A 72,089-nucleotide genomic window follows, 5' to 3' on the forward strand; every position below is an offset into this window, starting at 1 on the left:
ATAGGCCAAAAGGGCTGCCCTCTCGTATAAGAGACAGCCATGTGTAGCCGCCCTTGTGCAAATAAGTCCAAATCGGACCCTCCAATCCGCCCATGTGTGGCCGCCCTTGAGAAAACAAGTCCGCTTTTGAATTCGGCCACCGGCCATTGACTTTCGACCACCGGCCACCGGCCATTGACTTCCGACCACCGGCCATCGGCCATTGACTACCGGCCATCGGCCAACCGACCGGTTGTTTTCCGACCACTTTCCGGCCGCCGGCCGGCCATAATATTCCAACAAAAAATAATATTCCGGCGAAAAAAAAAGTCTCGGGGGCCTCTGCCCCCGAGGCCTTTAAAGTTCCCCTGATTCTTGTCCGTGAAAATTTTGGTTTCCGGTGAGTGATTTTCCTTCACGCACGATGGCTTCTCCTCATAATGGGGGCCTTACAAATGTGCGCTTTTACCACATAAAATTACAAGGGTAAATTAGGCTCCATACTTAACACATAGGTGTAACTCTTGGATGAGGGGGTTGTGGTCCTAGCACTGGAGGTGGCAACGGCGTGGTTTGGACCACATTTTCGGTTCTAGGGACCATGTGTTGTAATGGCAACTGTTGCTCCATGGGTGGGGTAGGCATCAATGCAGGAACTCGAGGTGAGTCTGCCCAAGCTATAGGCGGTCTATTTTCCATGATGCGTTTAAGCATTAGGCAATCCTTCGCTTGATGGCCATACCTACCACACGCGTTACAAGTCCCGTTAAACTTTACTCTGAAAGTAGGGCATTCACTCGTAGTATGTGGGCCCAACCAAATTGAGCACCATTGTTGCTCCCTTCTTGGATACATATGAGTGTTTTGTGGAGCACGATTACCCCTAAGGCTTTCTTGGATGGCCTTGGTGAGATCTGCCAAAGTCATCTCAGATATCGTTTGCTCTTTCACGATTGGCTTTATCTTCATTGGCTCATGCTCTGATGCTTGCGAGCTACTAGACTTCGGCTCGGCAGACACTCTTTCTCCTGCAATCATTAAATTATCCTCCAATTGGATTGCATTCATGGTGACTGCTTCCCAAGTAGTGATACCTCTAATGACTAGGCCATTGTAGATACTTTCATGTCGTAGTCCCCTAATGAATCTATCGAGCAATTGGTTGTTGTTGAATCGCTCGTTTGGATTGCATCGAGAATTCAAATTCTTTAGGCGACTAATGAAGTCTCTCACGGATTCACCTTCTTCTCGTTGGGCTTTCTGGAGCTGAGAGGCTACACCCCAAAGTACTCCCTCTCATATGTATTCTTTTAAGAACAGTCTCCTAAGAGTAGAGTAGATCGTTTTCTCTTCTACCCTTAAGGTTCTATATCAATCTCCAGCCTTTCCGCTTAGGGTCAAACTCAAAGCCTTACACTTATGTAGCTCATTGTGCTCTTCCAAGGAATCGCACACATGTTCAAAGACTTCCATATGCTTTCTAGCATCTCCGTCTCCCCTGAATTTCTGTGTGAGCTTAGCTACTTGAACTGCCTTGCTCCTAGGCTCTCTATCAAGTGCACTACGCATGTTTTCCGCAATAGAGCAACCGATAGTTTGAGCAAATGCTGCCAAATCTCCTATTTGAGCAGGTATAATGGGTGTGTGTGCTCCTGGAACCACATGTGAGATGGGAGTTGGCCTTGGCCTTGGCATACGCGCGGCTCTTGGGTCCCATATTTCGTATGGTGGTGTACCAGACAGTGGTCCAAAGTTTACAGGCGTGGCCCTAGGCATAGGGGGTGCCTGATATGGCATGTTATTATTAAATGGCATGGCTCCACTTGTATAAGAGCTTGGATAATTCCATTGTGGATTGTAAGCTCTTGGAATAATCAGAGGTGTAGGAGATACATGAGGCTGAGGTACGATAGGTGCACATGATTGATACATACATGTAGGTATAGTTGGGGGCACTGTGCTACTAGGCATCGGTGCAGTGTTAACAAATGAACTCCATGGTGTACTTCTTGTCATGCTCACCACTGGGATATGCATGGTAGCCGTAGTGTCATTAAGAGAAAGATGAGCTAGATCTGGGAAGGTAAAGCTGCCACTTGTGGGCTCAGATTGTACTGAGGCTCCTGGCGAAACAACATATGGAGGATCAATGGGGCTCACTGAGGGAGTCTCCATTTGTGACAGGGTTGGTTGGTTGGCCTTTCCCGTATCCAAGAATCTCATTAGGCCTATTGAAGGCATGTTGATCCCTGTGTTCTGTCTTTCTAACTCGACAATCCTATGGAGGACATCACAGACTTTCTGTTGTTGCTCATCTATGCTAGTAGCACCCGATGTGGATTGTAGAACATCTAACCAACCCACATGATAGGTGTGTCCTGTGTACCGATCAGTTAAAGCTTCTGCTTGTAGGTCATACTCCCAATTTTCGTTTAGGAATATCCCATCTAGGCTTGGTGTGCTGGAGGTTTCCCTCGAAGTGGAAGCATTATTGCTCCCCATCGCTTGCCCCTCCGTGACTGCTACCTTGGAAGCACTCGGTTGCTCGGTTGGCATGATTGTTGTCATAGGAGCCTTTGCTTTCAGGGCTCGACTTTGTTCTAGCCTTCATAGGTTCTCAATTTCCCTCTCCCTTGTTTCTTGCATATAGCGTTCGATCTCTTGCACTTCGGCAAGACTCCTACCATCGGGTAGTAGAACCTCAGAGGGAGATAGTCCTAAAGGATCAGGAGCTGCAGTGGATGGAACATTCTCATGCACACTCTCAAGAAGCATAGGGTCTATTTTACGCATGAATGACGGATTTACTTCCCCACTCCCTTCATTTATTTCATTAACCGCATGTTCGGAGCGAGTAGCTCTACTAAGGGTCTCTTTTAAGCGGCTAAACATGCTAGACCCGGGCCGTGGGCCCATGGCATGCATGTCTTGACTTGAACTATCAGGGTTTGGTGTAGGATACCCCTCCATGACTTCGTAGTCAGAGGAAGAATCACTAGACGCGATATGAGGATCTTGGGTCGCGCTACCTTGAGTCCTGGCCGAAGGTCCAGAACCTAGGGTGGAGGAATAATGGGTGCCCGCGTAAATGGAGGCACTACCAATATGCTCGTGCTCTAACACTCGTCCAGAGCGTAGGTTCATATGACTTGGATCCCCTAGAAGTGTCAGTGAGTGCCCGTGAAGGCTGCTCACCTAGTATTTTTGGGTGTTTTGCAACCCAAGTCTTTTCTTTTTAAAAAAAAATTTTTATTTTTTGGTCCTTTTTTTTTCTGACCCAGCTATAGAATAGAACGTATGATAGCTCAAAACGAGCGTCTTGGTCAGAGGGACGTGCCGTGCGTTATAGCCCTCCGTTTGGTCACTTTATGCCCTCGAAATCCCTAAAACCGTCAATTTCTAGTAGGGAACTAGGCCCAAATTAGAAAGTCTAAGGGTGTAAGTGGGAAGAGAAGGGAGGACTTGCCCCACATGCTCTCATTCCTTCTTGAGGGGGTAGGGTATATATTAGAAAGTCTAAGGGTGTAAGTGAGAAGAGTGGAGGACTTGCCCCACATGCTCTCATTCCCTCTTGAGGGGGTAGGGTATATATATAAGAGTGAGTCTAGTATATATCATCAGACTGAGAACTGAGGTCTGGGCCTGGGTCTGGGCTTGGGCTTGGGCTTGGGCTTGGGGAAATGATCCCAATCAAAATTTTAGTGTAGCCCCCCAGTCACTCATGCTTAAATATTTTTGGTTTTTTTTTTTTTTTAATTATTTTTTATTTTTTTTAGTTTTTTTTTTATTTTTTTGAGGCGACGACCGCGTGCGGTTTAGGTGACCCTTTCTTGGCCACACACCCTGTCAACACCTACCTAACCTCTCTGTCAACAGCTCACAGCTCACTACCTTATCTACTTACTAACAGTGCTGCTAACCACTAACTAATCTGTTAACTGCTTACTGACAGTGAGCTAGCTGTCCACCTACTTCCTCTCTCACTACCTTACTGTGCAAAGACTGTGTGCAGGCAAACCTTGACAGAAAACTGTGTACGGGCTGTGTGCAAACAGAAATTTCTAACTGCCTTCCTACTTATTCATTCACTGCAAACAAGCTAACGACTACTAATTGTGCAAAGACTCTGTGCAAACAGAAAACACAACATTATGCAGAAATCACAGAACTTGCAGACAATACAGAAATTAAAAACTTGCAGAAAAACAACTCATTCCTCTTCCTCTTCCTCTTCTTTCCTACTACAAACAACTCATAGGAGAAGCACAAAGTGCCTCTTGGGCTTAGTGCAGAGCGATTCCCCGGTAGCGGCGCCAAAAATGTGCGCTCCTTGCCGCACTGTCGAAGCAAGGGCCTTGCCTAACACTGTGTGCGAGCCATAGACGGCTCCAAGCACACAACTAGCTTAACTAGTAAGCTCAAAAGAGGGCAATGGTGTGTCACTCACCACTCTATGCTCCTGCCGTGGAGGATTCCTCGCCGCGAAGAAGAAGGAGACGCCGCTACGTCGCGCTCAACCGCTTCACCGCCGTCGTGCCGCCGCAATGCTCGATCGCACACACACTCTCCCTCTCTCTCTCTCTCTCTCTCTCTCTCTCTCTCTCTCTCTCTCTCTCTCTCTCTCTCTCACATACACACACACACACACACACACAAGGAGGTGAAGAAGAAGAAGATGGAGATGGAGATGGAGCAAGAGCACTCTTCTATTGCACAAATGAAAGAATGAGTGAATTTTAGGTTTAGTTGGCTTTTATATGAGCTCACCCCATTCACACTTGGGCGCCCATGCTTAGCCAACTAATCCCTTGAATATCCCAGTTAGAGTGCACCTCTCATCAGCGATCACTCTTACCCTTTTCCTATTGGTCCGACAAGCCCGGTACCTGACTCTACCAAATACATAATACACGTCCGTCGTAGGTGATGGGGTGTCCGTGAGCCGTGAGGGTTAACAAGTGTCAACATTAAAAGAGATGTGGAAGTATGGATTGAGGTACTTGATGAAAAAAATTTAGTTGTTGACATTGGAGCTGAAAATCAAGCTATGCTTGTCCAATTTTGACTTACCGGATATGTTTATAAGCTCTTGTGTAAGGATAATGGAGTTAGAGGAGGGGGGGGAGGGGGGGGGGGGGACTGGAAAACCATTAAGTAAGTCATTGAGGGATATTTTCCACCATTTGAATCACATGAATCTATTAAGATGACCAAGTTCTTTATCTTGAAGTAGCTTCGGGACTCTAGTAAATTATGCTCCTTCAATGAAAATACCTCACAAGTTGCTCATTTTTTCCAAGAATTGAATAAGCCGTTTGATTCCCATCTTGAATCCTGCAGGCCAACAACCCTATAAGATGCTTTCATATGTTGATAGCCTATTACTAGAAATCCAAGGGCTACTATCAAGAGTCTCCCTAGGAAAATTATCAAAATACCTTTGGTAATGTATGATAGCCTGACATAATAACTAATATCTAGTTCTCCTAAATGATTTTCTCATGTTAAACTGATCCTTTAATATGGGGAAGTACCAGGGGAGAAAAAGCTAGAATATTGGTTAAGCTGGCAGACCGGTCATAGTAGGGATCCAAAGGAGGGAAAATAGGGATCCAAAGGGGGGTCCATCTGCAAAAGAGCAATGTGCAACAATGGGCTTCAAAGACCCTAAGTTTCAGCCCATTAAGACTTCCAAAATGCTAAGGTTCCAAAATTCAAAGGTTAGGTCCAATGGTCAAAACCGAGGGCAAATTGGATGCTTATGTGAAGACCATAAAGTCTTCATATATCCCTAGATAGGAGGGGGTGAGCCTTTCTTGTAGGGGATGAGAGAGAAACACACACACACACACACACACTAGCAAGCTCCCCTTACACAAAGGGAATAGGGGACACATGTCAGCTCCCTAGCCCAGTTGCTCCCAAGGTGCATTCAAATCCTATTGGATGGCCGTAGAGGTGAACCAATGAGAATTATGCTAGAGTACATTTAGTTTAATTCATTTAAAAACACTTGATAAAAGAACCAATAGAAATTAAGCTCTCTAGAAGACTATTGGACAGTCTCCCAAGGGGTCCAATGAGCATTCAACAGCCCAATGGCTTGCCTGATTCCTATTTGGCTAGAAGACTAAGGGGTCCAATGAGAGTTTAATTGCATTATTTAATTACCTAAAGCTCTCAAAGGGGAAAGGGGGACACATGTCACAAGGCTATCACTTATGCTTCTTAATTATCATTGGCTAAGCTTTGCAGGGTCCAATGGGATGCCAGCATGAGTAAAATTGAAGAGGGGTTGACCAAGAGAGAGAGGAGGTTGAATTTGGCAAGGATTATCACACACACACTCACACAATATGATGTGTGAAGCAAAGAAGACTCTCTCTCCTTCTCAAGCTTTAATGTAAAGCTCATCATCTACTCCAAGCTTGTGAGAAGGGAGGCCTACACCAACCACTCTTGGCTTTGTGATGCAAATCCAACCAAGAGCCAAGCTCCAATGAATGCTCATCTCCTCTACCATGCTAATTACTAAGCTATGCTAAGCTATTATGAGTGATTATGTGAGGAGATATACTTCTTTCTCGTAAGAATACTCCTTCTTCCTCTCAATCTACTCTCATACCCCGCTAGCTCTCACCATCTTCGAAGGTGTGTGAGGTCTTGGGTATGAGAGCGTGAGGGAATTGATGTTGTGTTTTATAAGTGTGAACTAGGTGCTTGAAGCTTCCATCTTCATTGCATCAGCAAGTTATTGAAGGAACACAAAGTATTGTATTGTAAAATGTCTCCCTTGATGGGGGAAACCTATAATACAAATCCTTTTGGAAGGGGGACCGGCTCCATGTAAATCCGTTCCTCAATTGTTGTCAATAGCTTAATTTCTCTCTCTTTTGAAGTATTGTTCATGCCTATCTAACTAGGTGTTATGCTTTTTGTCGCTCTCTCCATCCAAGCACTCTTGCTATGCTCATTAGGAATCTATTCTAATGAAATGCTTACTATGTTTGTGTTATTTTTCGCTACACACAAGTTACTAGGCCATTAAATGTTACATAGCCTATTCTACTACAATCATACTAGACACTCAAAATAATGTGAGATAGTTCAATTGTGATGAGCTTGGACATGACAACATCAAGTGGCAAAAACTAGATGTCAAAATGACCAAGGCAAGGATAAATTTACTAAAATATGATACTCACCGTGAAGATAGGCGAGTCACTATATCATAGAGCATCAAGGTCCCAATGTGAAATTTTAAATAATCAAGCTTTGAGGTAACTTTTCTCAACTTTTAAGTGATTCTGGTATCACACATTTCTTTCTTTCACCAAAATGTTGTCTTTTTTTTATGGCTACCAGGAAAGAAAAAATAACACCTACTCAGTGAACAAAACCATAGTTGTTTCAAGGTTGTCCATGTAGGAATTTATGGTGGGATATGTGGAATGTATTGGCTCGTGAAAAACAAGGCAAATATTCATTTATTTGAGAAAGTGTCTCATTTGAAAAAAAAACTATATTTGTCTCCGTGATCATGTTGACGCATGGAAAATCTCTCTCTCTCTCTCTCTCTCTCTCTCTCTCTCTCTCTCTCTCTCACACACACACACACACACACACACACAATGGCATATCCGGTCCTTTTTCCTTCTAAAACCTATTATAACATCTATGTAGATTCCCCCTAATTAAGTAGCTCAAAGACAATTTGTTCAGATGAATCGCCTACTGGCCTGCTCTGTGCCCCTCACCATTTGTAGGTCACAGAGAGAGAGAGAGAGAGAGAGAGAGAGAGAGAGAGAGAGAGAGAGAGAGAGAGAGAGAGATGTGTTGTGCACTTCCAGATAGAGAGAGAAGGAGAGAGAGACACCCTGTAGCTCCAGTCCTAGCAGCAGGGCTAATTTTTGAAGGCTTCGACGCCCTTCGGAGGCACTTTTATCCTTCAGTGAAGGGCAAAATTATTTTTATTCTTCGAAAGAAGGATAGAATATTGAAAAATCTATGAGTAGCCCTTTTAATTTTTGCCTGAATATAGCTTAATGAAGGATTTACCCTTCAAATGAATGATTAGGGTCACCCTTCAAAAATGTGCCTTGCCTAGCAACATGCCCTGCACGGGAACGAGACGGAGACAGAGACATGCCTCAGGTGAATGTCCTCTAGGTGGTAGGTAGCAAAATGCAAGGCAGCAAAAATCTCTCTCTCTCTCTCTCTCTCTCTCTCTCTCTCTCTCTCTCTCTCTCTCTCTCTCTCTCTCTCCACGTGCATCACCCTAGAATCTCATGAAGTTTTTCTAAAAAATGTTTCCATCTGTCTCTTGCACGTGCCACCCCCTACACTTTTCCACTCAAAGCCACGGGAGGAATCTTCGTCGATTCTATTCAATAAGCCACTTTTCAAAATTGAACATATCTATCAAACCTATTTGGAAACATATGCTTCGGAGACATACTTAATCCCTTTTTTTTTCCTTTTTTTTTGCAAAACTCACAATTGTGAGTATGCTTTATTATGCTAACAAAAAAATTACAAGCACATGGCATACTCGCGAGCCATGAGAGCTTCCCAGGGTTATCATTACATCGGCTGAGAGGGGAGCCACCCCATGGCAATAGATGAGCTCATATGTTCACCCAAGAGTGTCAGTCATCACGGCGCATGTGGCCTTGTTCTATTCATTTGAGTTTACATGTTTCCTTATGGAGATAATCGCCTCCTTACTTTCTTGTATTATCTTCATGAACTCAATTGTTTCCAATGTGCTCTTGAATATCTGACTGTTCCTTGCCTTCCAAACATGTTGATGTAGACATGTAGTAGTGTTAGTGTGTATACGCGCTTCACCAGGGGCACTTTTCTCCCACTGGGTTTTTCCCCCTAGACATCTGGTGTGAAAGGACACCTTATCTCTTAGGGTTTCATATAAGCTTTGTAGCTCTGAGTTTGTATATACACTATTATTCTAATATAGAGAGAGACTACATAGATCTCGTACGCAAGCTCTGTGTCTTCTCCTTCTCCATCTTCTTCCTACTCTGAGTTGTTGTCTTCCTTCTGTTTCCTGTTTCATCATCTTCAACAATTGGTATCAGAGCAAGGTGATTTCCAAAGCCTCTACTTGCGTTTTCGCGTCCGCGCGCGCAATCGCAGTTTTCAGGCAGTTTTCGGAAAATTTGCTCGTGGGAGCATCCTCGACGTTCCGAGAGTATTCTGAGCAGGTGACTTGTGGTTTTACCCCCCTTTCGAAGCCGTTCGAGCCCTCAGAATTTTGTTCTGAGCAGCGTAGCAGAAGTTACTTTTCGGAGGCGTTTAGATCAAGAGGGTGTGCTTTTTGACAGATTTTCTTCAGGTAAACAGTTCTTTTGGGAAGCAGCTTGTCTTAGCTTTGTGCTGAGATTTTGTGTAGAGTTTTGCTTGCATTGGAGAGGAGATTTGTGAATCTCTTGGAGGTTCTTTTGCTCTCTTGTGTGCATCCACAGTATGGCTCAATCTACGGAGAAAGAGATTTTTGGTGCGTTTACATCCAAAGACAAATTGGATGGTACCAACTATTCTCTTTGGTCTTTTATGGCCAAAAATGTTTTGGTTGGTAAAGGATTGTGGGATTATGTATCTGGAGATGAAGTTCGTCCAGGTAGCATTGCACCTACCACGCTTGGTCGTGGTGCAGCCGTTGGTGCAGGATCCTCACAAGTCACTCCTGAGCAAAAGAGATGGGATACTAAAGATGCACAAGCCATGGCTGTGATTGCCTTAACCATAAAGAGGACAATCACACCACATATCAGATCTTGAAGAACTTCTGAGGATTCTTGGAACACTCTGCAAGCTATGTTTGGAGGAAGAAACGCTGCAGAATAGAGTTTTTGAAGAAACAACTTGACGAAATACAGATGGACGAAGGTGACGATATTGTCGATCATCTTACAAAAATCAGGGATCTTAAAGAGCAATTGCTTAGCATTGATGAAGTGATTCTAGAGAAGGACTTGGTTTCCAAAACACTCAATTCACTACCACCATCTTATCTGACTTTTCAGACTTCTTTGACTCTGTCTTTGCGAGCTAATCCTCAGCCTCTTCATTTTGAAGAGTTAGTGGCCTTGCTATTGCAGGAGGATCAATCACGTACGAACAAGTCTTTACAGGTGGATGGTATGGATCATGCTCTTGTTGTACATAACAAAAACAAGGGTAAAGAGAGTGCTCATTACTCCAAGTCTAGTGCAAGACAATCTTTAGAGAAGTCTAAAGGTGATTCCGACAACTCCAAGAAGAAAGGTAAATGTCACTACTGCAAGAAACCTGGTCACTACATTAGTGAGTGTAAAAAGCGAATTGCTAAAGAAAAGAAGAAAGAGTCAAGTTTGGTTGTTTCAGCTTCTGGTGATTCTTCTACAGCTAAAGAAGAGTCTGCAAACTTTGTGCAGGATTCTTATGCTTTTGTAGTATGTTGAGATTTTTCTGCTTACAATGTTGACAAGACACAAATGATTTGGTACTTTGATAGTGGTGCATCCAGGCATATTACTTCACGGAAGGATTTGTTTTGTTCATTGGATGCAGCTCCAGCAGGAAAGAAGGTGACATGTGCAAATAATGCTTCTTATCCAATCAAAGGCGTTGGTAAGATTTTGATTACCATTTCAGATGGTTCAGATTTATGCTTGCCAGATGTCTTATATGTTCCAGGGATCAAGAAAAATTTGTTGTCTGTATCCTCTCTTGCAAAAAATGGTCTTCGGGTCATTTTTGAGGATGGCAAATGTGTTGTACGAGATCGAGAGAATGGTTATTCTCTTATCACTACAGGTACCCTGGAAAATGGACTATTTGTGCTAGATCGTTATGAAAAGCAGATTCAGGTAGGTATTGCAGAAACAAAGACTCAGGCCATGCAGGATGCTGAGTTGTGGCATGCTAGATTTGGGCATGTCAGTTATGGCAGTTTGATGACTTTACAACGTCATAATATGGTGCATGATTTGTCTTTATTGGAGATGCCACCAAGACATGTATGTGAAGGTTGCGTTCTTGGAAAGATGCACAGATTTGCATTTTCGCAGGATGGTTCAGTTAGAGAGACACGAAAGTTGCAGCTTATACACAGTGATGTATGTGGTCCTATGAGGACGCCATCTTTGGGAAACAGCCTTTATTTGTGACCTTCATTGATGACTTTTCCAGGTTTTGTTGGGTGTATCCACTCAAAGCAAAGTCAGACGTGTTTGCAGTTTTTCAACATTATGTCGCCATGGTTGAAAATGAAACAGGTTGTAAAGTACAGACTCTTCGTACCGATCGAGGAGGTGAATACATGTCAGGTGCATTTAAGGATTTTTTGGGAAAGAAAGGCATTAAACACCAATGCACTATGCCATACACACCAAAACAGAATGGTGTTGCAGAAAGGAAGAACAGATCTTTAATGGAGACGGCTAGATGTATGCTCAAGGCTAAGAGTTTGCCTCATAAGCTATGGATGGAGGCAGTTGCTTGTGCAGCACATGTTTTGAACAAGTGTCCTACTCGTGCCTTGAAGACCATTACTCCATATGAAGCTTGGTATGACAGAAAACCTTCAGTCAGTTATCTTCGTGTTTTTGGTTGTCTTGCTTATGCTCACATCCCTCAGCAGTTACGTGGGAAGCTTGATGATAAGGCAATCAAATGTATATTTGTGGGGTACAGTAGTGGAAGTAAAGGTTATAGACTTTACAATCCTACTACAAACAAGATTTTTGAAAGTCGTGATGTAATTTTTGCAGAAACTACTGCTCAACCTATGGTTGCTTTTGATGTACCGCATATGCAGACACATGATGTATTTGAAGGTTTGCTTCCTTCTTTTGTGGAGAATCAAGAATCACAATAGGTTGATAATCTTGATCAATCTTTTGATCAGCATGTGACACCTCATGATGTAGAGGAAATTGTGCGTGAAGAGCAAGAAGTTCTCAGGGAAGAAAGAACCTAGCCTAAATGGGTTCAGAAAACTTTGCAGGATAGCAAGTTGGATGCACCGTTGCCACAAAAAGCACGTGCTGGTACTACTTTTGGCAGAGAGCAAGTAGATTTGGCTTGCTTTAGCACTCTTTGTGATGCAGATGAGCCTGATTCATTTGAACAAGCTTTAGAGTGTGTTCAGTGGAAAGATGCTATGCAGCAAGAAATTGATTCTATTCATAAGAATCATACATGGGATCTAGTGGACTTGCCTACAGGTAAAAAGCCTATTGGTACAAAGTGGGGTTTTAAGGTAAAAAGGAAACAAGATGGTACTGTTGATAGGTACAAAGCAAGTCTTGTGGCAAAAGGCTATGCGCAACACAAAGGCATAGATTATGATGAAACCTTTGCTCCTACTTCTCGTGCGTCCACAGTTAGATCACTAGTTGCAATTGCTGCTCATCATGGTTGGAAAGTGCATCAGTTGGATATCAAAATTGCTTTTTTGAATGGTGATTTGCAGGAAGAAGTTTATGTAAGTCAGCCAAGTGGTTTTATTGTAAAAGGTCAAGAGCAAAAGGTATGTAGATTGCGTAAAGCTTTGTATGGTCTCAAACAGGCTCCAAGAGCATGGTATGAGAAGATACATACTTATTTGATTGGCCAGGGATTTCAGAATAGTCCAACAGAAAGTACTTTGTATGTCAAAAAGAGAGATGGAGTTCTCATTATGCTAACACTTTATGTGTGGATGATATGCTTCTTACAGGCAATAGTGCAGATGAAATTGAAGCGTTTAAAGATGCTTTTTGAGATGTTTGATCTTGGTTTGCTACATTATTACTTGGGTATTCAGTTTGTGCAATCAGAGGATGGCATATACATGCTGCAGGCAAAATATTTGCATAAAATTTTGGACAAGTTTGGTATGCAAAATTGTAAACCAATCTCTACACCCATAGAAACTGGATCAAAGTTGAGCATACACGATGCTGGAGAACCTTTTGATGTACATACTTATGCAACAGCGGTTGGTTGCTTGATATATTTGGCAGGCAATACTCGTCCAGACATTCAATTAGGGGTTTCACAAGCAAGCAGATTTATGCACAGCTCAGGTATGCATCATTGGCAGGCTGTGAAGCGCATACTTCGTTACCTTTCAGGTACCCCTAATCTTGCCATGTTCTTTCCAAGTGGGGATATGTATGAAAAGCACAATTCTATGCAGCTTCTTGGTTACAGCGATTCAGATTGGGCTGGTGATTTTGACACACGACATTCCACAAGTGGCAATTGTTTTTTCTTGGGAAATGCATGTATATCTTGGCTAAGCAAGAAGCAACCCACAGTGGCTACATCAACTTGTGAATCTGAGTACAGGGCAGCTTTCACGGCAACAGTTGATTGTGTATGGATACGAAGGTTATTGGCAGATCTTTGTGAGTGTCAACAGGCACCCACTACCATTTTCACTGACAGTCAGAGTGCTATGGCAGTTGCAAGGAATCCAGTATTTCATGCAAGAACAAAGCACATAGAGGTTCACTACCACTATGTCAGGGAAAGGCTACATGCAGGGGAGATCACACTAACTTACTGTCCTACACAGGATAACATTGCAAATCTATTTACGAAGGCGTTATCACGAGAAAAGTTTGAAGCTTTCCGAAAAGCTTTGGGCTTACTCTCATACACATGATGATCTGCTACCTTGTACGGATTCACACTATCACTACAGGGGGGATTTGTAGACATGTACTAGTGTTAGTGTGTATACGCGCTTCACCACGGACACTTTTCTCCCACTAGGTTTTTCCCCCTGGACATCTGGTGTGAAAGGACACCTTATCTCTTAGGGTTTCATATAAGCTTTGTAGCTCTGAGTTTGTATATACACTATTATTCTAATACAGAGAGAGACTACAGAGATCTCGTACGCAAGCTCTGCGTCTTCTCCTTCTCCATCTTCTTCCTACTCTGAGTTGCTGTCTTCCTTCTGTTTCCTGTTTCATCATCTTCAACAGTTGAAAATAGCAAAACCTCACAATTTATGTGACGATAAGAAGCGCTTGACTCTTAAACACCTTCCCTCCCAAGAAGAGGGCATTCTTGAGGAATCCAAGTTTTCTAGACTCACTTGCAAATCTTTCTTCTAGGCCACAAATTGCCGGGCACTCCTTGAATATGTGAGTGAGGTCTTTGCTAGCTGTTGTGGACATCTATCCAAATCAATTCCCCTAGTGAACACCTTCATCCCAAGTGTTCACCCCATCGGCATGGCTCCCCACAGAACCTTCCACACGAATACCTTCATCTTATTTGACCATGGTGGGGGACATACTCACTCCTACAAAGGAGCGCATTGGACCGAATCTTCCTACTTTTTCCCAAAGTGAAATGTACCTTTTTTCCTCAACGAGGTAGAGTTGTTCTCCAAAAAGACATAATTCACTAAGGCTAATACCTCTAAAGTTTATCTCCATACAAATTATAGAGAGCAATAGTTGGCATGACTCTATCTCATCAACAACACCACATTGGGTAATTGTGTTTGAGTTCTTGGTAAAGCCTTGGTGTTCTAGGAATCATAAAATTACTTATACTCGCAATTTTTTCTAGTCCAACAAAGTATCTACTTTATGGTACATTTATTGATAGCCATTATATTATCAAAGTTGCATCATATTTACATTGTTAATGGGTTTCGGTGCGGCAGCTAGAGGTGGACCTTGTGAAGCTGAAGGTGGGCCTTTGTGAAACTTTGATCGTTCATAGAACCTAGCCAAAGGATTAAACATCTCCTCTTCATGCATTTGTAAAATTCTATTGGTACTCTTCCAGACAAGCTTGTAATCCCACCAAAGAACCAACGGGGTCACCACTTTAGAGGGACACCTTGTGTTCACCTGGTGTTCATGTTGCTAGGGCTCTTGCCCTTGGACACTCGAGTGCATCCTCCTCTTGGGGTGGATCACTCAAGAAGGAGGTTCCTAGCTAGTTGCTACGAGTTCTCTCCGTCCTTCCCAACATGTGGTGCATCAATTAGTTGGTCATGGTGATACCTACGTGTGGCTCTTGTCCGATGGTATGCGGCCATTGCCCGACCATGTAACATGGCTAATATTTGGAAGGGATAAGCACCTCCCTCTCTGAGCATTGTGGTGTTCATAACTCGCGTGGTAACTTACATGTCTAAGAGGTGAACCTCCCGAGACTTTAACCAAATCTACTATAAGTGCAATGAGTAAGCTTCATGAGTTGTTTCTAGTCACAAGGAAACTTTGTTTTTCTCTTTTAATCGAAATTTTCAAGGTTTTTCTTTGAAAGATGAGGTGTAGGTGACAAACCTCCACAAATTGTTGAAAGTGAAAAACATTGTTAGCACGGAAGTTTTTAAAATAAAGAGACTTTCTTAAGACTCCACTAGGAAACTAGTGGATGTTACTTTCATACATGTCTTCACACATAAAGTATAATCAAATTCTACATGTAGAGAGACATCTACATGCACATCATGCGAGCTCATGGAGACAGGAAGGAGGAAGAGGAGCTCATATATATATATATAATGTAGTATGTGTGCAACTGATGAGTGATTCTCAATGCTCCCAAATTGTGGTATGATGAGAGTCACAATGGAGAGCCCACATTGTGGCTGGGAGAGGAAAGTGTGTAGGGCTAAGTCATGGCTAAAAATGTGAGGGAAGCAAGTTCGGATGTGACCAAAAGCTCACCAATCTAGTAGTGTGTGGTACTCAGACTCTCGAACTTGCAATGAGCATAATGTGCACAATCGATTTGACTCTTCTCTATTGCCCCAATGCCTTGTCTCACATTGAAGGGAGTGGGAGCTAATCCGAATGGCTACGATAGTGTGTATTGTTGATAAGGAGATAGGCTCAAGCATATAAGGATCGGTACGGTTTCCTCTTTCAACAAATTTGGGGGGCAATATAGGTGGTGAAGTGTGACCCACCGGATTCCTCCCAAGTCGTAATACATTGGCGTTGTAGAACAAATTCATTCACTTGGGAGTCTATTGAGGCATCATGTAGCAAGTGTAATGCATCCCATCTCCCAAACCACTTCTTTATGTCTTGCATCCATCCCCTACTCACAATCTTACTTTTATGAGTCTTTTGAACTTTTTTGCTTGCTCTCCTCGCAATTGTAGGAAGGCAATGTGAGGGGTTTTGACGCATCGTTATCATGTACTCCATAACCCTTTCCATGCCCATAACCTAGGAGCATATATGGTGTTTGTAACAACTAGTAGAAAATTTGTAAGAAAACGCTTTTGGACATTCTCAAACTCTTTCCAAGTAGACTTTTAGATGCTCCCGTTCCACACTTCAACTTCATAAAGAAGAATCAGTGTCACCAATGTGTCAAAAAGGTACTCCTTGAGAATCCAATATTTGATGTTTCCCGCATGCGCTCTCTTTTCGACTTTCGAACGATGCATAGACATTCATGCCACTTGTGATTGGCCCGAACCTCAAGGCCAAGATACTTAAAGCTCTCAACAACTTCAAGTGTCTCATTATTATACACAATGCGTGGCTTCTCTTTATGGTTGGTTTTCACAAGCATATCCTTTGTTTTGGATTCATTCGCAATCAGCCCACTATACAAGCAAAAGATGTCAGGAATACCATAAGCTTTTGTACGTCCTCTAAAGTGTGTACTAGAAGCACTACATCATCTGTATGCAACAAAAGCATGACGCATTGCAAATAATGACCTCTTCCATGCCTTCTTTTTGCATAAAGTCAAGTACCATTTGTTCCAATTGATCGATGCAATCAAAGAGAGTTGGTGACAACAAAAATCCTTGTTTAATTTCAATAGCCCTTGCAAATATTTTTGAAATTCCTCTTCCCATGTGCAATTCACACATCACCTTCTCATGGATTCGAGAAACCGCAAGCATAAACTCACTTTGTACTTGGAGTTCTTCCATCCTTCTCCACAAATTCTTATGTGGAATCACATCAAAGGCTTTCTTGAAATCCACAAAGAAACAATACAATTAGTTTCCTCCATGAGAATACGAAGAGTAACAATATAATCAAGAGTGTTATGGCATCAACAAAAACCAGTTTGTCCTTTTGCACTCTTGCCATTTTCTTCAATCTGATCACTCAATTTTATTTCATTATGCACCCAAACAACTTTACCATAAGAGACCCAATCATTATAGACCGATAGTTGTTTATATTTTTTACATCCCCTTCTTTATACAAAGGTTTGACCCAATTACTGCTTCAATCACAAGGCATACCATATTGAACTACAATGTTGAACATATCACACATCCAATCATGTGTAAAATCTCTTGTCAATTTAATCATTTTCGGCTTGATACCTTGAAGATCTTTCGATTTGCAAGTGGTCAACTTTTCGAGCTTGTCGCACACATAGCCTCAAAACCAAAGAAAGAGGCCATACATGGGAGTGAACCAGAAAATAGCATCTTTTTATTATTTGGTTGCTCATATAGTTGTATACAATGTGTTTACGTAAACATAAGTCTCAAGTTACCAAAACTCTCGGCCCGCTTGCCCTTCAAAATTCTCCAAAAATCTTGCATATGTGCGTACCTTTCCTTGGACTTGAAAAAATTAATGTTTGACTTCCCATCTTCTTCTCTTCTTTTAAATCAATTCCTTGTATGTATACAAATGACTTTGATAGTTGTGTTTATCCACAATTGCATCTACCTCTATCAAGGACTTTCGAGCATCTTCACATTCTTTATCAAATCACCTTTTACGTGATCTAGCTATGTTGATACCATGGACATGCTCTATGGCAAAGAATTATTTGGCACAATAGTAAATAACTTTCTTGAAAGCTTTCCATTTAGTTTTTGATGGTGCATCATGTTGAAGCTTTTTCATCCGTAACTTTTGCTCAACCATTTCAATATACATTGGTACCCGTTTGAATCCATACAAAGAGATAACTTGTCTTCTCTTTGGTTGAGGTTATCATGCTTAGTTGTTTCTCAACATGTAAGGTCAATACATAAAGTTCGATAGTTTGATTCCGGGGTCCATTGGCAAAGCATAAAATTTTTTATGCAATATATGATGGCTTCGGAGAGTAGCATAAATTCAATCACACTATCTCCATTGTGTTTTGTACATATAAATCCATTGGTTTCACTCCACAAAGAAACACCATTAGCAATGAGCATACTCGTACTATTACACATGTGTAAAAGTAACTTTTCATAGTGATCCAACTCTTTCTTATCCATTGAAGTACGATTATACAACTGAACTTCCTCCAACTCCCTTGTAATGTATGGCATATCAAATTGTTGAGTATCATGTTGTAATGTTTTTGTGCAAGCATTCATATTTCCAAAAACAATAACATCACCTTTGCCTTTGAAATAAGAAATGCCTCCATCTGAATAAAAAAAGGGTGATCTCTATTCATGCAAGCATCAACAAAAAATATCTTGATTAGGAACGTAGTAACCGGTTACAAAAATGGGTGCTCTTTTTGGTGTCATACTTTTTCGTCATACATAATAGTTGTGCTTGTCATCTTTCAAAATTGATACAAAATCTTTCAATCCTTTCTTAATCATGCTTGCTACCTCTCCTTGCTCCCTTCGTTGCTTGAGATTTTTTTATCACATCAATGAATGTACATTGCAATCTTCTAGCTCGTTAATCCTTTGTGTGTCATGCTCCCAGGTTTCAACAAGAAGTACAACATTGTCTTTGCTTGTTAGTTTATCTATGCATACCCCGCATTCCATGGGTATCCATTGCAATTCCAAAAGCATACTTTCAATTGTAACTCGGCCTCACTGGTTCGCGCATTCCTATTTACTCGAGGGACTTACGTCTTCCTTGGGCACATTTGCTTCATGAGAGATCTCCTTGTTTTTCTTATTCCTCTCCTCATATGCCTTGCGACACATTTTTTTTTTCTTAATGGTGAGATCTTCAAATACAAAACATTTTGTATCCCTTAGATAAATCCAGCTATTATCAAGAATAACCTTTCATTTGGACTCGTCGTATACAATTGGTCATTCTCGCAAGTAAGGAGCCCCTTGCTTATCCACTCTATGTGCTCCGTAAGACATAACTCTTGACATGCCAAAGTGTGTTTTTAAGAAATCTTTAATAAAAATGGCAAGAGAAGAAGGTATCCCTAACTTCTCTTCTGAAATTCCACGAATAACAATGTTCTTGGAACATCGCTCCCGTTCCTTCACCTTCTCTATATCCATCGTTTCCGGCTGGATACCTTGAAAAAAGAGGGCATACATGGGAGTGAATCTTAAAATGGCATCTTTTCATCAGTTGGTTGCTTATATAGTTGCCTACAATGTGTGTACATATTTATAAAACTCAAGTTACCAAACCTCTCAACCCGCTTGCCCTTCAAGTTTCTCCAAAACCTTCCACATGCGCGTGCCTTTTCTTGGACTTGAAAAAAATGATGTTTGACTTCTTATGTTCTTCTCTTCTTTTGAATCAATGCCTTGTAACACCATAGTACAAAGTTTAAGACTTTAGAGCCAATTTGAGAATCATCAATGTTTAAAGATTTGGCCGTACGAACAAATCTCAAACTATTTTTTAAGATCAACTCCTTCCACAAGGTAGTATTTGAAAATTTGTTTTGAACTATCGTTTTCAAAGTTTGGCTAAGATTTGGCCATGTGGTCAAATCTTAATCTCATTTTAGAGTGGGAATTGAGAAACTCTCAAATTTACTAATATGGTGTTTTGTATGTCTGCAAATGACTTTGATAGTTGCATCTAACTTTATTAAGGACTTTCAAGCATCTTGACATTTTTTTATCAAACCACCTTTTGTATGATCTATCTTTGTTGATACCATGGACATGCTTTATGGCAAAGCATTCTTCGGCATAAAGCAAATAACTTCCTCAAAAGTTTCTCATTTAGTGTCCAATGGTACGTCACATTGAAGCTTTGTCATCCATAACTTTCGCTCAGCCACTTCAATATAAACCGGTACCCGTTTGAAATCCATACGAAGAGGTAACTTCTCTTCTCTTTGGCTGAGATTATCATACTTAGTTGTTTCTCCACATGTAAGGCCAATACATAAGGTCCGATGTGTTGTTTTTGTTTTCAAAAATAAGTGTGTGCAAAGAGGGATGCAAAGGCATTGCTATTTATAGGTAGACAGATATAGGTACATTCATCTATCTATATGTATTTGTTTCTTTTTTGTTAATCGTATAGAAATGTTTTTTTTTTCACTCTTTTTATAGCAAGCTCCGTGATGGACAACAAAAGGTCCATAGTACCTACCTACTTCTCTTTTGTCTCAGCTTCATTCAGGGGAAACCAGTACCATAGCAATAATCCGATAGCCGGAAAGGGACCTAAATAGCTAAAGGCCTTAATGAGTTATACCTTTATGTATTCATTCTGCTTAACTCTTTTATCCATTGGATGCATGCGTTTGACAAAGTTTAGACAAGGGATTTGATTCTTGTGATCTTTGGATGCATAGCTTTTTTAATAGGGCAACAAGTGGTCTAAAAGAGATCAAACAAGGAGGATAAGCAAGCTTGCCTTTTTTTATTAGTATCCCCTCTTACCCCCTTCGAATAAAAGAAGGGTTGAAGACTCTCCAAGCAAATGGAAGAAAAAACAAGTCTTCAATAATAAGGTACCAATCCTCACTACGAAAACAAAGTGCTTAGCACTTTCTTCTCCGCTCTTTTGTTTGTGAAGTTCTCTGAACCTAAACAATTTATAATTTATTTTGAAGCAAGTTACACAAGTGAGCCGTATGATGGGCGACTGTATCTCGCGGTTCTGCTAACATCTTATAGAGACGGAGGTCAACCTACGAGAGCGGTGCGCATGTAATGTCCTCTACATATATAGAAGAAACACAACAGTGCTGAAAATTAGCTAAATACATGAGAAAACAGAATGGCATGGAGATGTATATACATATGTATGACGGATATGTCAAGCTATATGCGCAGGGGAGTATCATGGTATGCAAAATAATCTGGTACCAAAATGGGGGTGCAGCATGGCATGCATAGGTGGGTAGGGAGTGAAACGTCCCTGCAGCATAGCAATAGGGTCTGAGAAAGCCCACTCTCCCCTCCTCTACTGGTGTACTCATGTCGCAATGGAATCTCTTAGAGCACGGCATAATGTATGATTGGCGAAAAGAGATTTTGCCTTGGTGCTATCAATGTTTAAGGTGTCTCAAAAAACTGGGCGAGAGAAACCACCACGGATGAAAATCAGAAGCAAGGAAACATATTGCATGCAATGGACAGCTTAAAACATCAAGCAATGCTGTTCCTACGATTGATAAAGTGCACTATTTGGAGCTGCCCAGCTACTCCAAGAGAAAGGCGCTCAAGAAAACTGTTATAAAACCACGGAAGTATATTTATAGACAAAAAGAATTATCATTAGAACCCACTTGGGATTCTCTTCAAGAGAAAGGCACTCGAGAGAACGTTCATAAAACCAGGGAAATATATTTATAGACAACAAGAATTATCATTAGAACCCCCTTGAGATTCTCTTCAAATATGCTTCATACCGTTTCAATCATCGGAATAAACAAAGAAAAACATGGCATGAACATCAATAGAAGGGAACCACACGTCATGTAATACTATTTGCCTTGACATGCCATCAGACAGACTACACAGAAGGATTATACCAGCAAATTGTGAGGCACCCCGGCGTGAGAACCCACAGCTGGCAGAAGCCCCACAATTAGCAGCAAACTTTAGGGATGAATATACAAAAGTTCAGCTGCTGGTAATTTCATGAATATCTGTGATGTTATAAGTACATATATGTGCAAGATAAGCTGCTAAGTACTTCACACTTGCGACTCCTAAACATTTTTACAAATCCCTGACCCATCTTCAAGCTGGGTATTAATTTAGGCGGGACCAATCCATCAAAGGAGCACCCAGCCATGTATGACTCACCCTTCACGAGGAAATCCTCCACCTGACGTAAATTCGCATGAAATGCATGGCAACACTTGTGATCATGCAGCAGTGAAATCCAGCCTTTCTTTTGACAAGCTTGTTCTTGAACCACAAATCCATCATCAGGATGACATTATAAAAGCATATCCCGGTAAGTGTTCACATGGCACCGATTGTATTCAAGAAGGCTTCCATAAGTTCTATCAGCAACACCAATAAAAAGAGCCTCCGTGTCCGGGCTGAATGATATCCCCGCAATCTCTCCAAAGATATCGATCTCCTGAGATTTCTTGAAGTCTTGATAGACATCAAAGATATGCACAAAGTCTGCTGGCTCTGCCATTGCCAAAAACCGCCCATCTGAGGTAAAGCGGAGAGATCGGATTGCTCCTAAATGTCCCTTCAAAACTGCCATTGAAGAGCTCAAATTTCTAACATCCCAAAGTCTGCATGACATATCTTGGTTCCCAGTGGCAAAGACATGGCCATTTGGATGCCATGCAGAAGCAAAAGAGAAATCCAAGTGGCCAGTCAATGTTGCAAACACCTGCACACGAGTTCACATTGGGTGTGAATGTTCAATAAGCCACTAAGCACCTACTCTAAAATATGCTTCATGAACAAAAGCTGATCATTCCCAAGCTTAACTTCAGCCTTCGTCTAGAAAGGAAGATAATCGTTCTGATTTGATTCAATGGAGAGAAACTGAATCTCTCCTTGGAGAGAGAAGAGAAGTTTTTGACGTCATAGGAACAATCCCAAGAGACCTGTAGATTGGGCTTGAACTCAATGAAAAGGTGAAAGAAAAATACCTTGCCACTTTGACTGTCAGCAACAAAGCCTTCTGCACTATCCCCAACCACCACAATGAACCTGTTGTCCGGACTCACTGAAGTGTGCTGCAAGTAACAAAAGCAAATGCAAGTTTTGACCCACATAACTTAAAACAGATTGATGTAACAAATTAAAAGCAGCTAAAGAACTTGAACACAAAAAATTACTCAAACTAGTTGAAGTTCTTGAAAGTGTGAGAAAAAATGCACATACATTAACAGGCCATGGAAAGTTGAACTTCTGGAGAACTTCAAATTTCTCGACATCAAACACCCGGACAAAAGAATCATTATTTGATGTCATTAGGCGTGTTGCTCCACTGCATTTAAAGGACTAGCAAAGGTGAAACTCCTTTTTCCACGGACAAAGATCCTTGAATTTGTATGAATTAGATATTCCAGGTTACCTGATATTCTCATAGATTTCCACAGCATTGGTAATTGCGTTCTCGTCGTACGTAATTTTTGCACAATAAGAAACTCCCGGTCGATTCAACAACTGGAGGATGTTATAGACGTTAAAATTTGATAGCAAAAACAAGAAGACTTTGAGCTTCCTAGTTTTCTGAGGCTAGGAATTACTTTGCAAACCATCTCTCCTTGAAACCCACCAGCCACAAGAAGATTGTTTTTTACACACATAGTGCTGATTTGCACATGCCTTCCCAGAGACTGCAGAGCCCATGCTCTTCCCTGTGCCTACAGAGCACAAATTGTGAGACAAATAAATAAGTACTACATTTATTACAGTGCAAGAATCCCCTCTAAACTGTAGGACCTATACCTCTGGAGCTGGTACTAAAGGTCTTGCAGCATTAAGGACTTCTGTTACCACTCGCCTCAAAGGAGACCAATGCTGTACTGAGGAGTTATGCATCACATAAATGTCATGTTTGGAAGTCGCCCAAACCAGATTCCTGAGCTGTAGAGGCATAGCCGAGGACAATCGTTAAATCCAAAGTGCAAAGGTTGCTTTACATTTGTGTGTTTGTGTGTGTGCGTGTGCGTGTGCACGTGCATGTTCTATGCCAAGGAAGATAATCAATACTTGAAAATGCACAACAGAGGGCTTTGCTGCTCTTGTATTTTGCCGAAATGCATAAAATTTGCCATCTCTTGTAACTTGCAAGCATTCCTGCCAGTAAAACAAGTTAACCGTGAGTACGAAACTATTCGGAGATTGAAAGCCAAGATAAGAATGCTCACCTTTTCTAAGTCTTGATGCGGCACATTCAAGTTTTGATAGTTCCTGTAATGTTGTAGACGACTCACTCTATACTCCTCCCTTGTGAAGTGCAAACGATCCCAGTATATTCCTTGAATATCCTTCCCACGCCTTGCCTGTGCAGCTGTTGTGTCCCCCTTGCTAGACTGTAAAATCACAATTTTAAACGCCATGAGACCACCAAGGCAGGAGAGTGTGCACGCGATTCTGCACATGCATGAGGGTGTGTGGGTGTGTGTGTGTGTGTGTGTGTGTGTGGGGGGGGGGGGGGGGGGGGGGGGGGGGGGAGGGGCAAACCCTGCACACACATCCACCACAAGTCGATGCAAGAGAAACATGTCCCAATATGCCATTCTCAAGCTGTAATGATGGTACAAACTTCACATTAAATAAAAGTCACTAGACCAAGGTTTAACCAACGTAACCGGCGTCTAAAAAGATCAAGACAAAGCAAACGATGCCAAAGCACCATATCCAACACAGAGAAGCCAACATAAGTACCAACAACAATCCGAGTGGTACCAGAGATTAGCCAGCAATCATTGCAGGAGTGAACGTCAACCATGAGCATGGTTGATCAACAGCGTAAATCTAGAATGTCCTAGTTAGGAGCATCCTAAAGTGTTTGATCAGGAAAGGACTCAAAATTAGTTGAGAAGGGGTGAGCGAGTAGATAATCAGTAACACTTGTAGCCAACAGATATAAAAAGGAAGAACCCAGAGTGATAGGATGCTTTTCGAAGTCCTACTCGATTAGTGCACTATTCATAAGTGAACTCATGATATTCCAGCAGCATTACTACCAAGTACCATTTGTACTGCAGAGAATGAAATTGTTCTGGTAGAGATAGAAGGACCCCCAGCATTGAAAAAAATCGGTAAAAAAATGTGTACATGCATAATTGCAAGCCATCCTGCCCTTTGAAGCAAATCAGCAAAAAAATGTGACTGTGCGAATTTGCAAGCAATCCTGCCCTTCCCATGTCAAGGCAAGAGAAACATCTCCCTAATAACCTTTTTTAAGCTATATGGTGGCACAAACTCCACAATATGTTATAGCCCCACAAATAAAAAATTAGAAGACAACATTAGTTTTAACCAACATGACCAGTGTGCCTACCTCGGACTCCATGTCATCATCTGCACCGTAAGGATCTTCACGCATATCCTCTGAAAATTCATCAGCCTCATCCTCAAAATCTACGAACTCCACAAAATCTTCTGCCATCACCTGGTCATAAGCCGCTGCCCTTTGAGGTTGTGCCATAAACTCAGCTCCAATTCCAGTACGCAAAGGCCCTTAACAAAAGCAAGCGACATATGCAAACTCTCGCAAACTCTCTCTAACTCTCTCTCTCTCTCTCTCTCTCTCTCTCTCTCTCAAAAGTAAAAGTGGGGTTTTGACCCTTTGCATTATATAAAATCGACCATAGGTCCATATACAAGAAAATCGGAAAAAGCCCAGAAGATACAAGGAAATCATGGGAAAAAATCCTAAATCAAACCACAGGATACATGATCAAGCCTACATAAATCTGCACGAAGCTCAGTCCACTTCAGGCGATGTAGCGAAAACCACAAATTCCAGTTTTAGGTATCTGACTGATATAAGCATCCGCTGTAAAAGCCTCCTGTAGTAGCTCACAAAAGCCAAGGGGACGTGAATCCCCTAGGCCGTGCCTTTAGAATCATCCGCATCCACTCTAACATTTCCTGATGATGTACTCCAAAAAAGGATGCAGATTTACAGCACAACCAAACTGTAAGAGAGGCACGGGGGACCCACTCTCAAAAGCTAATGGAAGGTACCAAGATGCACATCTCTCTGACCAAACCAACTTCCCTATAATCTCTCTAACTGACTCTCAAACAAATCTGCAAATTATCTGATATCCATAAAGTAATTGGTACCATTGTCTGCTCCTGTATGGTATCGTAGACAGCCTCTCTCATCCAAAAACAGTCATCATGTAGAACCTGCAGTCTAAATCTAATCATGGGTGCTCTCTTTGGACCAAGGAAGTGAGAGTTTAGCCGATGGTAGCTCCAGTATCTCGCACGAGCAGATTAGGGAGTGAGGATTGTTTTCAGCCAACCGCCCTGGGATCCCTTTCTTTCAATACACTGTTCGACTAGGGCGTCACGACTCACATACTGGCAGCACGGAGAGAGGCTCGTCTTGCTGCAACACTTCATTGGCAGGAGGAGGGTCTTGCAGCTGAGTTCTTGTCGGGCTTTTGGGAGCGGTTGTGGGACTCCAGACAGCCGAGACAAGTCACTTTGTTCTAGTGGCTAGTTGCACACAGAGCTACAGCAATGGGGAGCATAGTGGCCTTTCGGCAGCCTGTGCAGCTTGTGACCATCCTTTGGAGAGTCAGTGTCACTGTGTGAGGGACTGCCCCATGGCACAGCAGGTTTGGCTTCGGGTTCTTCGGTTGATGCCAGCTCTTTCCAAAGTGCGTGTTGCCAAATTGGCTTTATCTGACAGGAAAAATAATTCTAAATGAATTATTGGAATTTTAAGTGAGAGGGTTTTTCTCATTGGAGACATCCGAGTACAGAATATTCCTAGTGCGTCATTCAGAGTAATGACGGGAGCACTGTGAAAGGGAATATCTATAAGGCCACCAGGAACGGGTACTTCTGATGCATCACATCGGATGGGTGACAGGGAGCATCGGGAAGAAGTATCCGACCATCCGGGAACAGACATCTCTGATGCGTCATAGGATGGGTGACATAGAGCATCGTGAAGGAGATTGTACCGTAAGTTCGGTAGGAAAGGACTAGGTGATGGGTATTCCTGATGCGTCACAAGGTGGGTGACGGGTGCATCGGAAAGGGAATATCCATAGTCGGGAGGAAATTCCGAACTGTGTTAGAATTGTGCACAAGGAAAAAGCAAGCACTTGAATGAAGATGGGTTCAGAGGAAACTTTGAGGAAAAACAGATGCTTTCTGAGAAAGCGGGATTGCTTTTCGAGAAAGCAGATGCTTTCCCCGCGAGGAAGTCTATGTCTGCATTGCAACTGTGCGTGTGATTGCATCCAGGGACGCCTGGGAAGTGATGTGAAAGCATTGTTTTTAACTTATAAGGTTTTATTGAGTTTTTGGGCAGGTTCGGACTATTTTTAAAATACGTCGGCCGCCCACTTAATAAGTGGGCAGCCATCTGATAAATAAGGCGACAGATCAGCCAGCGTTTTCTCTCTCTCTTTTTTTGGCAGAACAGAAAAGAAAAAAAAAAAAACGGCCGCGATCTCTACGCGAGCAGCTATTCGTGCCCGTGGCTAGGAGCTATAAAAGCATCACATACCCTCACTCAGAGGGGAGGATCAGTTTTTGCAAGAAGGAGATGCTGCTGCAAAGTTCACCCGCAAAGAAGACATTTGCCAGTGACGCCCATGGCTGCCCCAAGTGTACCAGATGTCGCCAAGACCCAATGCGCGAGTTCCCTCGCGAAGAAGTGCCTACGAAGCGTGTTTCCATCGCGACAAGTTGCTATTTTTCTCTGTTTTCAGCTCATAAACGTCGTAGACGGGGCTGATTTACGAGAAGGAACCCGAAAACACACCTCTTTTGTGTGTAGGATTGGAAGAGAGGATTTTCTATGGAGAGATCTCTTCCGGGGAATTGCTTTTCGAGAACGGAGTTATGTTTCGAGCGTCGAGACTTTGAAGGTAACGATTCTCATGTTATGAACTCTGAGTATTTGTTTGCAGGTGTACTTCCTCTTAGTGAGGGAGTAGGAGCAGAGGAAGGTATGAGCCTCTGTAGGAGAAAAGCGCTCTGAGGAACTAGAGCCAGATCAGCCCAAGGGTTTCGTACCCGAGTTTGGGAAGTAGATCCACGGATCGGAGAGAGGTAGTCTCTCAAGTTGTGATCCGGAAGTTGGGATTCCCAAGTAAGGACTTCGTGTCCGGGAAAGCAGAGTTGTTCTACGGGAAGAGGACTCTAGAAAGAGAGTTGCAAGGATGCCATGCCCTGAGTCTCGAAGGTGAGATCCAGAGGCGAGAACCTTGATTCTCGAGGAATTGGAATAAGGAACGGAAGTTCCTTGGAATAGGGTTTTGCCCTAGGAATCGGAAGCTGAGGCTTCCGGGAACCATCAAGTCTTATTCTAGAACGAACGTGGTAATACGTTCGGTTCAAGTGCTTGTATGGACTTCTCCTCAGTAATAAAGATACTATTACGCGGGGGGACCAGCCCATCTTCTGGTCCCCAGTACTGTGTCGATCTTCTCACTCTCTATCTCTCTCTCTATTTATTTCTCTATATCCTCTGGCTTCAGTAATAAGTGATAAATCCTATTTATCCGAATGTATTTTATATTGTTATGCGCTCCCGTTTGTGACAGTGGTATCAGAGCATGGTCTCCTCTCTTGGAGGACGACTCTGGGAAGATACGGGAAGAAGCCATGACAAGCCAAGAGAGAAGTAAGCAGGCGGAATCCTAAGTCCTGCAAGGAAAAGCTCGCAGAGTTGGAAATTTTTTTCTCTGCAAGAAGTCGACACAAGGCTTGAGATTCTCTGAGAAGGCGACAAGAGCATGATGCTCAAGAACCTAAAGAATCCAAGGAGCGGAATGCTCGAGATTCTTCAGAATCCAAAAAATATCCATGAACGTCAATCCAAAACTATAGCCATGAAATCCCGTCATTCCGAGAAGGATATGAAGAAGGTCTCTAGACGTAGGAACACTTCCAGTCAAGTTTGATACTTTTGACGGAAGGGAAGATGCCCCGAAAGCTACCGCTTTGATTCAACAAGTTTGAAGTTGCCTTTGCAAACGGCTCTGAAAAAAGCGTCGAAGATGAGGCATGTGATTAAACACCTCAAGGGGATTGCAAGTACTCGGTGGTATACCAAAGCTCTGCAAGGAACTTACAACAAGACTAGGATTCAATTCAAGGCTGAATTTTTCGACAAATTTTTTTCCTCTACACTTTGAGGAAGGCATCCAAGAAAGATTGGGATGGGTTTGCCCAATAGGAACACGAGTGAGTCAAAGCAAGTAGTGGTTCACTCTTGCCAAGGTAGCTCCACTCTCGATCCTCTCTGAGGAAGGAAAGATGAAGAAATTCAACAAAGGACTTTTGCCCGAATTTTGTAGACGCATCTGCAAAATACTTTGCAACAGATGGTAGCGTCAGCAATAAAAGCTGAAAGTGTACACCTTACTGTACATAAATCCAATCCCCGTAGTAATCATTGAACACAGAAAGTTTGGAGTAAGGGAATTCAATCTAACTCCTGAGTTCTTGAATAGAAGACCCTCGAACTTTAAGTAAGAGGGCAGGTTTTCGATCAAAGTTACATCTTTGCGGAAATCATAAAGTGCATTGTGCTTGTTTGCTCTTTTGCACGAGGTATGGTTATGTCTAACCGAGACTACTCACTCTCGAGTGTTTATGAGAGCAGGATCAAATTGAAACATTGTTTTCTGAGATGAATTGGTTTGCTTAACTAGCCGGAAGGTCGACTATTGATCTGGTATCCGGTAATTCTTGAACAGATTACCTGCTACTGCGGGTAGGAAATTATGAAGGAACCATTCTGAGCTTTCCAGCAAAGAAAAGCTTGCGTACCTTATGAACCAACACCCCTACCCGGTAAGGGAAGATATGGTAGTGCTTTTCACACAAGTGAATGAACTCTCTTTACGAGGGAAGGAACAAGCGACGACTACGGCTTGTGCTTGAGGAATCCAAGGATTCAAATCCTAGATTATTTATGAGCGGGTTTTGCTCTAAGATCGAGCCAAGGGATCGTCAAGTTGAGCGTCTTCGCTCTAAGGATCTTACGAAGGGAAGGTAATTTCCCAGGTTCATTGAAACTCTAACACAGCGTAAGAATTATGTACACTTTTGAGTACATGGATAACACACGAAGATGCAGACCTATGCCAAGGAACTGGACGAGAGTTTGTTATACTCTCTTGAGTGCCTTTTTGCGCGCAAGGATATTCCGACACGAGAATCTCTATTTGAGATGTGTTTGGTAGAAGGAATTTGAGTTTCTCTACGGAGAAGTGGTTTTCCGATGGTCGTTGATCATTGAGTACGCTATGTGCTTTTACCATTACAGTAGCAACTTTTGGTTGCGGTATATGTTTCTCCATGAGCAGGTCGAGTAGCATTTACACGCTCCTGGAATAAATTCGAACTATTATGTTCGTAAGAGTAAAATTCGCCAGCAGTTTTAAAAATGGTAAGAATTACCTCAACCACATATGGGAGAACATCATTGAGATCTAAAGCGTGTTCGCCCTTAAGTGGGCCGAGTTTGAACTTATGTTCATAGAATGATATGGCTAGAATTTTATCTGCCTAAGATTTTGCGAGGAGTCCTAGATGCTTGCAAGGATGGCCTCTGCAAGGAAGAGACGCTAATGGGCGTCGGGAAAACACTGCTGGTGGTAATAACTCGCAGGAGGAAAAGATTGGAAGGAAGTGCCACCGTGCACAAAGAATCTTCGGATTGGAACCGTCCGCCTACGTTGAGCGATGGCCTGGAACAAGAACCTTCTCTAAGGTGATCGCAAACTTTGTTTGTGAAAGAAAGACATCAAGCTTAATGCTCTATGACTTGGGCATTCCCTATGTGGGAGGACACAAGAGGTTTAATACCCTCTGGACTAACAGCGCAGGATTATGCGCAAGGACAGATACCTAGATTGATTTCTAGGAAGATTATTCTTCTCAAATTTGAGAAGAAGGAATCAAGTTAACAGAGTCTCAGATAAGGAAACTTTGGATCAGAACAATTGGCCTACCCAAAGCAAAGGCTCCGGAATAAGAACTTACTTTGGTAAGATAGCACACTTTGTCTGCCACAAGAAGATTCACATGAACTTAATGCTCTCAACATGCCCTATGTGAGAGGACACAAGAGGTTTAATATCCTCAAGACAAATAGCGCAAGGTTATGCGCAAGGACATAGACCTAGATTGATTTCTAGGAGGTTTATTCTTCTCGGAATTGAGAAGGTGGAATTGAGTTAACAGATTCTCGGATAAGGAAACTTCCAATCTGTTGGAAAGACGCGAATGACGAGTTCTTACATCGCTCGTAACTTTAATGAAAGGTGAAGGATATCCTCGAGGTCCTAGAGGAAAGACATGAACCGCTAAGGTAAGTATTGAATTATTGAATTTTTGTTTAATTAAATTTTTAAGTTCTCTTTTGAGAAAGCACTAGCTCAACTCACCATTGAGCAAGATTTGGAATTTTTCCGATTTCTCCTTGGCAGTTCAGTTGGACCTCTACAGTTGAGGACAACTGTTTATAAGTGAGAGGGATGTTGCCAAATTGGCTTTATCTGACAGGAAAAATAATTCTAAATGAATTATTGGAATTTTAAGTGAGAGGGTTTTTCTCACTGGAGACATCCGAGTACAGAATAGTCCTAGTACGTCATTCAAAGTAATGACGGGAGCACTGTGAAAGGGAATATCTGTAAGGCCACCAGGAACGGGTACTTCTGATGCATCACATCGGATGGGTGACAGGGAGCATCGGGAAGAAGTATCCGACCATCCGGGAACGGACATCTCTGATGCGTCATAGGATGGGTGACATAGAGCATCGTGAAGGAGATTGTACCGTAAGTTCGGTAGGAAAGGACTAGGTGATGGGTATTCCTGATGCGTCACAAGGTGGGTGACGGGTGCATCGGAAAGGGAATATCCATAGTCGGGAGGAAATTCCGAACTGTGTTAGAATTGTGCACGAGGAAAAAGCAAGCACTTGAATGAAGATGGGTTCAGAGGAAACTTTGAGGAAAAACATATGCTTTCTGAGAAAGCGGGATTGCTTTTCGAGAAAGCAGATGCTTTCCCGTGAGGAAGTCTATGTCTGCATTGCAACTGTGCGTGTGATTGCATCTAGGGACGCCTGGGAAGTGCTGTGAAAGCATTGTTTTTAACTTATAAGGTTTTATTGAGTTTTTGGGCAGGTTCAAACTATTTTTAAAATACGCCGGCCGCCCACTTAATAAGTGGGCAGCCATCTGATAAATAAGGCAACAGATCAGCCAGCGTTTTCTCTCTCTCTTTTTCTAGCAGAACAGAAAAAAAAAATTGAAAAAAAAAAAAAAAAAAAAAAAAAACGACCGCGATCTCTACGCGAGCAACTATTCGTGCCCGTGGCTAGGAGCTATAAAAGCATCACATGCCCTCACTCAGAGGGGAGGATCAGTTTTTGCAAGAAGGAGATGCTGCTGCAAAGTTCACCAGACGTTTGCCGGTGATGCCCATGGCTGCCCCAAGTGTACCAGATGTCGCCAAGACCCAGTGCGCAAGTTCCCTCGCGAAGAAGTGCCTACGAAGCGTGTTTCCATCGCGACAAGTTGCTGTTTTTCTCTGTTTTCAGCCCATAAACGTCGTAGACGGGGCTGATTTACAAGAAGGAACCCAAAAACACACCTCTTTTGTGTGTAGGATTGGAAGAGAGGATTTTCTATGGAGAAATCTCTTCCGGGGAATTGCTTTTCGAGAACGGAGTTACGTTTCGAGCGTCGAGACTTTGAAGGTAACGATTTTCATGTTAGTAAGTATTTGTTTGCAGGTGTACTTCCTCTTAGTGAGGGAGTAGGAGCAGAGGACGGTATGAGCCTCTGCAGGAGAAAAGCGCTCTGAGGAACTAGAGCCAGATCAGCCCAAGGGTTTCGTACCCGAGTTTGGGAAGTAGATCCACGGATCGGAGAGAGGTAGTCTCTCAAGTTGTGATCCGGAAGTTGGGATTCCCAAGTAAGGACTTTGTGTCCGGGAAAGCAGAGTTGTTCTGCGGGAAGAGGACTCTGGAAAGAGAGTTGCAGGGATGCCATGCCCTGAGTCTGGAAGGTGAGATCTAGAGGCGAGAACCTTGATTCTCGAGGAATTGGAATAAGGAACGGCAGTTCCTTGGAATAGGGTTTTGCCCTAGGAATCGGAAGCTGAGGCTTCCGGGAACCATCAAGTCTTATTCTAGAACGAACGTGGTAATACGTTCGGTTCAAGTGCTTGAATAGACTTCTCCTCAATAATAAAGATAATATTACGGGGGGGGGACCAGCCCATCTTCTGGTCCCCAGTACTGTGTCGATCTTCTCACTCTCTATCTCTCTCTCTATTTATTTCTCTCTATATCCTCTGGCTTCAGTAATAAGTGATAAATCCTATTTATCCGAATGCGCTCCCGTTTGTGATAGTGCGACAGTACACTTGGGGTGTTGCTACCTGGTCCACCGTCACGAGCCGAGCTCCAGTTTGAGCTATCTTCCACCAGTAGGATGATAGTGATACAGGGAGTTTGACCTACACTTCGGCCTACTATAGAGCTTACCCCGCAGGAGTGGTGCAGTGAGAAAGGTGTGTTGGGGGCTCGTCTCTAGCCTGACACTGGTTCATTTGGCGGGCCCATTGCTTCCGCATCTTCGAGGCTCGCCCTGTCCTACCAGCGGAGACTATTCGTGACTTTTGGTTGGGGTTGATCCATACTCTCAGGGGTCAGTTTGAGAGACTTCACGGCAGCTCCGACCGCATGCGGGAGCATAGAGAGGCTTTCCTGCAACTCTGGCGCCCAGGGCCCTTCTTCACCATGGTCCAGGGTCACGGGTGTGCCCAGATGGCACTACCAGCCACCAGTGTGGCTCTTTCCTCCTCCCATTTTGTGATTTAGCCTCATTGTACATATTTTGTTTACTCACTGGGAGTCTCCCCATGCTTTTGATGTAGCCCTCTCTAGTAGAGGTGGTTTGTAGCCCCATGGGCAGTTTTTCTTAACTAATGGAAGGATCTTTTTCCCGCAAAAAAAAATAATCAGATTCATTTCTGAGAATTCCAGTTTCAAAGTTCAAAATCACACACTTAGTTCATATTGAACACAGTGTTTCAATCATTCAGTCTAGTCATCTCATCCGTCATAAGTCTTGATGCACCTAGATCCCTGTGCAGCCATCTCATCCTTCAAGAACTCTTGATGCGTTCACCACAATATCAAATCATATCTTGACTTGGGGTGTCCAAGTTTGTTAAACAGACTCTGGGATCTTCTGGGTGAAGGTGCAGAGCGTGAGTATTGGCATTGTACCGAGTTGAAGTAATATAAATAAATACCAATAGGGGCGTCAAGGTTTGGGGCCGATGCTCTCTCGAGGTGGAACTCCGCCACTCCTTGTGTCGTCTATCTCTTTCAGTTCAATTGTTATTGAAGTGCTAAAAGTCTGTTCAGCCTGTTCTTTTCCGTTGGCTCTGGTGCCCGTTCCGTGACAAGCGCACAGTATTATTCTTCTTTCGAGAAAGCAACACAAAACCTCCCCACAGGGATTTACTTGGTCGACCCCTGGTGTAACAAACTTGGATGTCACATGGCACATCCAACCCTATGTGTCCGTGGACAAGCTACAGCATGACCAGGGTTCAATTCAATCAAGTCAGATCTAGAATAGGAAGTGATCTAGCACTTTTGTGAGTCTATTCGCAGACCGCAGTCACGTAGAGTAGATGCATATCCTCCGGTTGCACACAACATGATCATCAGTATTCCCATCAAAATCCATCAGGGAATTTTCTAGTGCATTAGACCTAGTTTCCCTATTTTTGACATTTTTCACTTATTTATTTAAGTGACTTCTGTTGGGAACTAGGTAGGGCAATTTTGCTAAGATAATATATAAGCAAACAAGAGTTAGCAATTTCTGGAAGAAGAGGCAGCAGGAGCATTGCTCAACAGGGCAATTCTCAAGCAAGAACAAGAACCCTCAGCCTGGCGTTTTTCCCTCACATCAGGCCAGCGTTTTCAGCCCCTTTGTACCAACGTTTTTCAGCATTGGTGCATCAGCGAATTCAGCCCTGCAATAGGCGCTTCCAGGAGCAATTCTGCCAATGTTTTACAGCAGCACTTCTAGCATTTTTCAGCAGGAGATTCAGCCAGCAAGTCAGGGATTTCAGCACTTAGACATAGCGTTTTTTCAGCCCTACCATAGGCGATTTTGCATCAGCAATTTACAGCCTCAGCCAGCGTTTTTGAACCAGCAACTTCAGCGATAAAGAAGGCAGCAGATCAGCGTTTTACAGGAAGCAGGGCAGCGTTTTGCACATGCAAGTCCAGTGTTTTTGTAGCAGCATGAACCACAGCTCCAATCAGTCGCATAAGCCATAGCAGCAGATAGAAGTCGTCGTCGTTGTCACAAAGTGATGCCGTGGCTACCGACAGCAGAAACCCTAATTTCTGCCAAAAACCCTAATTCCTGCAAACCCTAATATGCAGAAACCCTAAAACAAGCGGCAGAAATGCCACGTGGCAGCAGTACGGGCCTCCGGATTTTTCAGGCTGGAAAAAAGGCCAGCTTGGGGGACGCAATATCTGCTTTTTCTCTACGCTTTTCCGAGAGAGAGAGAGAGAGAGAGAGAGAGAGAGAGAGAGAGAGAGAGAGAGAGAGAGAGAGAAATTGATTGCTTTAATTTTTACTCTTGAGAGAGAGAGAGAGAATTTTGCTTTTATTTTTGAGAGCCTTTGGGGCTCTGCTTTTGGGCATCCCTTGTAATCTTTAAATAAGCGGATTAGGGCTCACTCTGCAGAGCATCTGGACGCAGAGTCTGAGAGTGAAACCCTAACCACTCTCTTGTACTTTGACATTGATTTAATACATAAAGAAATACCGAAAGGGGCACCAGTCTTTGGGGCCAATATCTCTAGGCACGGAACTCCGCCGGGCTAGTGCAAATTTATTGTGATCGTTTTGAAGTTGTTATTTGGTGCTGTCGCGATTGATTCTTGACTTGGAGTGTCCAAGTCTGTTACAGTGTTACAGTAGAAAGAAAAAGAGCAACCCAAAGAAAAAGGATGCACTACCCAAGCTTACTCCTGAGGAGAGAGCTCGCTTCATCAGAGAGGGGAAGTGCTTTGGATGCGGGGAACATGGACATATCTCCGCGAAGTGCCCTACAAAGGCACCGAAAGAACAGAATGATAAGGACGACGACAGGCCTGAGAGTTCGAGAGCAGCTGAGGAACGTGGCAGAAAAGGCAGATAGAAAAGCAGAACTAGCACCACATGGTGTGGGACCTGCACCGAATCAAATGAATGGAAGTACAAACTTTGCCGTTTTTCTTTTTTTGGGGGGGGGGGAAGTGAAGGATCGGGAAGCTTTTTTGAAGGAGCCAAGGCCAACTTCTTTTCACTTGGAATTGGCGGCTCGATTTGGAATTACACCGACAAACTGACGCCACAGGTGGAGGTAGTTCGATTGGCACCCGGACGGGATATTGTCATTACACCGAGCATTGGCAAACTTCGTTTGCAATGATAGGGGTGTTCAGGGCACGCGAGTGACGTTCTACTCGGAATCCCTTGGTACCACAAGAACTACGCCGTGGTTGACTACCGGGCCGAGAAAGCGACTTTTGACAAATGAAGGGTTCAGAGATTGTACTTGCTGAACTTTAGTTTCTTTACTCATTCTTTTGGGAGAGAACTGAACAATGGATAAAGGTTGAATATGTTTTGACCTGAACAAAAGAACGCCAAGATTTTTCTCCACACTCATGCCGATTGCTTTTTAGAGGGCCTGAAGATCAGACCATTAATATGATACCTGGAAGCACGCCACCGAACCGGCCACCTTACCATGTGAGCCGAGTATAGAATGAAAAGATTATGAACCAAGTGAAAGACCTTTTGGAAAAGGGTCTTTTCCAGCCTAGTACTTCACTGTATTGCTCTCCACTGTTGTTGGATTTGAAGAAAGACGGATCTTGGAGAATGTGCATCGATTATACAACTCTCAACAAAATCACCATGAAGAACAGATTTCCGATTCCTAGGATCGATGATATACTCGACAGGTTACAGGGATCCTCGTGATTTAGCAGGATTGACCTGAAGAGTGGACATCATCAGATCCGAATCGCGCCGAGAGACGTCTACAAGACAGCCTTTCGGACTACTTTTGGGTTATTTGAGTTTTTGGTGATGCCTTTTGGCTTAACCAATGCTCCTGCGACATTTAACCGGAAGATGGACAGGATTTTTCGAGAGTACAGGCTATTTGTTGGCACTTTCTTTGATGATATCATTGTTTTCTCCAAGAATGAGGCAGAACACAGAGATCATCTGCTTCAAAGATACACTTTTTGGGACACATTGTCTCAGCACAGCAGGAGTGCAAATGGATCCGGCCAAGATAGACACTATCCATGATTGGCCCGATTTGAAGAATGTCCATGAAGTTGGAAGCTTCTTGGGACTGTGTTCGTACTACAGGCGGTTCATTCGAAAGTTTGTAGAGGTTGCTTCCCCTTTGCATATCTTGACACAGAAAAGAGTCTCTTTCTCGTGGGGATCCACAAAGGAGACTGCCTTTCAGACATTGAAAGAGAAAATGACTACGGGACCAATTTGGACTTTGTCGGACTTGCAAAAGTCATTTGAAGTATATTGTGATGCTTGTGGTCGTAGTCTGGGTGCGGTCTTAATGCAAGAAGGCCATGTCATTGCTTACGAGAGCCGATTGTTCTCAAGGTCGGAGATGACAGCACAGATTTATGAGAAAGAGCTTTTGGCGATTATCCATGCTCTTACACAATGGCGGCATTACCTACTCGGAGCGGATTTTACTGTCTTTACAGACCATGAGAGTTTGCGCTACTTCTTGTCACAGAAGCAGTTTTCGGAAAAGCAGATGCGGTGGACGAACATCTTGTCATAGTTTCACTTCTAGATTGTCCATGTGCAAGGACAGGAGAATGTGGTGGCAGATGCTTTGTCTCAGAAGCCGTTGGTTCTGGCTATTTCCGCGATACATCATAGGAGCTTCGAGGATATGGTCGACCACTATGCCACAGATACAGATTTTGAAGATGTTTTTTTTTATTCACACGGAACGGGATGGGGAGATAGTAGCAGGATACTCCATTCGGGCAGGCTACTTGATGAGAAAAACCATGTTGTGTGTTACACAACCATTGAGGGAAAAAGTTATGACTGTATGCCACTGTCCACCTTTTACGGGTCACCGCGGCATTGCTACCACCATGAAAGGGGTAGAGAGATACTTCTCTTGGCCGAGACTCAAAAAGGATGTGAAAGAGTTTAGAGTTTGTGCGCAGTTGCTAAGTATGCCAAAAGGTCAAGTTTGACAAGCATAAAGCACAGGGATTGTTACAGCCTTTACCCATACCCACCCGCCCCTGGGAAAGTATTGAAATGGATTTCATTTTTGATCTCCCGACAACACAGAATGGTCACGATGATTTTCCGATTACATGGCATGCTTGAGACGATTGTCCCTGACAGAGACCCCAGATTTACGAGTTTGTTTTGGAAGGCAATTTGGGAGAACATTGGCACGCGGTTGCAGTTCTCGTCATCGTTCCACTTGCAGACTGAAGGGCAATCTGAGATTGCCAATTCAGTGGTTTTAGATTTATTGAAGTCTTGTATCTCGGATCAGAAGACTCAATGGGAAAAGTACTTACCTTTGGTGGAATTTGTCTAAAATAACACGATACACTCTTCGACGGGGAAGGCACCATTTGAGATTGCTGAAGGTGCTGCGAAGGTTCCATCCTTCCTAAGCACGAAAGATAAGATTTTTTTTGAAGCCGATGAATATACGCGAGATTTGGATATGGCTTTTACCAAGGTTCGCGAGACTTTGCAAAAGTCTCAAGAACGACAGAAAAAGGCAGCGGATCGCCATCGTCGTGACTTGAAATTGAAGAAGGATGATTGAGTGCTCTTACGTTTTGAGAAGGCACGCCTAACAAAGAAAAAGGGAAAGGAGAGGCTTTTTCCAAAGCTTAGTATGCGATACTATGGACCTTTCCAGATCACTAAAAAGATAAATGATGTCTCCTTCCGATTGAAACTGCCAAATACTTGGAGGATTCACAATGCATTTCATGTGAGTCTCTTGAAACCTTTTAAAGGTGATGTGCCTGATGATGGTGAGCCTGATGAGCAACCCGAAGTGGAAGAAAACGAGGAGATCCTTGTTCCTGAACAGATTTTGACACAAAAGGATACGAAGAATAAAGGTAAAGTCCGAAGGCGGTTCTTGGTTAAGTTCAAGAACTATCCTGCATTGGATGCGAAGTGGATGGAGGAGGAGGACCTAGCAGATACTCCTCACATTGTGAAACTTTACCTCGATGCTTTTGGTTTAGCATAGTCTACTCCAAACGGAACCCAGAATTCAGCTTGGCCGGAGATTTGGTGAAGTGGGATGCACAAGAGGGGAGTCACTCTGCTCCTTTGTCAACAGATGCCTTGATTTTGATACTAAAATCACTAATGTCTCTTTGAGCTTCAAGGATACTGAGAGCTGACAGTATTCTGCTGGATGACTTTATGAAATGGAATTCCTGATTATGAAACTGATTTGTTCTTGACTTCTTTTGAGTGCAAGAACTGATAGACGAAATGACTGCAGCATTTTGGTATGATTGATCTCGAATAGACATGGTTGCAATAGGGATTAGTCAATCAGACATCGATGAGGTCCCGATTGGATCTAGATGTGATTGCTAGCTACATTACCGATAAATCATGGTCTAAGATCCTAATAAATGTTGAATGTCATGTGATGTCCTGTGATGTCTTGTGATGTCGTGTGATGTGACTGTCCATTTGGTACATTTGCTAGATGTGTGTTCCTAGTACGTAGGTACTAACAGTCAGTGTCTGCTAAGACGGTTTATGGCTTCTGTCGGTTTTGCAGGCGTAATCGCGGGCGATTACAATGCTTTCAAGAGGGGGGTATGTTACAAAGTGATGACGTGGCTACCGAGAGCAAAAACATTAATTTCTGCCAAAAAACCTAATTCCTACAAACCCTAATTTTTGCCAAAAACCCTAATTTGCTGAAACCCTAATGTGGCTAGGAACCCTAAAACAGGCGGCAGAAATGCCACATGGCAGTAGTACGAGCCTCCGGATTTTTCGCGCTGAAAAAAAAGGCCAGCTTGGGCGACACAATATTTGCTTTTTCTCTACGCTTTACACAGAGAGAGAGAGAGAGAGAGAGAGAGAGAGAGAGAGAGAGAGAGAGAGAGAAATTGATTGCTTTAATTTTTACTCTCTTGAGAGAGAGAGAGAATTTTGCTTTTATTTTTGAGAGCTTTTGGGGCTCTCCTTTTGGGCATCCCTTGTAATCTTTAAATAAGCGGATTAGGGCTCACTCTGCAGAGCATCTGGACGCACAGTCTAAGAGTGAAACCCTAACCGCTCTCTTGTACTTTTGACATTGATTTAATACATTAAAAAATACCGAAAGGGGCGCCAGTCTTTGGGGCCAATATCTCTAGGCACGGAACTCCGCCGGGCTAGTGCAAATCTATTGTGATTTGTGAATTGTTTTGGAGTGGTTATTTGGTGCTGTCGCGATTGATTCTTGACTTGGAGTGTCCAAGTCTGTTACAGTCGTCACCGTAGTCCTCGAAGCATTCAATTTTCAGCCATAGTCTCGTCCTCGTCGTCCACACCGTCAGCCTCGACATAGCAAGCATTTAGAATCATCGCATTAACCATTGTATCAGATTGTGCAATCAATAGTAGACCACTCTCGCCATCGAGAGTGGGGCCCTTGGAGGAGGGTTTGGCAACTTACCGGTGTCGTATTCTCTTCTCTCTCTATCTCTCAATCTCATGCACTTCCATTCACAGTGTCTATTCACTTTGTTTGTGTCCATTGCTCTCTCTCACTAAAGGAACGGAAGGCTCTCCCTTCCGTAAGTAAAAGAAACCCTTGAGCACAGTTCAGAGCACTCATTTTTAGCAAAGTTCAACTTTCACTTCCGATGCACCTTACATTGGTATCAGAGCTTTGGCAATGTTCTGTATCACTCAAGGAAAGAACCACAAGAACCACAGAAATTTTTTTGGTTGTTGCGGCACGTAACCCAGGTTCTCCTGGGCGTGTGGATTCCTAATCGTGTTTTTGAAGGGTGACACGAAACCCAAGAAAGAAGGGCTTGTCCAGCCTCCCCTTGTGCCTCTTTTCACTCATTAAGAGCGGACCGTGCACCTAGCGGCCGGCCAATCGACATGAGGTGGGAAAAAGAAACCTTGGTGTGAGCGCAAGGCCGCTAAGGGGTGCGCCCGCGGAAAAGAGCAGAACTCGGGTGAAGAGAAGATCCTTCTCTAACACAGATTGCAAGCGAAAGAAGAACCTCAAGAACTCAAGACCCCCAAGAACCCAAGACCCATAAGAACCCAAGTTCCTCGTGAACTTAAGAACCAAAGATCACAATGTATGGTCATCACCCGAAGCGGAATGGATACTTCGTGTGGAGGTGGTGAGCATGGGAGTGGCGAAGAAGAGTGTTCCCCACCAGGAGATTTTCCCGAACCTCCCCCATCCCCATCTACGCCACGAGTTGTACCAAATCCTATGGAGGCGATGGTCAAGTCGATGATGGAGATGATGACACAACAACAAGAAACGAATCGCGTTGCGATGCCACAATTAGAAAGAAAAGCAGAACGGCAGGAAGCCTTGGAGGGTGAACGCCAACACAGACAAGAAACCATGGAGCGTGAACGCCAACTCAAACAAGACACCTTGGAGCGTGAGCGTGATCAAGCGCACTTGACGGCTGAAGAAAGACAGGTCGAGCGTACGGCACAGAGTGAACAACGCATGCAAGAGTTTGTACAACATGTTCTCGCCTCGAAGTCCGAGCCAACCAAAGATATTGGTGTTTTATCAAGTTCCACAAGCCGAGATTTGGACTCCAACAACCGAGTCTCACAGAGAAGATCCAGTTCAGTAAGAATGATGGAAAGATGGATGCTACGGTTATTCATTCTTGGTTGCATCAATTTAATGCTTATTTTACGACAACTAAGAAGACAGGAAATAGCAAGGTTTTGACGGTAGCTATGTACCTTGCCAGTGATGCCATCAATTGGTACCACTCATGGCAAGAGGCACAATTAGCCATGCACCTAGAGGAAGCCGACAAATTCACGCCCCTTTCCTTCAATTGGGCCGATTTCCAAGACAAGCTCAAGGTGCGGTTTATGCCACCTCCTCAAGCAAAATGGTATGCCAGTTATGTCTTTCTCTAATCGTGTTTTGCAGCTCGGCACTCAATTACGTAAATCGGATGCGGAGCGCAAGGAGGCATTCCTTTATGGTTTGGACGAGTATATCAAGTACGATGTCGAGGTGCTCGATCCAATCGATCTCAACAAGGCGGTAGCGATTGCTCTCGCAGAGGAGATGAAGCACAACAAGGGAAAGCCTAAGGAAAACAAGACTTCCACAAGTACCTCTCAAAACCCTCAGAATGGTAAGAGCGGTAAGAATGGTAAGAACGGTAACTCTTCTAACCAATCTTCCAATAGTCTCTCAAAAAAGAACTCTCAAAATGAACCTAAGGGTAAGGCTAACACAATTGTTGAACCTAAGCTCACTCCAGATAAAAAGGCAGCACAAGGAATTCTAGGAGAACACGTTACACATCACGTGGGAAGAGCAAAGCACTTATTCTAAGGAAGGTCGTTGTTTTCATTGTCACATTAAGGGTCACATAAAAAGAACATGTCCCAAGCTTGACTCTAATGAATCTAAAGAATCCACAGAACCCACTTCCTCCGTCAATGCAATAAATAAGAACACAAGTGTGCCCCAAGTTTCTCATGACCCTCCCATTGATGAGTCTCTCCTTAAATGTTATGGTCATATGACGGGGCAACGTTTTGTCATATTGTTTGACCCAGGCAGTATGCATGATGTGATTACTCCCTCTCTTGTTGAGAGAGAGCCCGCCTAGAGGTTAGTCAGAAATCTCCTCTTGAGGTCTCTGGCTTCGCTCCCGGTATGGATTCTCTCATCACGAGATAGTGCCTTGATGTGTTGTTTACAGTTCAACAACCTGCTTTCCGTAGAAAAATTTTTGTCTCTCCTCTCTCAGGATGTGATATGATTTTGGGCATTCGATGGTTTCGTGAGCATAACCCTCTCATTGATTGGGCGGAAAATACGTTCACTTTCAATGTCAAAAGTAACTCTCCCATTGTCATTCGAGGAGAGCAAGTTATTCATTCTTCATCTCTCATTTCTAATGTGCAGGCAAAGATTGAAAGGATTCAAAATACGAAGACTCTCTCAGTCTCGTCTTCTCCAAAGCATGACACACAGGATTTGCAGGATGATAAGCTTGATGAATTGAATGATAATGATAAGCATGATGATTTGAATGACAATGACAAGCATGATGATCACGATGTGATTTCTCACGAGCATGATGATTTGAATGATCAAGACGTGGTTGTTCACAAGGATGATGGTTGAGTTGATGCTTTTTCTAGCAAAGCTAACCTCGTTGCAGATTCCATCAATCACGAAGAATCGATCTTTGCTTTCGAGTCGAGGTCCACAGCACACCCCCCCCCCCCCCCCCCCCCCCTCCCCTTCCCCCCAAGGCTGTAAGGTGCAGCGGAATGAATGTTTGCGCTTTGCTCAAGATGAGTACTCGGAACTGTGCTCAAGGTTCCTTTTTGTTCTTATGGAAGGGAGAGCCTTCCGTTCTTAATAAGAGAATGCTATGATCACAGACAAAGTGAATGGACACTGTGCGTGCAAGTGTACGAGACTGAGAGATAGAGAGAGAAGAGAGATACGACACCAGAAACTGTTGTAAAACCCTCCTCCGAAGGCCCCACTCTCGTCGGCGAGAGTGGTCTACTTATGATTGCACAATCTGGTACAAACTGAATGCATGTGACTGATGCAAGTCTAGGCTATGTCGGCGATAACGACAGGGACGACGAGACCGACACTAGGGCTGAAATCTGCAATCTTTCTACTGCTGTCCAAAAATGCTATGGACTGAAATCTGCGACTAGTCCAAAAACGCTGATTTGGGAGCTGTTTTCTGTGGGTCTTTGACGCTGAAAACCTGCAGGTTTAGGGCTGAAAACTGAGGTTTCTTATGTCTGAAAACTGATGGTCTTTCTGGGCTGAATCTGCTACTTCTTTAGGGGATGATCTTGATAGTTTTCCTACTGCTGAAATCGCTGCATGCTGTGGCTGAAATCTTCAAAAATGCTAGGCTGATATGTCTTTGCAAAAACGCTATGGTCTTCAAAAACGCTATCTGCTGAAGATGGTTCTGCTATTGCCGGATGTCCTGCAAATGCAAAACGCTAGACTTCTTGTTGAGTCTTCTGTCGCCAGGGATCTGCAAGAGCAAAAATGCTGGCTGATCTCGTCCAAAAACGCTAGGTGGTTGCTGTGGAGCAAAAACGATAGGGGAGGTTCTTGCTTGGAGGGAAGTACCGCCAAGTTTCTTGCTTGAGAAGTTGCCTGCTGAGCTTGGCTCCAATTTAACCTATTTTTCCTATTTTTGACATTTTTTACTTATTAATTTACGTGACTTTTGTTGGAAAGTAGGTAGAGCAAATTGAGTAAGTTTGTATATAAGCAAACCTAGGCTAGCACTAATTGGCAGAAGAAGAAGGAGAGCATCACGCATTCACGTGCAACAGGCCCTCTAGAGACACTTCTCAGCAAGACCAACCCTTGGGCGATTTCATGCCCTAGCGTTTTCCTCAGCAAGGCATCATCGCCAACAGATTCCAGCACTTGGCGTTTTCAACCATAGCTTCATCGCCAAGACCTCTCAGCCCTAGCGTTTTTCATCTAGATTTCCTCGCCATACAATCTTAGCCCTGGCATTTCCAGAATCCCCAAATCACCCCCCCCCCCCCCTTTGCATAGCGTTTTCAGCATCGCCAAGCATTGGCAAATTTCAATGATTTGACAGCCTAGAACCAGCGAATTTCAGCCATTAGACATAAGCCCACATCAGCGTTTTTGGTTCCAGCAATTTTCAGCCATTAGCGTTTTTGGGACAGCAACAGATTTGCATCAAATTTCAGCCAGTAGCCCTTTTGGACAGCAATGAACTTGCATCAGTTTTCAACCGTAGTGTCGATCTCGTCATCCCCGTCGTCGACCTCGACATAGCCTAGACTTGCATCAGTCACATGCATCCACTTTGTACCAGTTTGTGCAGTCAATAGTAGACCACTCTTGCCAACGAGTGGGGCCTTTGGAGGAGGGTTTTACAACGTCTCGGTGTCGTATTCTCTTCTCTCTCTATCTCTCAGTCTCACACTCTCATGCACAGTGTCCATTCACTTTGTTAATGATCATTGCACTCTCTCATTAAGAACGGAAGGCTCTCCCTTCCATAAGAACAAAAGGAACCTTGAGCTGGTTCGGAGCACTCATCTTGAGCAAAGTTCAAACATTCATTCCGCTGCACCTTACATATGAGCAGCTTGTTATCAACATGAGAGCATTTCCTCTCTCTCTCTCTCTCTCTCTCTCTCTCTCTCTCTCTCTCTCTCTCTCTCGTCCTGTCTCTTTATACCTCAGTGATCTCTCTTCTCCACATGTGCCTTGTTCATGTATGTGGCATTGCAAATGTTTTAGATCGGAGTCGAGGTGTCCACCGGATTGCAGGCCAGTTCTTGTCTTCATTGCATCCTCCACTGCCACCTTTGACATAATTTACAAAGGGCTTGCTCTCACTGCTTGAGTTCCCACCCTCTCCTCTCTCATGGATGTTAACAAGTACTTGTACTCTTTTTGTTTAAATCACTCACACAACCGTGGATGGTGCAAGCGTAATGTGCTTTGAATTTTTATGTGACTTGTGATAATTCATTGTTGTGGATAGAGTCGAGCAAGGCTTTTTGGATAATATTTAACTTTCTTAGGTCTTTGGATAGTCATTTGTATAAAACAGTTTAGGGTGAATCAGAATGGTTATGTTTTACATATCTTTTCTGTAACATTACTTACAATTCCATTGCACGTTTCGTCATCTGTTCCTAGGACTGAACTTCCGTTTCTCCCATTTTCCTTCTCCATTTCCAAACTCCCAAGAACTATGCCCTCAAGATAAAGTTGTCTTTATGGGAAGGCTTTCAGGCATGAAGCTCAAACTTTCGAAACGTTTGAGACACTCTTTTAAAGACTATCTTTCAAAAGGTACTCTAACGATATGTAAAAAAACATATCAAAAAACAAAAGGTACATGAAGTCTTTCTAGCAAACTTTCAAGCTTCCTAAAAAGCTTGAAACTTTCGAAATGTTTGAAACACTCTTGAAGACTATCTTTCAAAAGGTATTCTGATGATATGTAAAAAAACACATCAAATTAAATATTTGTGCCAGAACAGGCCCAAAATTTATGATTGAAACAGAATTTGAAAAGCACTGAAGGTAACGTACGTTGCCAACTCAGTGGCCAAAATTTGCCGATTCCACTCGCTACAATGTAGGCCAAAGTTCATCTTTCTGTTGCTACAATGCTTTACAAACCCATTTAGGACCATAGTCTTCTCAACATAAAGCGATCATTGTTCAAGTTGGTGAAACTGGAAAATCTGAGATCAAAGACGCAACAAACCAAAAGGCAAACGATTCTCCCAAGGTAAATTAGGGACAAAAGTGATCTTTGAAAGAAAATTATTTTGCAGTATCCATCTTGTAATAACTTGTTGGGTCCTGTTTCTTCTCTTAGAGTCCTAGGTAAAATGGAAATCTGGGTTTCCAACTCAGTGCTTAACCGACATCACCTTCCAACGTCAGGAGTATTGAACTCACTCTCTCTCTCTCTCTCTCTCTCTCTCTCTCTCTCTCTCTCCGTTTTTTTCGACTCTGTTCCGTAGAAAACCTCAGAAATAATGCTCGATACGAATCGAAATAACATCCAAACAGCATTTGCAAAAGAGCTTACCGGAGCGAGATCGTGGGAGACGATTGCGATCGCAGAAGACAGCGCTCACTCGGCGGGGGAGGGCGAGAGAGAGAGAGAGACAGAGAGAGAGAGAGAGAGAGAGAGATGGCACGTCACACTTGGCTTTCGAGCATTCTTTCAAAACTCCTCTTGGGATCGTTCCTCTTCTCTCCTAGGGTGCGCACATGCTGAAGAAAACTAGCCACTGCGGCAATTTTTGCTGATGTGGCTTGAAGATTCGTCCGCAGCGTGTAAATCCTTGAAAGCAGGATCTCGCATGTAGTTGACTGCAGCGGCATCTAATTTTGGAGTTGAAGGTTAAATCACCATAGCAAAACTCTCTCACATGTGCGGGAAGAGCTCCCTGCGGCTTCCACCTTGCTTTTCGACTCCAAGGGCCACAGGGAAATGCCCTTTGCATGTGCGCACCCTTTCCTAACTAGCAGGTCTTGAGGTCAAGACTTGTCGGATGATCTATGAGGTCTCTTTCTCCAATGTAAAAAATTACTTTCTTTAAAAACAGGAAGAGGATATGCCCGCGTAGCTCTAGCGACAGTGTTGCCTATGACGACAAAAGAGGGAATTTCATCACACCATGTATCTATGTTGAGCCAACCCTAGAATTACTCCTTGGGTTGAAAATAACTCTAAAATGCACATGTGAACTTCCAATGCATGTCCAAGTGTGCAAAACTCTTTTTTATGCTGAAAAGATTGCTTGGAAGGAAAGTTTTCTATAAAGAAAGGATGCCCGCTCAAATATTAAACAGAGAGACAAAGAGAGACCCTTTATATAGATGTTTAACATTCTCAGGGAGAGAAATCATTGCTCAAATAACCCAAGAACTATTGTATGTGGGAAAGAACTAGCAGAAACCTTTTTTCATAGCTATGAAAATAGCCTTATAGGTGACAAAGCCTTATGTCTTAAAGACACACACACACACACACACACATCTCCACATTTGTTATGGTATTGCAGAAATATTGTAAAAATGGGCACTCATCTACAACCGAATCAATTTTGAAGCTCTCACTTTATTTTTCGATTGTGAGTTTCTCACATCATGCATCCTCGATGAACAAACCAAGGCTTCTTTATCTTGTTCATGTTGGACAAACCCCACGTGAATTGCAGTATAAGAGATGGATCACGACCATAAAAAGATCACAAACATGCAAGGGTACCTTCTTTTACTCCCTCGTATTATCAAAGTACATTTGGCCCTAATCCAAGGCTTGAATGTCTACACATAGGGAGCATAGTAAACAAAAAGAATTCTATCTTCAGATATGTTTTTGTTGGGTCCATAGAAAACAATCCCAAGTTTCCTTTCTCTTATAAGTGCATTTCAAGATGCTACATTAATAAAGTTGGAGAGGAAACCATTACTCCACACTCTCTAAGAATAGCAGAGTGCTTCCTAGCCCTGCCATTGTTGGCAACATCTCTTGCAAACAAGGCAATCAAAGAAACTGCATTACATAAATGAAGCATGTGAAGGAGGCAACACAATGCATTGGGGAAAGAGAGAGAGAGAGAGAGAGAGAGAGAGAGAAGAGTGTACACAGAGGGGTGGAGCTTAGTGTGGCAACAACACATTTTAGCTCCTTATTTTTCAATTTGATTTAGATTTCAGACAACACTAGAGATAAGATCTAGATGGAAATCAAAATAAGTATGATAATGGATACATGTGAGAGATACTAGCATTGGGCTAGCACATGATGCATAGATGTTATGGATGCACTAGATACACATGTCTCACAAATGGATTGGAGGTGAAGCTATTTATACAAGTAGGATAGGGTAGGATAAATCTAGAAAACCAATAGGAATAGGATGGCCTTATCTAGAGGTAGCCATTCCTTTGAACCTAACATAGGTGAAACTAGCCTATGAGAGGATTGCTAACGTGATACTTGCTCAAAAAAGAGGTAAAAAAGGTGCATATATGGTGACAAAAATCGTGATAGGTTCAAAGATGACTGCCTTAACATGGCTTAGAGGAACACCATGCTTGTATCATAGCAAACGACCATGCATGATTTAGAGGCTCATAAAAAACCAGCACGGCCCAGAGGCATGTGTTCATGGCTCAATGGTAAATTGTCATATGACCTTCAGCAAAAAACCATAGGAAATCCCCCCTGAATTGGAAGGGGAAAAATATACTCCCTCAACACAAACTAGGTTAATGACCAAGCGATTAGGGTTCATCGGATGCAAGTGGGAAGGACGGTCTTACCACACACTAGTAAGTATGGGAACTATCTAAACCAAGTGAATACAACGAGCTATATGATTATATACATACCAAAGTGAAAAACCACATGTGAAAAAAATCCTTAGTTTATGCATGTAGTGCATAAAATATTGAATGTTTTTTATTTCCAAAATTTTACGAGTCTATTTCATTTTGACTCGAACCTTGAGAGTTCCCAATCCAATTTTATGCACTTTTGTCAAACATTTTGCTCATCTTTCTCAATTTGTTCCATGGTCTAGATGAAACTGGGAGAGCTACTAGAGGTTGAGATGGTGGTCTTAAATTGGTAGCACTAACATTTTGAGGAGGACGAGGATAGCCTAGGTTACGTGTGCATGGTCATTGGTAGGCTCGAGGGCGCGCGCAAGCACCCAATAGAGGGTGCAAGTGAGATGAAGGATGGGGGCCCTGGAAAAGGCATATGTTTTTATAACTAATTAAAGTCTCTTTGTTGAGAAAGCTAGAAGATTTAAAGACTCTTAAAGAAACCAAATCTTCCACAATATTAAATAAAAGAACTCTCAACCATTATCAAAGTTGGCCATTCTATTGGCTAATGTGATCTCTCATGAATAAAGTGATAAAACCCTTTAAGATATGAATAAATCTCCAAGATTTTATTAACCAAGGAAATAGAGAAACTAAATCTAGGATAGGATCACATCAGCTTTAATACGATGTTAAATTTCAAAGAACATGAGAGACAAAATCTAATGGAAAAGAGAATAAGTTTGATACTGGATACAACTAAGAGATACTAGGACTAGACTGGCACATGATGCATAGATGCTACGGATGCACTCGTTGCACACATCTCACAAATGGAGTGAGGTGGAGCTATCTATACAAGTAGGATAGAAAATGATAAATCCAAAGGACCAATGGGATTAGGATGGTCTTATGTAGAGATAGCCAATCCTTTTGAACGTAATAATATGGATCAAGAATAAATGGTTAGTGAGGCTAGTAAGAATGGGCAGTCAACCATGTTCAATGGCCCTTTACCCAACAACCTTCCACTTAAAGGCTATGTTCTTTTAAGCAAGCTATGGACACATATACAAGGTACGTAGAGTTTGCACACGTACCCAAGGCCCATAAGCACTCCATAGCATGCAAATTTCTCGAAGGATAGACATTTGGCTAAGAAATTATTAGGGTTATCATTTGTGTGATCTTAACAATCTCTATGCATTTTTCCTTGAGCACCTCACGAATGAAGCAATATCTTCTATCAATACCTTTTATCTTTGCATAAAACACTTGATTCCATGTTATCTAGATAGCACTCTAATAATCGTGATGTAAAACTGGAACTTCATCATGGATGTCCAAAACTCCCACCAAACAAGTAAGCCACATAGCTTCCTTGATGGTCCCTGCTGCTGGTACTTGACACATCAATATAGTCCACTTTTTTGTTGGGGTAAAGGCGATGTGCCTTGTCTCGAGTCGGACGATGTCTGGCCGCGCATTGACTAAAATAACCTACTTATTCTTTTATATACATAGAATAAGAAGATATAGGTTGCTGCTCCATTCTCCACCCACATAGAGTGTCTCTCCTCTTCCCCTTCTTGCACCGTGCACGCTCTCATCATGCACTCACAAAGTGGTATCAAAGCTTTGATTGTCATCTTCTCACTTCCATCTTGTGTGTATTGCTCCCAGCTTCAAGCTAAGGTTGAGGAGGATTGCACATTTGTATGTTTTCTTTGTTATATTATGATGGGTCTTGTGTGTCTTATGTTTTGTTTCAGCTACAAAAGTTGAAGCTCTAGAGGGTTGGTCTATAGGTACAAATGGTTCAACCTCTTGGACATGCAATGTTTTGGGTTTTATTTCCTCAGGAGGTGATATCTCAGGGACTATTGCTTGAGTGGCAGGGCTAAGAGTTGGTTTCTGTGTTGTGACATTCCCAATCCCCCAATCAATAGTGCATTTGGTCGCTATCATCCACGCGTGTCCTATGTTTATATTGCCTTCCATAGTTCCAACAGGCATGACAAAAAAGTATTGAGCTACAATCCCATTGTCATAACTGGCAAAAGTGTACCAGGTTCCAAAAATCATAGTTTTTTCTTGTTGGTACCCTTGACTTGGATGGTACTCTTAGATAGAGATGGATTTCCTAATTGACACCGCACTCCATATGATAGCAGATTATATTTAGCACTTGTGTCCAATAAGGCGTTATATAGCAGTTTCCCATAGGTGCTATTTAGCTCAATAGGGTATCGTAGAGGTGTGCCAGAGTCCAACCAATCATCCTCTGTTTCAACTTGAAATGCATGTATAACTCCAAGTTTTGCCTCTCGTTGGCGTCTTATACGTTGTTGTTGCTCCTTAGCCTCATGTTGAGCTTGTATCTTTTTCAATTTTGCTTGTGCCTTGTGGCTGCCTTTTTTTGGCACGTAGCTCCTCTTGGCTTAAAGGATCATAATATCTTTTAAATTTACTCCCATTGAGGAATCCAATGGTTTCAACTCCATCAAGAGTTTCCACACGAATGGTACCTTGTGGAGTGATTTTGCATACTTTAAATGGTCCTTTTCCCGCATATTTCAACTTTTTCTTCTCGTTACGCACTCCATACATAAGGACTTTATCCCCAACCTTGATATCCTTGTTCTTTAAATGTCAGTCAAAGCATTTCTTTCTCCTATCTTTCTCCACAAGTGCATTTCTCATAACCAATTGTCTTTCTTCATCTAACCTCTCAAGGTTATATAAACATTGAACTAAAGAGTTACCATCCCAACCTTCGTATGAAGCTACCTGTAGACTAGGAATTACAAACTCCCATGGCATAACTATTTCTTGGCCATATACCATTTTGAATGGTGTACAATTAATAGCCACTTTGTAAGCAGTACGATAAGCCCTTAGAGCTGATGTCAGCTTCAAATCCCAATTTGTACAATGAGCTTCCATTGTTTTGGTCAAGATAGAAATTAAGATCTTGTTAGTGCTCTTAGCTTGGCCATTTGCTTGTGGATAATAAGGCGTAGATTTATGGTGGTCTATCATGAAGTTTGTAGTGAGTTCCTTTATCACTCCATTTATAAAATGAGTACCATTGTCACTCACAATCTCTAGGAGACAACCTATCGTGTAATAATGTTCTCAAAGAGAAACTTAGTATTTGACCTAGCATTGTTACCATATACATGTGGTAGTGATGTGTGTGAACACACTTGGACCGTCGAGGCATTTTTTCCCTCTTTAGGAGGTTTTTCCCCCCGACCATTGTATATATGCCCATCACTCTAGGGCTATCTATCTTTCCATTGCACACTAAGTAATACACTCTCTATTGTGTGTCTTGAGCTTCCTTCGTCTTCTCCAAGCTGTGTGCGTTTCTCTGCAACCCTAATTCCAACAATTGGTATCAGAGAACGTTGCATCCTCCCGGGCTTAGTCGCCAGCTGCTCCAGTACACGCCTGCTCACTTTCTCCGATTTCTAATTTGGGCTCAGATTTTTTATTTTTGATTTTCACTTTCTTCGATTTTTGATTTGGGCTCATTTTGGCCTCCGTTTCCACTACAGGCAGGTCTGCACAGGCAATTTCGTCATTTTGTGCAGAATTTTTGTCAGTGCCATTTCCTGCATAACAGGTGCCCTATACTCTTCTGCGGTTTGTGCTATATAGCACGTGTTGTTCTCGCTTCGTTTCTCCTATTTTCGGGCAGTTTTCACATCAGGTGCAGCATTTACCATGGCTGACAACAACAACATAGATGTGTTCAAGATGTTTGCTGCTGAGGACAGGTTGGATGGGGACAACTACCCTATGTGGGCTTATATGATGCAACATGTTCTTGTGTCAAAGGGCATCCGGAACATTGTGCAGGGCATTGATGTACGTCCTGGTTCTGAGGATGTAGGCGATGTTGAGGATGTTGCAGGTCTTGCTGCAAGGATTGCAGCTGTTAGAGTTGTTTTGCCTATGGCAGAACAAGCTCGTTGGGATGTTAAGGATGCGCAGGCTCATGCATTGATTGCGTTGTCTGTGAAGCGCACCATTGTTCCTCACATCCGTTCAACAAAATCTGCAAAACAGGCCTGGGATATTCTAGCAGGTCTTTATGCAAGCCGCAATGAGGCTAAAATTGCTTTGCTGCGTAAAGAGCTGGAGTCGAAGATTATGCATGAGGAAGATGATATGGACACTTTTCTTGCTGGTATCAAGGATATCAATGAGCAACTTATTTATGTAGGTGAAGTCATTTCAGACAGTTCCCTTGTGTAGACTATTCTTGATGCCTTACCAGATTCTTACCAGACTTTCGCTAGTACTTGGAGACTTATGACCCAAGGAAATCCTGAAGTTGTCAAGTTTGATGCATTATGCACATTGTTGTTGCAAGAGTCACTTTCCAGAAAAAACAAGACTAGGCGGCGTGCAGTTGAATAGGCTTTTATTGCTTCTCAAAGAAAGAGTGGTAATAGCAATGCAACCACTTCTTATGGTTCTGTTGCTGCGAGTGGCAAAACTTCTGTTCCTAATGCTTCTGCTGGCAGCACTTCATCTGGCAATTCTGGTGATAAGGGCAAAAAGAAGATGCGTTGCCATTATTGTAAAGCCAATGATCACTTGATCAAGTCGTGTCCTAAGTTGAAGGCCAAAGAGGCTAAGAAGAAAGAGGGTGGTTCCACTGCAAATGCTGGTTCCACTACAAACGCGGCCATTGTTGAGTCTTCTGTGAAAGGAGACTGTAATGCTGATGTTGATGCAGAATGGGCTTTTAGCGCAGAGTGCACTTACAATCCTGCTGTCCATGATGCATGCTTGTTAGTTGTGCTGTAGATTCACATGTGTGGTATTTCGATAGTGGTGCTACAAATCACATTACCTCACATCGTGAATTGTTTACCTCTCTCGAGTCTGTCCCTCATGGGAATTTTGTCACTTGTGCCAACAATGCCTCTTATCCAGTTCAGGGAGTTGGAAAGATTGTGCTTACTGCTTCTAATGGCAGTTCTTTCACACTTGTTGATGCACTTTATGTACCTGGGATCAAGAAGAATCTCTTGTCTGTATCCGCACTTGCTAGACTTGGACTTGTAGTCAAATTTGTGGATGACAGATGTACAGTTCATGATCTCAGTTTTGGTGATGAAATTGTTGCATATGGCCTTTTGTGCCGTGGGCTGTATAAGATCACTTTGTATGACAAGTGTGGAAAAAATTTTGCAAATGCTGTTGCAGATTCAAGGGCTACTTCAGATGCAAAACTTTGGCATGCACGTTTTGGTCATCTAAATTTTGCAAGTTTGTTGCGTTTGCAAATCTGATATGGTTACTTCTTTGCCGCCTCTTGAAGCACCTGTCAAACATGTTTGTGAAGGCTGTATTCTGGGTAAAATGCAGCGTTCTAAGTTTCCAAAGGATGGTTCAATTTGGGCCACATGCAGGTTGCAGCTTGTGCATAGTGATGTTTGTGGGCCCATGCAAACTCCGTCCTTGGGCAATTACCTGTACTTCGTGACTTTCATTGATGATTACTCCAGGCATGCATGGGTATTTTCGCTTAAAGCGAAGTCCGAAGTTTTTATGTGCTTCAAACAATTTCAGGCTATGGCTGAAAATGTCTCGAAATGTACTATGGGCACCCTCCGTTCCGATAGAGGGGGGGAGTATATGTCTCATGAATTTAATGCATTTCTGGCTAGTCGTGGGATAAAACACCAATGTACAGTGCCTTATACACCTCAACAAAATGGTGTTGCTGAGAGGAAAAAGAGGTCACTGATAGAAATGGCACGATGTATGGTCAAAAGTCAAGCTTTACCGCATTCTTTTTGGCTTGAGGCCATCATGTGTGCCAGTTATGTACTAAACAGGTGTCCTACGAAAGCTTTGCAGTCTATTACTCCATATGAAGCATGGCATGATAGAATGCCTTCTATTGAGCACATGCGTGTTTTTGGCTGTTTGGCATATGCTTTGGTGCCACAAGTGCAACGTATAAAATTGGATGATAAGGCTGTCAAATGTATTTTTGTTGGTTATAGTGTTGAAAGCAAAGGTTGTCATCCGCAAACAAAACGTATTCTGGTTTCTCGGGATGTAGTGTTTGTGGAAGATTCTGTTCAGCCCTTGCTGTCATGTACTAGAGACAATAATGTAAGCTCACAGGACATTTATGACACTTTGTTGCCTCTTTTCAGTGGTGGAAATACGAATGTAAGTTCCAATGAGGCAAATGTACAGCCTATGGGGGTTTTTGAAAATGTTCTAGATCAGCCTATTACTGATGCAAATGTACATGATGTACTTGATGAGGAAAGGGCTGAAAATGAGCAGGCTAGAGGTATGCCAAAATGGCTGCTGCACACTTTGCGTGACAGTAAATTGGATGCACCTTTGCCTAGTCGTACCCGTTTAGGCTCTCGCCATGCATCTTATGCATCAGATTGTTATGCTTTCGCTGTGTCTAGCTTACATGATGTTGAGGAGCCTCTGTCTTTTGATGAAGCACATAATCCAGAAAATTGGATGGCTGCCATGCAATCACAATATGATGCACTTATAGAAAATGACACATGGACTTTATGTGATTTGCCTCCTGGCAAAAATGCCATTGGTACGAAGTGGGTTTACAAGTTGAAACGCAAGCCGGATGGTGAGATCGATCGCCATAAGGCTCAACTTGTTGCAAAAGGCATTGATTATGAAGAGACTTTTGCTCCCACCTGTCGTATGACTACTGTAAGTTTTCTATGTGCATTGGCAGCTCATTTTGGTTGGGATGTACATCAATCAGACATTGTTACTGCTTTCTTAAATGGTGACATATTTGAGGAAGTTTATGTAACGCAGCCTCGCGGTTTTGTCATAAAAGGACAAGAGGACAAAGTGTGCAAATGTAACAAGGCTTTGTATGGGTTGAAGCAATCTCCTTGTGCTTGGTATGAGAAAGCTGACACTCATTTGGTCAAACAAGGCTTTCGTAACAGTCCAACAGAAAGCACATTGTATGTAAAGCGTGAGGGTGATGTACTTCTCATTGTGGTTCTTTACGTTGATGATTTGCTGATCACTGGACCAAATGAGAGACATATTGCTGAATTTAAGGCTGATTTGAATGCTACTTTCAAGATGAAAGATTTGGGGCTGTTGCATCATTATTTGGGCATACAGTTTAAGCAGTGTGATGGTGGTATTGCCTTGTGTCAGAAAAGTTACATAGAGACATTGCTATGTAAGTTTGGACTTGAGGATTGCAAACCTATTGCCACTCCCATGGAAACAGGTTTGAAGTTGAGTCTACATGATGTTGGCGATCCTGCTGATTTGTTGGCTGCCTCATTTATGTATGCAACACGAGGCCATATATTCAGTTTGCAGTCTCACAGGTCAGCAAATTTATGCATAGGCTAGGGTTTAAGCATTGGCAGGCTGTTAAGAGGATTTTCCACTACCTTAGTGGCACTTTACATCTTGGCTTGTTTTATCCCAAGGGGGGATCATTGCCGCCAGACTTACATGCTTTTTCGAACTTAGATTGGGCTGGTTGTTTTGACACGCAAGTGTCCATAAGTGGTTTTTGTTTCATGCTTGGCAGTTCATGTATATCATGGTTGAGCAAGAAGCAACCTACTGTGGCCACTTCGAGTTGTGAGGCTGAGTATAGGGCAGTCTTCACAGCTACGGTTGAGTGTGTATGGCTCAGATGCCTTATGGCTGATTTGGGTGTTGGACAGGACACTGCCAACACTATCTACACTGACAGTCAGAGCGCATTGGCAATTGTGAGGAACCCAGTTTTTCATGCTCGCACAAAGCACATTGAGCTGCATTACCGCTATGTCAGGGAGAGGCTCTCAGCAGGAGAGATCAGCTTGGCTTATGTGCCAACACAGGACAACCTTGCAGATCTTTTCACAAAGGCATTGCCTCGTGAGAAGCTTGAAGCTTTATGCAAAGCTTTGGGCTTACTCCCCTTTGTGGACTGATCATGTCCTCAGGGCATGGCACTTCCCTTTACTCATGTGCCAGCTCTCGTTCATCGCATCACTCCAGGGGGGATTTGTTACCATATACATGTGGTAGTGATGTGTGTGAACACACTAGGACCGCCGGGGCATTTTTTCCCTCTTTAGGAGGTTTTTCCCCCGAGCATTGTATATACGTCCATCACTCTAGGGCTATCTATCTTTCCATTTCACACTAATTAATACACTCTCTATTGTGTGCCTTGAGCTTCCTTCGTCTTCTCGAAGTTGTGTGCGTTTCTCTGCAACCCTAATTCCAATAGGCATTAGTCTTGTGTGTCGCCTTGGTTTTCACCCACTTTGTCATATAGTCAGTGCAACAATAATATATCAAGATTGAGTGTTACAAGCTGCTGGACTTATTGAGCCTACAAAGACTAAACCCCATTTTTCAAATGGTTGAGTCACTTTTATAGGATGTAAGGGAATTTTTTTGTTCTGTGATCTTGTAACATTGGCATTCATCACACCCTTTTGCAAAAAGTGATGCATCGTTGAATAAGGTAGGCTACCAATAGCCTGATTGCAACACCTTTCTAGTCGTTAGTTCCCTTGAAAAATGTCCTCCGACTATACCCATGTGGGCTTCTTGCAGCATGTATAAATAGTCATCCTCATGAGCACAACGTCTAAGAATATCGTCCTTCGCTAGCTTGTAGAGAGATCCTGCAATTAGAAAATAAGGTTCACATTCCTTTAACATTTTTTGAGCTATATCCTTGCGAAGCTCTTTGGGTGGAAACCCATTAACTAAAAGGTTCACAATCTTCTCACTCCATTCAGGCATGGTCTCGACTAGGAATAGGGAAGTATCGGGCAATTCATCATCGATTCCAGTTGGGGCTTCACCATTGGGTATGCAAAACAAATGATCCGCCATGACATGTCTTTTACTGGGTCTCACCACAACGGTAAAATCAAACTCAAGAAGAATTAACAACCATTGTGTAATTCTTCCCGTGGAATAAGGTTTATTTACTAGATATAACAACGCTTGATTATCCACATAGAAAACAAACTTGTTGGCAAGAAGGTAGTAGCAAAATTTCTTTAGTGCATAAATCATAGCTAAACCTTCCCGCTCTGTAGTGGTGTAGTTCCTCTCAACATCATTTAATTGACAACTTGTAAAGCTAATGGGGTAGTCCAATTTATGCTTTCCTGTGATTGAGCTAGAACACACCCAATAGCAAAGTTCGATGCATCAATATGCACATGGAAAATTAAATTTCAATCAAGCACTCATGAATGGGAGCACTTGTCAAGGACTTTTTAAATAACTCATAAGCATGGTCACACTCCGTTGTCCAATGGAACTCAATAAGAAGCTTGTACAATGGGCGAGCTATCTCGACAAAGTTTAAAATAAACCGTCGGTAATAACCAACAAGGCCCATGAACCTTTGAACTCCTTTATAGTTTGCAGGTGGTGGCAAATTGGAAATGGCCTTAATTTTGTTCTCTTTTGTGGAAATCTCATGTTTGGATACTATATGCCCTAAAATGACTCCATGTTTAACCCAAAATTGGCATTTGAAAGGGTTTAATGAGGTGCAAAACAATCTGCACTTTTCGAACACTTTTCATAAACATGATAGATGTTTTTTCCAAGAAGAATAAACACAAAGTTTATCTAAGAAAGCTTCGCAAAACTCCCTCAAATATTCCTAAAAGCAGTGTTTATTAATCTTTGGAAGGTAGCAGGGGCATTGGTTAAGCCAAAAGCCATAACACGAAATGCAAACACTCCAAATTTAGTTATAAAAGCAGTTTTAGCTTGGTCCTCTAGTGCAATTGTGATTTGATTGTAGCCAGAGAACCCATCTAAAAAGCTATAAGCTTCCTTCCGTGCAGCTCTTTCAAGCACATGTTCCAAATATGGCAAGGGGTAATGGTCTCTCCTAGTGGCGGCATTGACCTTCTTGAGATACATGAACGCTTTGAGTTTTCCATTCTTTCTTGGCACAATAACTATTGTAGACACCCATTCTGAGTGCTCAATAGGGTATATGAATCCGCATTTGACAAGCTTTTCAATATCTTCTTGAACAATTTTTGCTAACTTAGGATTCATTGGGTAGGGTCGTTACTGGACTGGTTTAGCCATGCTATTCATGGGAATTGTGTGTTGCATCATGGAAGGTGGAACAGCTTTCATATCATGATTTGTCCAAGAAAATATATCCTTAAATTCCTTGAGAAGCTCCTTAAGTACATATTCCTCAGTCTTTGTCAGATCTTGGGCAATGAAAACAGGTTTGGACTCCTCACCTGGGTCTGCTAACTCTATTTCCTTAACTATCACTGGACCATCATAGATTCCATTACTTCCATTGATAGGTGTTCTCTAGCCTTTGTATACACAACCTTACGCTCCTCCGTGGTGTAGGATTTGAAATGCTCAGGTGCAGGGTGTAAGTCTGTGGGGTCTTGTTGCTCTGTGGACTGTGATTTCTCTTCCGCTTCCTTTTGTTGTTGAGCTAGCTCTCAATTTTGTCATCTCCTCATGGTATGGCTCAACTTTGGCTTCTCTGTAGCCTCTAACTGTGCAATGTCAATGGGTTGTGGGCTGCACTACATGACGCTTTGAAGGTATTCACCCCAATTATCTACCAACTTTCGATGAGAATCACATGCCCCTATATAATTAAGCCATTTTTTTGTAGATTTCTTTTCATTTATCCTAGCACGTACATTGGCTCAATATCGTTACCTCTTATATCTTACTCCTCTTGTCTAATTTTTTATTATGACCGATCTCCAGCGAAGAGTCACTAGGTGAATCGCTACTCGTGTCTTCTCCTCTCTTGGATAGATTGTCATCTAGGACACTGTTCGGCTCCGTATGGTTCATTTTCATATTTGCACCAAGATTTAACTCAGATTCTTCGGCCTCAGTGTCAAGTTCAACTGATGATAATCGTGTGGATTATAGTCTTTTGAGACGCTACTGGTTCCAACGTAAGTCAAGCGTTCATCTGGTAGGTCATCAAAGGGTATATGCATTGCTCCTATCATATTTAAAGGTACGAGTGGTAATTCATCCACCTTAGGTGTCACCCAGGTCATCCCCCTATTTCCCCAAGTGTCTATGGTTGCTGCTAGGTGGACCCAATCCACATTGTTAGACTCAGTCATCCCAAGTAGAACATCCATATAAGGGGAATCTTCCCCAACATCAATGTCTATTTTACATGTGTAACAATACTGCAATGGGGCTGAGTGAATTGTGGTGTCAGATCTATGATCAATTATAAATCTATTTCCTAGAGGATGTGCTCGACAGTTACAAGATCAACTCAAATGGCAGAATCTTGGAACTGCAAGTAGACATGGTTTTTAGACCAGTCATGCATCATTTTTGCTTCCCTCATGAAAGGACATCCTAAGATCATCTCAAATGACATAATGTGCTTGGAAAAATCCATAATAATGAAGATATGCCTTATTTTGCGTCTAAAGACCTTGATCTTGAGATCTTCTAGCATCCCAATAGGCTTAACAATAGTCCCATTGGCCATCTTTACCACTATGTTTGTAGTCCCAAGGTGAGGTCTTCCCATAGATTCCCAACATTCTTAGTTACAATGCTAACCCCAACGCCACCGTCAAGGATTCCCTTCACAGTTAATCCCTTGGTAGTGATTGGTATGGTTGCATTGGATTCATCGCCTTCAAAGTATTGTCCTAACTTGTTAACATGTATTTCAACAACAGAGTTCTCATCTAGGTTGGGTTGTGCATCTAAGTGTTCCTCCTCTATTGGCACCTCCCTAGCTCCATCCATCTGTGCAAATTGTGGTAGCCCAACTTTCAGTTCTCCATTGAGGGAAGCTCGAAGAGCTAAGAATAGCTCGGGGTCTCCATATAGTTTAGACATGATGGTGGGTCTAACTTTTGAAGCCATGAAATCCATCAATTTGGCAATATTTAATGTCACTTTTTGGCTTCAGTCCCTTGACATGGGGAAGATGGGATCTCCATTTCTTTGATAGGGTCAGGTAATTGTTACCATATACATGTGGTAGTGATGTGTGTGAACACATTAAGACTGCCGGGGCATTTTTTCTCTCTTTAGGAGGTTTTTTCCCCCGTGCATTGTATATACGCCCATCACTCTAGGGCTATCTATCTTTCCATTGCATACTAAGAAACACACTCTCTATTGTGTGCCTTGAGCTTCCTTCGTCTTCTCCAAGCTGTGTGCGTTTCTCTCCAACCCTAATTCCAACAATCGGTATCAGAGCAGGTCACGTACTCCCAGGCTTAGTCACCAGCTGCTCCAACACACGCCTGCTCACTTTCTTCGATTTCAGTGAGCTTTGGCGAGCGTTCACAGGCTCAGAATTTTGATTTGGGCTCATTTCGGCCTCCGTTTCCACTACAGGCAGTACTGCACAGGCTATTTCGTCATTTTGTGAAGAATTTTTGTCAGTGCCGTTTTCTGCATAACAGGTGCCTTATAGTCTTCTACGGTTTGTACTATATAGCACAGGTTGTTCCCGCTCCGTTTCTCCTATTTTTGGGCAGTTTTCACATAAAGTGCAACATTTACCATGGCTGACAACAACAACACAGATGTGTTCAAGATGTTTGCTGCTGAGGACAGGTTGGATGGGGACAACTACCCTATGTGGGCTTATATGATGCAACATGTTCTTGTGTCAAAGGGTGTTTGGAACATCGTGCAGGGCATTGATGTACGTCCTGGTTCTAAGGCTGTAGGCGATGTTGATGATGTTGCAGGTCTTGCTGCAAGGATTGCAGCTGTTAGAGTTGTTTTGCCTACGGCAGAACAAGCTCGTTGGAATGTTAAGGATGCGCAGGCTCATGCATTGATTGCGTTTTCTATGAAGCGCACCATTGTTCCTCACATTTGTTCAACAAAATCTGCAAAACAGGCTTGGGATATTCTAGCAAGTCTTTATGCAAGCCGCAATGAGTCTAAAATTACTTTGTTGCGTAAAGAGCTGGAGTCAAAGATTATGCATGAGGAAGATGATATGGACACTTTCCTTGCTAGTGTCAAGGATATCAATGAGCAACTTATTTCTGCAGGTGAAGTTATTTCAGACAGTTCCCTTGTGCAGACTGTTCTTGATGCCTTACCATATTCTTACCAAACTTTTGCTAGTACTTGGAGACTTATGACCCAAGGAAATCCAGAAGTTGTCCAGTTTGATGCATTATGCACATTGCTGTTGCAAGAGTCACTTTCCAGAAAAAACAGGACTAGACAGAGTGCAGTTGAACAGGCTTTTATTGCTTCTAAAAGAAAGGGTGGTAACAACAATGCAACCACTTCTTATGGTTCTGTTGCTGCGAGTGGCAAAACTTCTGTTCCTAATGCTTCTGCTGGCAGCACTTCATCTGGCAATTCTGGTGATAAGGGCAAAAAGAAGATGCGTTGCCATTATTGTAAAGCCAATGATCACTTGATCAAGTCGTGTCCTAAGTTGAAGGCCAAAGAGGCTAAGAAGAAAGAGGGTGGTTCCACTGCAAATGCTGGTTCCACTACAAACGCGGCCATTGTTGAGTCTTCTGTGAAAGGAGACTGTAATGCTGATGTTGATGCAGAATGGGCTTTTAGCGCAGAGTGCACTTACAATCCTGCTGTCCATGATGCATGCTTGTTAGTTGTGCTGTAGATTCACATGTGTGGTATTTCGATAGTGGTGCTACAAATCACATTACCTCACATCGTGAATTGTTTACCTCTCTCGAGTCTGTCCCTCATGGGAATTTTGTCACTTGTGCCAACAATGCCTCTTATCCAGTTCAGGGAGTTGGAAAGATTGTGCTTACTGCTTCTAATGGCAGTTCTTTCACACTTGTTGATGCACTTTATGTACCTGGGATCAAGAAGAATCTCTTGTCTGTATCCGCACTTGCTAGACTTGGACTTGTAGTCAAATTTGTGGATGACAGATGTACAGTTCATGATCTCAGTTTTGGTGATGAAATTGTTGCATATGGCCTTTTGTGCCGTGGGCTGTATAAGATCACTTTGTATGACAAGTGTGGACAAAATTTTGCAAATGCTGTTGCAGATTCAAAGGCTATTTTAGATGCAAAACTTTGGCATGCACATTCTGGTTATCTGAATTTTGCCAGTTTGCTGCGTTTGCAAAAATCTGATATGGTTGCTTCTTTGCCACCTCTTGAAGCACCTGTCAAACATGTTTGTGAAGGCTGTATTCTGGGTAAGATGCAGTGTTCTAAATTTCCAAAGGATGGTTCAATTTGGGCCACAAGCAGGTTGCAGCTTGTGCATAGTGATGTTTGTGGGCCCATGCAAACTTCGTCCTTGGGCAATTACCTGTACTTCGTGACTTTCATTGATGATTACTCCAGGCATGCATGGGTATTTCCGCTTAAAGCGAAGTCCGAAGTTTTTATCTGCTGCAAACAATTTCAGGCTATGGCTGAAAATGTCTCGAAATGTACTATGGGCACCCTCCGTTCCGATCGAGGGGGGGAGTATATGTCTCATGAATTAAATGCATTTCTGGCTAGTTGTGGGATAAAACACCAATGTACAGTGCCTTATACACCTCAGCAAAATGGTGTTGCTGAGAGGAAAAACAGGTCACTGAAGGAAATGGTACGATGTATGGTCAAAAGTCAAGCTTTGCCGCATTCTTTTTGGCTTGAGGCCATCATGTGTGCCACTTATGTACTTAACATGCGTCCTACAAAAGCTTTGCAGTCTATTACTCCATATGAAGCATGGCATGATAGAAAGCCTTATATTGAGCACATGCGTGTTTTTGGTTGTTTGGCATATGCTTTGGTGCCACAAGTGCAGCACAGAAAATTGGATGATAAAGCTGTCAAATGTTTTTTTGTTGGTTATAGTGTTGAAAGCAAAGGTTACAGGTTGTATCATCCGCAAACAAAACGTATTCTGGTTTCTCGAGATGTAGTGTTTGTGGAAGATTCTGTTCAGCCCTTGATGTCATGTACTAGAGACAATAATGTAAGCTCACAGGACATTTATGACACTTTGTTGCCTCTTTTCAGTGGTGGAAATACGAATGTAAGTTCCAATGAGGCAAATGTATAGCCTGTGGTGGAAATACGAATGTAAGTTCCAATGAGGCAAATGTATAGTCTATTACTGATGCAGATGTACATGATGTACTTGATGAGGAAAGGGCTGAAAATGAGCAGGCTAGAGGTATGCCAAAATGGTTGGTGCACACTTTGCGTGACAGTAAATAGGATGCACCTTTGTCTAGTCATACTCGTTCAGGCTCTCGCCATGCATCTTATGCATCAGATTGTTATGGTTTGGCTGTGTCTAGCTTACATGATGTTGAGGAGCCTCTGTCTTTTGATGAAGCATAGAATTCAGAAAATTGGATGGCTGCCATGCAATCACAATATGATGCACTTATAGAAAATGACACATGGACTTTATGTGATTTGCCTCCTGGCAAAAAGGCCATTGGTACAAAGTGGGTTTACAAGTTGAAACGCAAGCCGGATGGTGAGATCGATCGCCATAAGGCTCAACTTGTTGCAAAGGGTTATGCACAGCAAAAAGGCATTGATTATGAAGAGACTTTTGCTCCCACCTGTTGTATGACTACTGTGCGTTTTCTATGTGCATTGGCAGCTCATTTTGGTTGGGATGTACATCAATCAGACATTGTTACTGCTTTCTTGAATGGTGACATATTTGAGGAAGTTTATGTAACGCAGCCTGGCGGTTTTGTCATAAAAGGACAAGAGGACAAAGTGTGCAAATGTAACAAGGCTTTGTATGGGTTGAAGCAATCTCCTTGTGCTTGGTATGAGAAAGCTGACACTCATTTGGTCAAACAAGGCTTTCGTAACAGTCCAACAGAAAGCACATTGTATGTAAAGCATGAGGGTGATGTACTTCTCATTGTGGTTCTTTACGTTGATGATTTGCTGATCACTGGACCAAATGAGAGACATATTGTTGAATTTAAGGCTGATTTGAATGCTACTTTCAAGATGAAAGATTTGGGGCTGTTGAATCATTATTTGGGCATACAGTTTAAGCAGTGTGATGGTGGTATTGCCTTGTGTCAGAAAAGTTACATAGAGACATTGCTATGTAAGTTTGGACTTGAGGATTGCAAACCTATTGCCACTCCCATGGAAACAGGTTTGAAGTTGAGTCTACATGATGCTGGCGATCCTGCTGATGTCACTCTTTACCAAACTGCTGTTGGCTGCCTCATTTATGTAATGGAATTTGCCTATTCAATTTGAGAGTAGCGGAATTTAATGAGAGTACTTTCAAGAAATGATTTTGTGAGCATAGCAAGTAGACATAATTGAAGATAGCAACATAATTATAGCAATTAGTTAACTTGGCATGGACAATACTTTTGCAAGAGAGAGAATTTAGAGAACATGACAACAGTTGAGGACCGGATTTATGTGGAGCCGGTCCCCCCTCCAATAGGCATTTGTATTATGATTTCTCCCATAAAGAGAGACTTGTTACAATACATTCTTTGTGTTCCTTGTGACCTAGGTGAAGCAATGAAGATGGAAAGCTTCATGCATCACCATCATAGCATAACCTAAACTTGAAGAAAGCTTTAACTATACCAAGCCTCAGTCCCAAGACCTCAAACACCTTCAAAGGTGGAGAGAGCTAGCAGGAATCAACTTCCCAATCAAGGGAGTAACGGAGGCTTGTTGTCCTTTGAAAGCTGCATCAGCTGTTACTATATCTCCCATCTCAAAAGCTTGAATGCCCAACTTGGTGGCCAACTCTATTGATATGAAGTTGAGAGTAGAGCCAGGGTGAAACAAGATGAAGGCATCATGCTCTCTTACCTTTCCCCAAGCATAGGAGAGTGATGATCCTTTGCAATGAACATCCGCTTTTGGAGCTTCGATGGTGGAAGCCCTAGGAGTCTCATTGCGAGTATTCTTCTTGGGGCAAGAACGATAGCCATGTCCTTGCTCCCCACACTTGAAACATTTATGGTCCTTGCGAAAAGCTTCAAGCTCTTTAGGAGAAAGTTTGTTTTTACCTTTGTAAACTCCCTTCTCCTTGGACCGATTGTTGTTGTTGTTATTGTTGTTGTTGGAAGTGCCTTGGGAATTATTTTGTGCATTGGATTTCCCCTTTGCATCATTTTTATCTTTGTTTTCCATGGGCTTGACATTACGTCTAGCCCCTTGATGGAAATTGATGCGTGAAGCAACCATGATGTGATGGATTACTTCGGTAATAGTACCAGGCCGTTGAGAGTTGATGTATTCAGCCATCTCTTCAGGTAATCCCGCACAGAATTGCTGTCTTTGCTCGGCAAAGTCTATCTTTTGAAAGACAGTAGCTTTGAGATGTAAATCCCAAAACTTGTCTACATACTTGTTGATAGACTCATGAGAGAGAAGCTTCAAGCCGCGCCATTCGGTAAGAACTTTATCTTTAGTATCGCTTGGAAGAAATTGCTTCATGATGGAAACTCGTAGAGTTTTCCATGTCTTTGGGGCTTCTCCATTGCCACGAAGGCTAGCCCACCATTGACAAGCTGATTTTAGGAAGTGCATAGCTACATGGCGTAGCTTGGAGGACTCTGTGAAGCCCTCGTCCCCAAAGGCCGCATCAAATTGCTGGATGAAGGCCAACACTTTGTCGGTAGCACCAAAGGTGCCATCGTAGGTGAGAAAAGAGATACTCTTTCCTCCCTCCTTGAACTTCTTTAGCTTTTGTGACCTTCGCCATGCAGGAAATGATTTGCGATGTCCTCCCCTCTTGTATTCTCTAGGAGAATAGCCATAACTTTCATCGGAAGAAGAGGAAGGTGAAGAAGAAGGAGAAGAGGGTGACCTCTTCCTAGCCCTTTTCTTCCTTTGTTTCCTCTCTTGCCTTTCAGAGTGATGAGGAGAAGGACTATAGGTTGCTCTTTTCCTCTTGGGAGGAGTAGGCGATCGTCTAGACCACCGTCTTCGTGGAGCCACCTCTTCAGAAGAACTTAGACTTTCATTGCTTTCTTTCTCTTTGGATTCCTCCTCTTGAATGGGAGAGAGTCTTCTTTTGGGGGTCTCTTCAAGAGGCCTCCTAAGCTCTCTCTCCTCTGGGAGAGGAAGGGAAATTCCATAAGCACGAAGTTGTTGAGTAACTTCGGCTTGCAAAGCAGGGTTGCCCATAGCTTGCTGCAACCTAGCGACGAGATAATTCACAAACATGGGAGCATCATCATTAGCACCTTCATGTGAAAAATCAAAGCTATCAATGTTCATTCTACTCTCTTGATTATTGTCAGCCATGTTAACAAAATTTATGTTTATACTTAGTGTATGCTTTGGCAGTTCAAAACCTTAGTTGCCACTCCTCTTAGCCTTTGAAAATCGGCTCTTAAGTATCTACACCCACGGCTCAAAGTGGTTAATTATAGAGAGTAGAGGAGTAGGTCTAACATAGCAGAGTTGCTAAGGGCTAGCTCCTTTCGGACTTCTTATGGCTCAATAATGGTAAAGCCGTAGGCAAGTCTAAAAAAGACTCCATTATTAAGTCCAAAGCTCCCGAGGTGTGCACCATCCCCCACATAGTGGGCTTAACAAAACCGATATTAGATCCCAGTTCCACTTACTCTATCATAATTAACAACATCAACCATTTATAGGCTACTTAAGGACCTCTCTTCTTAAGCAAGAAAAGAGAAACCAAATGCTCTGATACCAATGTAATGGAATTTGCCTATTCCATTTGAGAGTAGCGGAATTTAATGAGAGTACTTTCAAGAAATGATTTTGTGAGCATAGCAGGTAGACATAATTGAAGATAGCAACATAATTATAGCAATTAGTTAACTTGGCATGGACAATACTTTTGCAAGAGAGAGAATTTAGAGAACATGACAACAGTTGAGGACCGGATTTATGTGGAGCCGGTCCCCCCTCCAATAGGCATTTGTATTATGATTTCTCCCATAAAGAGAGACTTGTTACAATACATTCTTTGTGTTCCTTGTGACCTAGGTGAAGCAATGAAGATGGAAAGCTTCATGCATCACCATCATAGCATAACCTAAACTTGAAGAAAGCTTTAACTATACCAAGCCTCAGTCCCAAGACCTCAAACACCTTCGAAGGTGAAGAGAGCTAGCAGGGAATGAGGGTAGGGAAGAGGAAGAAGAAACATTTCATATGAAAAAGAGCTAGTTCCTCACTTATCATAACTCTTGTGCTAGCATACATAATAGCATAGTAATGAAGAAGAAATAGATGGCAAGCTCAAGCATTGAAGCATGGCTCTTGGATGGATTTGCACTTCATAGCCAAGAGTGTTGGTGTAGGCTCTCAACCTCTACTTGCTTGGAGAAGGAGAGGGAGCTCTTGCACTTTGCATAGTACACAATGAGAGTGTTTGTGAGTGTGTGTGGGTGAGTATACCCCCTAAGCACCCCCCTAGCTTGCTTGGGTCGACCCACCCTTGTAGCTCATGCTTGAAGCTCATTGGACCCCTCCAGGCCTAGCCAATCACAAGCAAGAGCCATTACAAGCAACATGGGTAGCCTTGGGACAAGTGTCCCCCTTTCCCCTTTGAGAGAGAGGACTTGATAAATGCAAAATCAATTAATTAAATATCCTAAATTATCATTGGACCCCTTGGGTGGCCAACCAATAGGCTTCAGGCACACCATGAGGGCAACATGGGAAGGAACTTGACAAGTGTCCTTGCTGCCTCTTCAAGCTGGGTCTTCCCTTGTGTGTGTGTGTGTGTGTGTGTTCTCTCTCATCCCCCCCCCCCCCCCCCCCCCCCCCCCCCCCCCCCCCCTCCCCCCCTTGTAGGCTCGCCCCTCTCCTTGTAGGGATATTTTTGACTTTGGATGAGCAAGCCCCTTAGTCATCAAGCATGACTAAGCACTTGAAGTAGGGGGTGTTCCCACAAGCATCTCAGGCAAGCTTCTCAAGGCACCTCAAGCACCTTAATCATGCACCAAGTCAAGCACCTCAAGCATGGAGCCAGTCAAGCACCTCAAGCATCTTAATCAAGCACCTCAAGCATGGAGCCAGTCAAGCACCTCAAGCATCTTAATCAAGCACCTCAAGCATGACAAGCACCTCAAGCACGACAAGCACCTTGAGCTTGGGCCGGGTTCCCACCTCAAGCTCAGCCCTAGCTTACCTAAGGTCAAAGGACTTTTACACACATTATTGGAGGTCTTCAATGAAGCTAACCCTAAGGTCTTATGCTCCATTGGTTAGCCTTGCTCTTGATAGACCATCTCCCATTTGGGCCCCTTTTCTATTGGCCCCGTGTTGAGATAGATCTATAAGCACATATCTATATCTTAACACTTGTTCCCATTTATTCTCCCACATTAAGTGATCAATTTAATATGAGAAAATCATTTGGGTTGGTTAGATATTAGATTTATGACAATTTATGTATGCAACACGAGGCCATATATTCAGTTTGCAGTCTCACAGGTCAGCAGATTTATGCATAGGCCAGGGTCTAAGCATTGGCAGACTGTCAAGAGGATTTTCCGCTACCTTAGTGGCACTTTACATCTTGGCTTGTTTTATCCCAAGGGGGCATCATTGCCGCTAGACTTACATGCTTTTTCGGACTCAGATTGGGCTGGTTGTTTTGACACGCGAGTGTCCACAAGTGGTTTTTGTTTCATGCTTGGCAGTTCATGTATATCATGGTTGAGCAAGAAGCAAGCTACTGTGGCCACTTCGAGTTGTGAGGCTGAGTATAGGGCAGTCTTCACAGCTACGGTTGAGTGTGTATGGCTCAGAAGCCTTATGGCTGATTTGGGTGTTGGACAGGACACTGCCAACACTATCTACACTGACAGTCAGAGCGCATTGGCAATTGCGAGGAACCCAATTTTTCATGCTCGCACAAAGCACATTGAGGTGCATTACCACTATGTCAGGGAGAGGCTCTCAGCAGGAGAGATCAGCTTGGCTTATGTGCCAACACAGGACAACCTTGCAGATCTTTTCACAAAGGCATTGTCTCGTGAGAATCTTGAAGCTTTCCGCAAAGCTTTGGGTTACTCCCCTTTGTGGACTGATCATGTCCTCAGGGCATGGCACTTCCCTTTACTCATGTGCCAGCTCTCGTTCACCGCATCACTCCAAGGGGGATTTCTTACCATATACATGTGGTAGTGATGTGTGTGAACACATTAGTACCGCCGGGGCATTTTTCCCCTCTTTAGGAGGTTTTTTCCCCCGTGCATTGTATATATGCCCATCACTCTAGGGCTATCTATCTTTCCATTGCATACTAAGAAACACACTCTCTATTGTGTGCCTTGAGCTTCCTTCATCTTCTCCAAGGTGTGTGAATTTCTCTGCAACCCTAATTCCAATAGTAATCCCTTTGTAAACATTCTCTCCAACAAGAAGGGAGTACGCCCACTTCCCAATGACTTAAAGTCCGTTTCTTCTCGGATAACACTATGTATGGCTAGTTGTCTATGGTCTTTATGAGGTTGATTTCGCGTAGGGAACACTGTGTCTGTAATTTGGATCTACCTAGGTACTCTCTCTAGATCACTTTGGGTCTCTTCTACCAAACCCATTGATTGCTTGAATCGCTCGATCTCCTCTGTAGGGTTTGGGTAAGTTCCTATCTTCTTCTTGGGTCCTGACCATTGTGGCTCATGATGATCTTCCTTGTTTTTTTCTTTTCTAATGGTCATTTTAGTCTCCATGGTCTCACCTGAATCAGAATCCTCAAAATCCTCTTCAGCATCATTCATATATACGGGTCGTCACCAATTCCTATGTTGGTCTTTGAACTGGGATCTGAGTTCGCTGCTTTTTGCGATCTCTTTCTTTGTGTTTTCTTCTTCTTCTGAGATTGGGCAATTGATGCCGTGTCTCTTTCTTCAAGAATATAATTTTGGGTTTGGAGCATCAATCGTGTGAGTACATTTACTGGTACCACATGTGTACTTTGTGATGGCTCCTCAATAACCTCTATTAAGTTCAATGGCATGATCTTTGGTGCATTTGGATTATTAGGACATTGGGCAATCAAATGATCTATGCCACATCAATTACACATGAGTATCGTCATTGTAGATGTGCTCACTTGATTGGTGTGTGGCATTCTTTTGTAAATCTAATAGGACACTCGGCTACACGATGTGGACCCCCACACTCATAGCATTGAAGAGGTGGTCTCTTAGTAGTGAAATTGTTATTTTGGTCTCTTGCAGCAAGAGCAGCTACTTTATAGACATGTTTGACTTGTCCCCAATAGTTCTCCATGTAGTATTGTGGACTTTCTTCAGGGGCATCAATCCCATAGGCATATTAGGTATGTATCTTCCTCACATCCTTCCAAACAAGCAATAGATGACTCACAACCCACTTGATTCACATAAGTGATTCACGGACGTGGGGGTTGTGGTCCTAGCACTAGAGGTGGTAAGGGTGTTGTTTGAACAACATTTTGGACCCTAGGGACCATGTGTTGTGACGATTGTTCAAGAGGTGGGGCCGACATCAATACAGGCACTCGAGGTGTGTCTGCCCATGCTAAGGTTGGTTTATTGGCCATCACGCGTTTAAATCCTTGGCTTGATGACCATACCTCCACATGCATTGCAATTCCCATTAAAATTTACTCTAAAAGTAGGGCATTCACTTGTACTATGTGGACCATAGAAAACTGAGCACCATTGTTGCTCCCTTCCTAGATACATATGGTTGTTTTGTGGAGCACGATTGTCTCTAAGACTTTCTTGAATGGCCTTGGTGAGATCTACTAAAGTCACCTCAGATATCTTTGGCTCTTTAGCAATAGGGTTTATGGTCAGTGGCTCATGCCTCGATGCTTGGGAGCTAGTAGATCTAGGCTTAACAGACACTCTTTTCTCCTTGAATCATTAAATTGTCCTCCAATTGGATCGCATTGGTGGTGACTTCTTTCCAAGTGGTGATTCCTCTAATGACTAGGCCATTGTAGATATCCTCATGTCGTAGTCCCCTAATGAATCTATCGAGCAATTGGTTATTATTGAAGCGCTCATTTGGATTACAAAGAGAATTCAAATGCTTTAAGCGACTAATAAAGTCTCTCACAGATTCCCCTTCCTCTTGTTGGGCTTTTTGAAGCTGAG

At 42.8% G+C, this 72,089-nt stretch overlaps 1 protein-coding gene and 1 pseudogene across 1 annotated transcript; one reads left to right on the top strand and one right to left on the bottom strand.

The window, feature by feature from the left end:
- Positions 1-9,552: 9,552 nt before the first annotated feature.
- LOC147446597 (uncharacterized) lies at positions 9,553-10,434 on the top strand (annotated as a pseudogene).
- Positions 10,435-21,569: 11,135 nt separating this feature from the next.
- Positions 21,570-46,913, bottom strand: LOC147446598 (putative WD repeat-containing protein C2A9.03). Its single transcript, XM_086525801.1, has 10 exons — positions 46,725-46,913; positions 25,101-25,279; positions 23,962-24,126; positions 23,804-23,890; positions 23,540-23,677; positions 23,338-23,454; positions 23,163-23,254; positions 22,970-23,075; positions 22,735-22,821; positions 21,570-22,469 (listed from the first exon to the last, which is right to left on the bottom strand). The coding sequence occupies exons 2-10, from the start codon at positions 25,245-25,247 to the stop codon at positions 22,056-22,058; spliced, it is 1,353 nt and encodes a 450-aa protein (XP_086381927.1). The 5' UTR covers positions 25,248-25,279; positions 46,725-46,913; the 3' UTR covers positions 21,570-22,055.
- Positions 46,914-72,089: the final 25,176 nt, after the last annotated feature.

The sequence above is a fragment of the Adiantum capillus-veneris genome, chromosome 12 (genome assembly GCF_014529385.1).
Source record: "Adiantum capillus-veneris isolate H3 chromosome 12, ASM1452938v2, whole genome shotgun sequence".
NCBI lineage: Eukaryota > Viridiplantae > Streptophyta > Polypodiopsida > Polypodiales > Pteridaceae > Adiantum > Adiantum capillus-veneris.

Coding starts and splice junctions, on each gene's coding strand:
- LOC147446598 (XM_086525801.1), bottom strand. CDS start 25,247: ATGGCACAACCTCAAAGGGCAGCGGCTTATGACCAGGTGATGGCAGAA. Junction 23,255..23,337: donor AAGGAGAGATGGTTTGCAAA/GTAATTCCTAGC, acceptor AACATCCTCCAG/TTGTTGAATCGACCGGGAGT. Junction 22,822..22,969: donor ACTTTCCATGGCCTGTTAAT/GTATGTGCATTT, acceptor TGTTACTTGCAG/CACACTTCAGTGAGTCCGGA.